The sequence below is a fragment of the Melanerpes formicivorus genome, unplaced genomic scaffold (genome assembly GCF_026170545.1).
Source record: "Melanerpes formicivorus ecotype bairdi unplaced genomic scaffold, bMelFor1.0.p_v2 SCAF_43, whole genome shotgun sequence".
In the NCBI taxonomy this organism is placed as follows: Eukaryota; Metazoa; Chordata; class Aves; order Piciformes; family Picidae; genus Melanerpes; species Melanerpes formicivorus.
The window spans coordinates 4,455,983-4,519,626 of NW_027142395.1; the positions used below are offsets into that span (position 1 = coordinate 4,455,983).

At 40.3% G+C, this 63,644-nt stretch overlaps 1 long non-coding RNA gene across 1 annotated transcript; it reads right to left on the reverse strand.

Annotated features, from left to right (window-relative positions):
* Positions 1-25,396: 25,396 nt before the first annotated feature.
* On the reverse strand, positions 25,397-40,330 carry LOC137451419 (uncharacterized). The gene is made up of 4 exons (XR_010989824.1): positions 40,064-40,330; positions 38,604-38,798; positions 37,872-38,003; positions 25,397-27,078 (listed from the first exon to the last, which is right to left on the reverse strand). It is a non-coding gene; the product is annotated as an uncharacterized lncRNA (long non-coding RNA).
* Positions 40,331-63,644: the final 23,314 nt, after the last annotated feature.

The following is a 63,644-nucleotide window of genomic DNA, read 5'->3' on the forward strand; positions in this document are numbered from 1 at the left end:
ATGGTGGATATCTTATTCCTATTTTATGGTGAAAACAAATTAGAAAGACAATGTTTCTAATTGATGTTATGCTTCTGTCTGTCACTAGGAAGAAGTTCCTTTTTTCCCCACTATTTGATGCACAATCACAGAATCACAGAATCACTGAATGTTAGGAGTTGGAAGGGACCAGAGATCATTGATGGATGGTCACCAAAGCAGGATCACCTAGGGCAAACCACACAGGAATGCATTGTGACTTTTGAAAGTCTCCAGAGAAGGGGATTCCACAACCTCTCTGGGAAGTCTGTTCCAGTGCTCCATCACCCTCACCATAAAGAAGTGTCTCCTCATGCTGAGATGGAACTTTCTGTGTTCTAGCTTTCTCCCATTGCTCCTTGTCCTATCACCTGGCACCACCAAATAGAGACTGGCACCTTCATCTTGACACCCACCCCTCAGCTATTTATAGACAATGATATATCAAATTCATGGCTTCTACAGAGACAGTCTTCTGCCTTCCCTGCAACTAAAGAAGGAAAAAAAATCTCACATTTGTGATTCAGCTTGCAACTGCTCTGTGAAGCATGACCTTTCACCCTGTGCAGAACCTCATTAAAGTCAAAAGGGCACAAGCAGACAAGGGCAAGTTGCAGAAGATTTGGATAGATAAGCTGTAAATTGTGGTGTAATATAGTCATACTATTTCCTAAAGATGTTTTATATTTTAATCAGAGATGAAATGACATAGCATGGATAAGAACAGTTGTGTCTTGGGGAAAGGGCTAAGGAACAGTGCTACTAAATTTTTTGCAAAGGATTATTTTGTTAGTAAAAAATATTTAAATGTTTTATAGGTGTTTCAGTGTTTTAGATGTATTTTTATTGTCATTTGTCTTACACTTATTTTAGCAGCTTTGGAAGGAAATTGTCTACTTTTCCCTGTTGTTAGCCATTGGAATGTGCTGCCCAGGGAGGTGGTGGAGTCACTGTCCCTGGAGGTGTTCAGGAGGGGATTGGATGTGGCGCTTGAAGCCATGATTTAGTAGTCATGAGGTCTTGGGTGACAGGTTGGACTTGATGATCTTTGAGATCTTTTCCAACCTTATTGATTCTATGATTCTAAGATGGCATTAGGAATATCATAGGAATTAGCAGCAGATTCAGTAGTTAGGATAGCAGCTAAAATTAAGTAGACTCAGAAAGTCAGTATGTGCTCATTGAATTTGTACTTTATGAAGCACCTTCCCTCTGTGGACCTTCCACAGGAGGAATGGCCAACCCCATTCCTCACATCAGCCACTGGAAACTCGGTGGGGCTGTGCTTGGGTGCTGTGCCTCCAGCATTGGATAAATGTCAGGAGCACAGACTGACTGTCCCAATCACCTCCAGGGCAGGTAGCACTAAGCTGGCCACCAAAAGTGGGTCACTGTACATCCTTCCAAAGTCCAACTCCATGAAAAGCAATTCAGAAGATCTGTAGGGGACAGCAGTTCAATCCTCATCCAGTGATGTGCTTCCATGGATAGTAGGACACACTTTGACCAGAGACTCCCAAAACCCAGAGCACAGATTGCTAATTCAAGCCTGTTCAAACCCAGAGTCCCCAAGAGAGGCAGACACCCCCATGCTGACCCAAAATGTCCATGACACAGTGAGGCAAGTGCCATAATTTCAGATTTGTGTGGATGGGGGACTGAGCCAAAAGGACCGCTTGTTCTACAGCTCTAAGTCTTAGGTGAAAGGAAAGGCAGAAAGAAGTACCAATAACACCATTTCTTACAGCAAAGCTCATTTATGTCTTCACATCCTCTCTGGGGAGCAATGGGCTTGTGTTTTCACAGCTCTTGGGAGGGACTAGGTGTCTGCAATCCTTGTATTCCTTTCTACTTTTCCATTGCCCTTCAGCTATTCAATTTCAGTGCAAAATGTTGTTTGGACAGTATTTGGACATTGTTTTCCAGAACAGGCATTGCAGAGCTGAGTTAGGACATTTGACTGCACAGCAGAAAAATATACTGGCTAAGGTTTCTTTAATTCAGCAGTAATGGAGTAGGATTTCATTTAATTTAGTTAAATACTGTTGCTTAACAGAATGAAATATGATCTCTAAGGTACAGATTAAAATTGGTGGACCTAGTGAAAACTATTTTGGGTTTTTAAGTAGTCTTCTGGTGAATTATCCTAATTAAATTTGTCAGACAATCATGGGATATACCACTTGTGCAGAAACTGATAATAGCTGGCCATTCATCTCCCACTAGCAGTTGTTATACTCTCTAGATAAAAATCATCTTCCAGTGGAAAAAACTTGTTCACAATAATGAATTTGATGTACAATCACCTAATTAACTTTTTCTCGGAGAAAGGTAGAGTAAGTGCAGTAAGAGCTCTAATTTATAGACCTATTGCCAAACTATGCTGTTGGTCACACCCAGGGTTGTATGTGAATGTAGTTTGGTGGAGTGAGGACCTGGCAGAAAGCATTATTTGGGAAGAGGAGAGGAGAGAAGTCAAGGTGAGGAAAGGATTTTTCTAAATTTCCTTCCCCCCCAGTTTTCACTAGCAGATAATTGCCCATCTGCAGGACAAAATACTACTTCACCGTCATAATAACAATAGTTTCTCTCACCAGATCTCAGTGACCTAAACTATATAACCTCCTTTGGAATTCGATTAACCTCAGTGGTTTCTGACAGATATAATTTATACTTCCATATATGCAAACACCATCCACTCATCTGTATGGAAAATTTTTAGCGGTATTAGAATTTTGCATTGTACATGTCTAAACTTACATTTCAGCTCTCTGTGGTCATATTGAAGAAAAGGATTTTGGACCTGTACCTTGTACTCAGCACTGGTTAGGCCACACCTTGAGTCCTGTGTCCAGTTCTGGGCCCCTCAGTGCAGGAAAGATGTTGAGTTGCCCAGAAAAGCACAACGAAGCTGGGGAAGGGTTTGGAGCACAGCCCTGTGAGGAGAGGCTGAGGGAGCTGGGGTTGCTTAGCCTGGAGAAGAGGAGGCTCAGGGGAGACCTTATTGCTGTCTACAACTACCTTAGGAAGGTTGTAGCAAGGTGGGGGTTGGTCTCTTCTCCCAGGCACCTAACACCAGAACAAGAGGACACAGTCTCAAGCTGCACCAGGGGAGGTGTAGGCTGGATGTGAGGAAGAAGTTCTTCCCAGAAAGAGAGATTGGCCATTGGAATGTGCTGCCCAGGGAGGCGGTGGAGTCACCATCCCTGGAGGTGTTTAAGAGGAGACTGGATGGGGCGCTTGGTGCCATGGGTTAGTTGATTAGATGGTGTTGGATGATAGGTTGGACTTGATGATCTTGAAGGCCTTTTCCAACCAGGTTAATTCTGTATTCTGTATACCTTATAAACTGTCATACAGGGGCTTCAGTCAGCAACTAGCATTCCCTTTGAATTTGTTATTGTTTTTTTTTTCTGCATGGTAGCAGATAGAGAGAAACAAGAAGCAAAGCAAGATTAAAAATACCAAGCAACTTTATTCTATTTTAGGTTCTTTGATGGAATGAGTTTGAAAATCAGTCATTTGGTAATACAAAAAAACCCATGTGTTTGAGAACCGCTTTTTTTCCCCATGCAGGATCCGAGGAACCTCATGACTGCATTCTGACGCTCCACTGATCTTGTCATCTAGCTTTGTGGTTCCTAGGGAACATGTGTTGTCCGTCTCCATGGCCAGGACAGCCTGTCTACAGACAGATGATGTGACAAGGCATTAAGCTGCCACTGCTGGAGCAATCTAGGAATAGCAATTGCAGCCAGAGGGATTCTCTCTGAGACCAAAGTTGTGACTGGAGAGACATAGGCTAAGGGAGGTGTGAAGGTGTTAGTCTCTTTCACATGAGACTCCTGTGGTAATAGTTCTCCATTCATCAGAGCCTATGGTTTCAAATGTTTATCAACAGCTGCAAATTGCTGAACCATTTTAGATGCAGTTGTCCTGGGAGGTACAGGTTTGGATGCATGAATTTAAACCTCTTTTGCCCCCCATCTATTCATGGAACAATTATTGGGGAAGTATGGGAAGGAACAATATTGAATTTTGGTTTCTGCTCCCCAGGATCATGATGTTTAATCAGATTGTCAGTGTGAAGTGCATTTCAGTCATGGCATGGGGGAAGGGAGCTGAGTTGGCTTCCTTTTGCCTGTGCTCCCTTTTGCCTATGCTCAGCCCCAGCCCCCCTGCTCACACCATCCCTCAGTGTTCCCAGCACCTGCACTCTCTGCAAGGGCAATGCTGGAGCAGAATGTGCACATGGAGCTGCCCATGCCCTCAGCCTGATGGTCCTGTGTGGTAGAAGATCTCACCTCCCTCTGGCTAAGCAGCATAGGGTCTACATCCCCTTGGTGACTACTCAGATCAGGAGATGCATCCATATTGTACAAGGAGAGCAGCAGCACCTTCTCCTACAGGCCTGTAAACACCATGGAGTTGCACTTTGCACCTTTGCTTTGTCTGGGCTGGCTTCTGCGGGTTCCTGTCAAGCCTTCCCATAGCTTTGTAATCTTTGTGAGCAGCAAGCTGAGGGCACCGAGACCCAAATCTGCTGACTTGCTAAGCCTCAGATGTGAGATTTCTTGTGGCTCATACTGAGATGGTTCTGATCATGGAGAGAAGCAAACTGTAGCCACCCACAGTTGTTTCAGATCCAGTACAAAGGTACTTAATTCATCATTTGAAGCCTTAGAAAAGTTCTGAGCAGATGTTATTGCATTTCTCCCGCAGACACACTGTGTTAGGCCATTCCCTTCTCCTTCCTTATCTCTCTGGTTTTCAGTTCTTTCCCAGTGACCACAGACCCAGTTCCTGATGGGGTCAGAACCATGTCGGGAAGGAGGGCAACCTTCATGTTCCCAGATACACCTCTCAGCACAAATGTACTGGCTGATCATGCTGTTAGATTATATTGCAAATTCATGTCTAATTTGACCCTAAGGTCTCCTTCAGCATTGTTGCTTTCTAGGGTTCTCCTTCCCTTTGAATGTCTGTGTTTCAAATTACATTTCCCTCAGTGTACTGTGTTACACTTTCCCATGCATGTCATTGTTATTTTCCAGCTCTGTATTTTTAATCACTCTACAGCCACATTCATTACCTATTTTTTTCATTGATGCTTCCATCTCCTTCAGATGTATGGGAATAAACACTGAAATAGAGCTGTAAAACCATCTGTGACTTCTTTCTTTTTTATTAAAATCATCCAGCATCCTTTCTCTACCTCTGCTTGATTTGACCTATCAAGAAAACCCAAGAAATACTCTCTGTGTGTCCATTTCTGGTGTTTGTCCATTTCCCATCCTCCATTAGCACCTCTTTAGCACCTCTTACTTTCGGAGTCAGTTTTTAACCAATCTGTCAGGCACATTTGAAAGTGCTTGAAGAAGGATACCTCAGAAGACAGTCATCTCTATCATCTTTTAAAGGATCAAAATGTGTTACTGAAACTCATGGGCATGGGAGAGTGATATCCCAGTTATTCCTAATATATAAATTCAGAACAGATGCAATATTGTGTTCTTAAAACAGAAATATTAAGGCAGCTTTACAGGATGAAGCAATAGGGAAACATAAAGTATCTTTAATGCACCATAATAAGTATTAAAAAATCCTACTAGTACTAAAGGGAGGGACAATACCTTGGCTCCACTTTCTCCTGCATATCCTGTGTGCCAGCAGCAAACATCAGCTGTTCCATCATCTTTGGTGTTTAGAACGGTTTTGAATTTGCCAGTTGTATACAGTCCCTAAAATAAACATGTGCACCCAGGGCAAGCTTCCTCCGAGGTTTCCAGGGCTCTTGAGACAACTAAAATTACACATAAAACAGACTCAGATGATGCACTGGTTTCACTACTTCAAGGTACTTTCAAATTCTATACCAAATGTTCACAGCCCCTTTAATTTGAACTAGTTGACTTTCTGCTTGCTATATTTTTCAGGAAAATGTTTCCACTGAAAATTCGCCATGACAGGAAGTAAAAAAGACAAGCTACTTTTGAGAAAAAAAAGCAACCAAACCCTTGAATTTCTCAACAGAATGTTTTGTGAACCAACTCTTCATCATAAAAATCCTTTAAAAAAGCCACCCTCTCATTAGGTGAGTCCCAAAAATCTCCCAGAGATCCCTTGTGTATGACACTGATCAGTTCATTCCCTTTTTAAAGACTCTTCCCTTCTAAATCTTGTGTCTGGTGTCAAGGTGATGCCACGTTCCTACTGCCTTACTGAAGTTTTGCCTCACCCAGCAGAGAAAACCTGTTTTCAATAGTCAGGCTTTCTTGGGTATTGGACATAACCAGGATATAACTGAAGCATTAGTGACGTTATTTATCAATCTATGGTCATCTGTAGTCAGCTTCAGATCTCATCATACCAAACCAGAAGAGCATCAGAGGCCACTGGTTTTGATGTTCTGAATTTTTCAAGAATCAAATGTTTTGTTCCTAAAGCAAACATAAAAAAACAAATCAACCAACCAAAACAAAAAAAAAAAAAGAAGCCAAACCAAAACAAATCACATCCCATGATCTTGCTCCCAGAGCTCAGATTTTATTCTCATGTGCACTAAACCCGGGAACATCGATAAAGTGACACCAGTCTGATTACTCTTAGAATCAACACTCTAACCTTGTACTTGAAATAACACAGTGGTAACATCAGGTTAAATCCTGTCTCTCTCAGGTTCTCGAGCATATTTTCCATCACCTTCAGTAGGGTCAGGATTCCACCTAGAATCTTTTACTTTGAAGGAAGAATTTGCTTTCACTTATCTGTAGGATAGTGTACTGACTTGCTGAAAGTACGTGCCTGTGCTGAGTGTGGAAGCACCAACAAAAAACATTTGGCTGCATTAATCCTTGCTGTGGGTTTCTGAAGTTAAATCTGAGATAGACTTCTCCTCTGATTTTATTTCTCAACTTTGCAACAACCGAAACACGCTTTAAACATAATCCATGTGCAGAGCAGGGCTTAAACATAAAATATTACAAAGCCAAATCCCTACACCAAGGGACCAGGGACTTGCAGAGAGAAACTGCTAAATACTTCTTGTCAGTCTAGAAACCTTGCCACTGCTAAATCTGCACATTTCAGAGATTTATTTTGCTAGAAAGGATTTTAATCTTCACATTTCTGTCCCTCAGAGAAAGCAAAGTCCTCCAAGTGCAGAGTCTGCAGCAGTGGTGAATCAACTATTGTAATATGCTGCCTCTTAAAATACTTCAGGGTAGTCAGGCATTAGGAAGGCTCCTATTTTTGTGTGAACTGATCAAATGCAGATGTTGCCAAAGAGTTGACCTTACTGACCGTGACTTAACTAGAGATTGAATGGCAGACGGACGGTCAGTAGTAGGGCGAAACCATGTTTTGGTGATAGGGTGTAAATGTATATACAGTTTACAGGATGTGAATGACACCGAGCAAACATCTGTTGCACTGATAAATACTTTTACTGCTTCCAAAAATTTTTATCCCAAGGAAACATGGTTAAAAATACATCCTGCCCAGTACTGTTAGGTGTTTTGTGTGCATGTTGTGGCCCTGGAAAACTTGAAATAAAAAAAAAAAAATATTAAAAATGGCACTAACTTTTCTCTCTTCCTGCAATATCAGATTTCATATAAAACTCATCAGCTGAGCTGAGTATTAGTCTTGATCAATGGCAGGAAATCAGAGGATCAAATGTTAATAAATCAGAAACAGATACCTCCACTTGAGTAGAAATATATCACCAACCTGAAAAACAGGGCAAATTGTTTGACAGCTTTTATATGCATATGCCTGGAGAAAACGAAAGCTTTTCACAAGATGCCTTGAAAGCTGAAACAAAGGACAAGAATGGAGGAAAAAAAACAACAAAACTGAATAAGGTAATGAACATAGAACATGAAATCAAAGGGTCCTAGAAATGCCTGAGTTTATCTTTGGGATTGACATAGTAAAAGAAGATTAAACAAGAAGGCATTAACTAATAAAGCAAATATACTTCTATGACAAACTAGTTCTATCCCTCTGCTGTTTGGTCCTTGGGTGAGTGTAATGAAGTAACAGACTAGGCCTATTTTAACGTGTCATTATCTTTTCTCAAGAGCTAAATAGTAACATCACAATTCCAACAAAACATTTTCATTAAGTTTGAAATGCATTGAGAAAGATGCAGTGCTCTCAATAGTGTGAAAACTCCTGAAGGAATAACAGGCAGCTTTAACTGTCTTATTTTAAGGCACGATACCTAACTGTATTAGTTCAAAGTTCTTTACAGTTATTTCAAGCAAGCACTCTTGGAGTGTGGTCTTCACTTTAATTTGAAACTATTTGCTCCTCTGCATAGCCCTCTAAATTTAATTAGAAAATCCTGGTAGACCAGCAGGACAAAATTTCCCTTCCTTCCTAGTTTCTCATTCCACAATCTATCACCTAGAATAATTAGGACCAGTGAGGGATCATCTTCAGTGGATTAACCTTAACTAAATTGTATGCATTCAACATGTGCTCTTGAGCCTGGACTGCTGTCTGTGGTACACCCACCTTGTAATTCTGCACACTTAATTAATTTCAGATGAATGAGGACAAGGATAAGTGGAATTCTCCAATTAATAAATTGATACTAGTTAATGTATTTTAGCTTAACTCCTCATTTTGTTCCTGTGTAGGTATAGAAAAAACAGAAGAGAGATGGATTCGGATGAGTTTTGCCAATAAGCTTGTAACGACTTTTAAGGGCCTGATCCTGCAGCAGTCTAAGCAGATAATTTTCCCCTTGACAAGGAGAGGAATTTTGGCCAAAGAATCAGTCCCCACATTTAAAGTACAAAATGCAATGGGCAGGAACATGATTTCCCTCCCCGCCCCCCCAACCCCTTCCAAAACGATAAAATAAGCATTATTTAAAGCCTCCTCACCTTAACTCAGCTTTCCATATGGTTTCACTCATGTGTGGGTTTTTCTTGTTATTAAAAAAAATATTATAATGTCACTGGCTGTGGGCCCAATCCTCCAGGCCTGAGTCCCACAGGCATATTTTTCTCTTCTGTGCTGTCATGGGGAGCTGCCTAAGAGCCCTGTCTTGAATGTGTTTGCCCAGATAAGTGACTTTCCTTTTGAATCTAGCCTGAGTGAGTTCAATAGTGTTTATCAGAGGAGCTGAATTAACTCAGTTGCTAATTATAACACAGGGCTCTTGCTTTCCTCTGAGCAAATTTCAGTGAATACAGAGTTTCTAACTTTCTGTGTTTAGCTCTGCTGAAGTTTCTCTCCAGCACAGGTAAATGTGTGATTTCAGTAAAACTGGTAAGGTGAAAGTGGAATCTGCATTTTTTTTTTTTCTGAAATGAAGATTGTTTTTTTCATAAATTTTCAGGACCGATTATTGAGTGAGAGAAAAATCAAGTTCACAGAAATCAAGGTTTCTCCAGTCAGATGTGTTCTTAACACTCTGCCTCTGCAAAATCATTCAGTGTTTTTCGTCTACAGAGATCAATGTTCTTACAAATACTGCTGGAAACAAAGATGAGGCACATAATTCTATTGATGCTATCTCCAAGGTAGCTATCAACACTTAGGTTTGTGTATTGTTTATATTAACTGACAGCACTTGATTTTTCTACTTATAAGAATAACAACAAATAGCTGTAGGCAATAATATAGCCTAGTAAGTTCTTTTTTTTCCCCCTAATTACTATTTGATTACTTCATCAACTCATCAAACACTATTTTATTGTACACATGTTCATCAAATTTAGTATTTGCCTACTATTACGAAATGGTGAATTATTTGCTTATGATGTCATTAATAGTCTTTCAGAAATCATAGGGAAATTTATTGCATAAGAGAATTAGATAAAATCTTCAAAACATCTAAATAGCTAATGAGTCTTTGCTTCGCTGCAAAAGGTACTTTGATACCTTAATCAGTTTAGCAAGCTCCCAAATCATGTGCATATCTCTGATAATTTTACTTCCTACTTGTAACTCCTTTTAAAAAATCAGACAAAGCAGTTTGCATAATAAAATCCCTTGTGAGAAGGGAGGATGTAGTGATAGACAGTCTTTAGGTAAAATTGTCAACATTTTGGATCATTTTAAAACCACAGACATGAATGGATTCAGTTCCTGCCAAACTTCCACTGTATTGCCTTTGATTACATAAATTTCAAGCAAACAACACAATCATCTTACATTTGAAGGGTCTGCTATTAATATTACCCACCACAAAACGTCTGGAAAGATGCAAAGAATACCTGTGATATATAAAACAGAGTGCAGAAAGCAAAGGCTTGCTCAGTACCGACTTACCTCATAGCCAGTCAGTGTGCAAGATCTTACAGTTGAATACATTGTTTTTATTAGTGTCAAGTGCTTGATTTAAAGTCAGACCTTGTCACCCTGCCCAGAGAGATTTTTTCTGGGGTATATGCACGTATCTATTTATCTATTGAGTGTGAGTATGCATATACACACACCTAGCAGTAGGCCTGGACAGTGTTGGCTTGACTGAGAGGGGATGTTAGTAATTACTATTTCTCTAAACACTACTTTAGCCTAGTTTAGTGTGGCTTCTGCTGCCAGGGGAGCCTTGCTGCCTACTGAAAGAGCCTGCAAAGCCAAAAGCAGGGGCTGTTTCCATCTTCATCGAGCTCAGTAGCTCTGTGCTGTTGATTCAAGATAAAGGGATTTTGCTTGGCCATTTTTTGGGGTGCCTGAGGAGGGCAGGAAACATCTTTGGGCAGCACAGCACATGGACTGTGCCAGCTGGAAGAGGCTGAAGAAGAAGAGCAGTACCCACACCAAAAACGAGCCTGCGTGCACTAGTGATAGAAGGAGTCTGTATGAAGAATAGCTTCTGGTGTTACATTTTAGAATCCCAGTAAATCAAAAACATTAAGGGAATACAGGACAGTGCTGTTTCATGCAGTATCTGCAACACAGAAGCTTTCAAGTGCAAGAAAAACTGAGGGGAAAACAAAAAAGTAAAACGTATCTTCCCCTCACATCATTATAATGAGGTCACTTTTTAATAGCTTTTAACTAAGAAATTCCTTGAAAGAATAGTTTTGTTGTTTTGGGGTTGTGTTTTGTTTACTTGTTTTGCTTTGTTGTTGTGTGTTTTGTTTGGGGGTTTTTGATTATTTTTTTTCCTTTGGGTTTTTTGGGTTTGTGGTTTTTGTTGTTGGTTCTTTTTTTCTTTTTTGTGTGTGATCTATATAATAACTTTTGCATGAAGAGGAAACATTACTTGGTGCTATGCTTCACAGCACTCACCCTTCACACATTGTCTATATGTGTTGATTTTCTAAAGCAGTTCTTAAACTCTTTATACACTTGAGAGTTTACCATAGTATATCACCAGCTGGAAAGTCATACACGTTTATTTTTACCTTGAAGTATTCTTACACCAAATCATTAATCTCTATTGTTCAGTTTTGACTACAGTATTATTAAGCAGTCATTAAAGTAAATAAGTAAAAAGAAATGTAGAAAAATCACAGTGTTGTACTGATGGCAGTTTCCTGGTGGTCCATCATGTATGTATAACTACCTATTAGGAATATGTTTCAAACTGGCACCATAACATGTATGTCATAGTTGTTAAATTTAATTATATAAATAGTTACTGGCTGCATTTGGGCTGTTTTTAAAAAGTGAGTGTGTAATAAAACACCTTGAGTTAAAAAATTAATGGAATATCCTCAGTACCATGATTAGGAGACGAACTCCAGTTTTTGTCAATACTATCTACAGCAATTACCTCTGATATTGAGTGAAATTAGAACTTGATCCTTCAAGCTTTTATACACATGAGTAGTCCCACAGGGACCAATCAATATCCTCTGTAGTCATGGAAAGGTTTGCATGCATACGGTCAATCATAAGTTTTTCAGGAAAGGGGTGTGCTTTTGTGAGGATGAGTCATTCTTAGGGTTCAGTACTGCTTTCCCTAGGTTCTGGCAAAACAGTCCATGCAGGAGTAGGCTTCTGAGCAAAGGCAATATAAATAATGAAAGCAGTAAAGATATTTTTCCTTTTAGTACAGTGACTGCTGTTAATATTAAACCCTCTACTTGACAGTATCACCCAGCAGGGTGATACACACTACAGGGTAACTCCAGCATTAAGTGATTTTCTCGCAGCCTATGTGATGCTTTCAATATTGACATGCATTCTGCATACTTCCACTTGGTTTCTTAAAAGTAAATTTAACACCTTGGTTCAGTACAGAGTACTCTTGCCTGGGCAAGAGCTCGTGAGATGCAGTGCCTTTTACATCAAACCATTTCTAAATGGTAATGCAATTGGTACTATTTACTGAGTGACTTCTGCCAAAGGTAGAAGAAAGATAAAGCTGCTGCTTTCTATTATGCAGTCAAGAATGTAAAAGAGTAAAGAAAGAATAGAATAGAATAGAATAGAATAGAATAGAATAGAATAGAATAGAATAGAATAGAATAGAATAGAATAGAATAGAATAGAACAGGTTGGAAGAGACCTTCAAGATCATCGTGTCCAACACCACCCAACCAACTAAACCATGCAACCAAGCACCCTATCAAGTCTCCCCCTGAACACTTCCAGTGATGGTGACTCCACCACATCCTTGGGCAGCCCATTCCAATGGGCAATCACTCTCTCTGTGTAAAACTTCCTCCTAACCTCCAGCCTAAACCTCCCCTGGTGCAGCCTGAGACTGTGTCCTCTTGTTCTGGTACTGGTTGCCTGGAGAAGAGACCAACCTAAAGCTGTAGGTCTAGGATGGAAATCATTATACCTGATATCCCATGTCAAACAACAATAGTATTTGTGTAAATCACATTTTAGAAGACTGCTATCGTGGTTGATTTTGCTACAGAATGGAAAACAATGAACAATAAAGTTGGCTGACCTGTCCTGAACTGTACTGTTAATCAACTTGATTCTAAATCGTTGTTGGCTTAGTCAGTAATCCAATATGCTACTTCCAATAGATTCTCTGACATCACTATTTGAGAAATTGTTCTTGACACTAAATCAGACTCCTACCAAGAACTCTGCAGTAATGACAACCTGCTACCAACCCAGCTACCAAACATTGTGGGTTGCATTAAATTCATCTGTTGCATTCACTGTTATATAGATCAAAGCTACAAGTCTTGGGTCAAGGACTTTTAAGAGTCTCCCACCTAACAGATGATTCAGCTCTCAGTGCCCACTTGAGGCCTGAGACCTTCCAGCCCTGTCTGTTGTTGGGGACTGAGCACTCCGTGTCTTAGAATGTAAGAACCTCTGGGGTCCTGTGTCTATGGTATATAGAGGGGCCATGTCCTCCCTGGCATCCCTGAGAAGTAATGACACTCTTATTTCTAAATCACTCCACCAGTCAATATGCTCCCTCTGAGGGACTTCACTCTCTGGACCTACCTTTCTCCAGAAGGGATGCCCAGCTGCCTGCCTACCTACCCCAGAAGTGATCTCCATCCTGCCTACCTACCCTGAAGGAGATCTCTGCCCCTACTCGCCCCACATGGGTCAGCTTGTGCTGTTGCCAGCTCTGGAGTAGCAGGCACTGCCACCTCCAGAACCCTTGCGGGGACAGGCAGTGTGTGTGCAGTATCACAAATAATGTGTCATCAGTGTCATGAGGGCTCCAGTTCCCTTGCAAATGTTGCCAATAATTTCCAAATCAGGGCAGCATAGAAAGCAGTGTGACTAAAGAGCCAGCAAAGAACAAACTGGTGTTTAAATATCAATAAGAAGCATGCCATATAGTTGCTCATAGAAACTGGCATCTGGTGAATTAATCAATGTGAATCCACTGTGCAAGAAGTAGGAATGAGATGATCTTTATAAATTGCTAGGACAAGGTTTCTCTCACTCATTGCTCCCCCTCGAATGACTTGTGAGGCAGTATATTTGTCTGTTACCCTAATTAGATCCTCCAGTCTTTTAAAAGATACTACCCCTGAGAAAAAAAATGTGTATAAATGCAAAACACACATTTTGCTTCTGCACAGACAATCACTAAAGTGATTAAACCCTTCTAAAGTCACTAACAGCGTTCATGCAACATTAAGTTTATGAGATCTTTATTATTCAAGATACTAGAACAATACACACAATAGGTCAGCTACTTTAGCAAGCATACAACTGCAATATGTCAACATGCTGAGTTCATTTGGCATTCTCCGTTTCCAGAAGTTTTGGGTTTGGTTTTTTTTTTCCTTTTCACGACCATTTCCTATAAACAGCTATATTATAAGTAACATACTTAAACTTCAGGAATGTCTTCATTTTTATCCTGGCATTCACATCTGTCCTTGTTTAATGCTCTGCTGGTGGTCTGGCTCCATGGTATGCCCACTGCAATGTTCATCTTAAACAATATTTACATTGATTAGGAACTCCAGTGCACTAGAGGCACTTATTAGAAAATGAACACAATATCCTGGGATACCAGGGAACATCTAACTGTTTTGTTTCTGAACCTCTACTAATGTATCATTTAAGTGTATAAAAAACTGTCAAAATGGGAAGGTGATGGAGAAGAAAACTGTGTGAATGCATATGAAACTCTCTGTGTGTAAACCATGCAGCTGATAAACACACAAGGAAAGCATGTGATGCTTTTTTGTTCAGATTATAGTAATATGTTGCAATTTTGAGCACTTTCTTTTAGGCATATGCACAGTAAAAACCTGTCCTGACACTAAAATCTTATAGGCTCAATAAATAAAATACACAATTGTAGTAGGAAACAAACAAAAGTACAAACCAAAACCACAGTAGGATTAAATATTTTGCTGTCGCCACATAATATGCTTGTGGCAAAACTAAAACCGAACCTTTATTCTGCAGCGTTGAGGAGACATTAACATCAGCCATTTAGGCAAAAAGTGGACTGCCTGCCTGCACTCCTATGAACAGAATTCTTTGTGCTATTGCTTTCTTTGATAGGGGCAGTGTACTTTAGCACTGAGAAATTTATATATGACATAAATAGCCATGGAAGAGAGCATACAGTGTGACAGCCATCTGTCTGGTCACCCCCTGTCTGTCTGGTCAATAAAACAAATCAGCCAGTGGTTAATAGTTGGCTAATAATTTCTTAAGCTACTACACCCTGCCTGCCTGCAGCCCTGTTGTCTTCTTTCCATTAGCAAGTTGTGTTTCCTAGTACAGTCACTTCCCTTGAATGTATCAGCGTAAAGCCAAGTCCCAGTTAACAAAAGTAGTTTCAAGTTACAGATCAAACCCCATGCTTGATTACTGTATCGTTTTTAACTTGTCCTGCATAAAGATGAGAGTCTCCTAACTCCAGTTGTTAATATGAGCTCAGAAAATATCCCTACCTAGTGAAGATGCACCACTGATGGTCTGCTGTATTGGACAGGGAATGCATAAATACACTACAAAAAGTATCTGCAGAGACATATGTCCCCTGCTTTGCTCTGACAGTTCTTAACTATTTGAGGTACATTACATTTGATAATTTTTCTACAGTGCTTAGGGACTAGACTTTGTTCTATAAAGCAATTTTGAGGATGAGAAAAGTCTGAAGCATCTTATTACGACTTTGCCCTGGATTGCAATAGCAGTTTGTGCCCGACTACGAAAAGCAGCTGCAGGAGATGCTGTTCTACAGAATTCCATTTCCTTTAGGAGAGGTTCTCTATGGCTTTTTCTTTGGTCCAGAAAGCATTAGAAATGCCTGGGAAATGTGTTGTGGTCACTTGTAGCTGAGAATCATGACAACAGAAAACACAAAGTCCTCCCAGTCATAACAGCTCACAAATGCTGGGCTTTTATACATACAATCTATGTGCATATATGCATATACCTGCTCAAGTCTGCACATAGACAATATACAACTATCTTAGCAAAACTCTTGTGATGATTTATTAGGTGAAGAGAAACGTGCATTCCACTGCTCTATTATTAAAATGTCATTGATGATGATGTAAAGGAAGGCACTTCATTTTCAGAAGAGGAAGGAAAAAACACCACTGAAAAAATATTCTAAGTAAAAAGGTCCTCTTTTGGATTCAGTGGTGTTCTGGTATGTTTAGTACTTTTTAAATAGCCCCTTCTAAATCTATACTTAGCACCCCAATGTTCCCCAAAACTTGGGCACAAGAAAGAACAGTGATGAAACACTATAAACCAAAAGAAAGTTTACATGTACAAAATGTTTCTTTACTGTGATGTAAGAGTAAGAAAACATCTGCCCAAAACAGTGATTGATTCTGACATCTGTGAAGTAGATGTAAGGAAATAACAAGTGATCCCTCTAAATCTTGCTGTGCAGCATGTGTAAGATAATGCAAGCTATATATTTGGACTTGATGATCTCTAAGGTCTTTTCCAACCTGGTTAATTCTATTCTATTCTATTTAAGAAGAAACCCAAATCAAATATGGCCGTGTTCAATCTGTCTGTGAAATGGGAGCTCTATTGACGCTGTTCCCCACTCCACCCCCCCCACCCCCAGTGTCTCAGAAGTTGCCCAGGACTATTTTATTAATTCTTACTAGTTTATTTTTCAGTATTAAAAGATGGAAAAAGACCTCTTTCTGTTTTGCAGTTCTCTACCTGTGAATCATGGGTCCCTTGTTACTCTGAGAGCTAAAGTTGTTATAGTAATTCTGGAAATAAACCTACTGCTGAGTCAGCATCATAGCTGAAAATGACAAGTTTCACATTAAGAAACACATTAGAAACAATAAGTAATGGTGCATCTCTTAGCCTTCCCCACTAAAATTAGCTGGTGTGTCAGGAGATGTTTTAGCAAGTGCCATATATACTGGACATGAGAAATATATCTTGTATCTTTTAAGTATTGAAACACAAGTTAATGTAACAGGAAAGAAAATAAAAGTAATTGACCTCAAATGCAGAGTTGTGATGGAAGCAGCATTAGGAATCTTATTCACAGCGGCACTCCACCCTAAACCGTAACCCCAACACACACCTACCTGAAAACATTTTTATTTTCAGTTTTTCTCTGGTAGGTGATTTCCAGATAAACAATTTTAATAGCATTTCTAAATCAGTGTATACTTACAGATAAACCAGTAGGATTTTGTTACCCTTTGTCTAGAATTTTGGCTTGTATGGAGAAAATAATTGAAAGCAAAACATTTCCCAGCAATCGGTCTTTGCTTCCTGATTTGCTGAACTTGTGCCTGTGTGGTTATAGATTGTATTTAGAAGAATGGCAGCACTTCTAGACAAGAAATATTGTACAACTGCAAATTCAGGTAGTCTCCTGGCAGTTGCAAGGAGAAGCCTTTTTTGGTAGTGTTGTTTTGAGGGTTTTTTGTTTGTTTTTGCTTTTTGTTTTGTTTTTGTTTTGGTAAGGGGAGCTCAGTAATCCATTGCTACCTAACTTTAATTATGAAAAACATTTTGGTTAATGGCATATTTTTTAGTCTGTTAGTTGATTTTTCAAAGAGTACCAAATGCCTTGCTGTGGAGAAGAAAGCTGCTGCATCCTTTCCCTCTCCACGTCCGTCCTGATTCTTCCTGGCCAATTGTGCACAGCTCACCTTGGCAGCTGCTGCCACAGCAGCATTACCCTTTTATGCACCCTGAAATCTGGAAGAATTTTTGCCAGTGACTTGTCTTCAGAAGATCTGAAGTCCAGCGAAATATGCGAGTCTTAAGACTGCTTTAAATCTAATTTGAACGTGAGTCAGCTCAGAAGGAAAAAAGCAGCCCCTGACAGGCAGAATGTGTTAAAAGTTTTGCACTTCTCTGACTATGATTTGGGTCTCTCACCGAGGGAAATGTTCTGTACTTGTGTAAAGTCCCTCCTGACTGTACAGAATCTATTCACTGAAGTCTTTCACTGCATTTATTTGTCTCGTTTTTGTCTTTAAATATCTTGCTGAAAACTGGATCTGAGGCTTACCAAAGCTTTCTATAAGTCTATAAATATTTTCAACTAGTAATAAAGCACTAGTACTAAATATGGTAATGAATCTACATTAAAAGTGTTGCTCTGACACTGCATATTTTAAACTACAAAATTTCCACAAAGGAGGAGAAAACATTAATACTGGAATAATGGGCTTGCTAAATAATTTTACACAGAACTATTAAGAATCATAGTTTTAAACACCTTAACATTACTATTACCTGGGACTTGTTACTTGCAAGTGGCACTATGAAAGACAATGAAAAACTTACTGTAGAACCTCCGAGCTCTGTTTCTTTTCTCCTCTTCTCTCACTGTAGCATTATGTCATGAAAAGTCAGAACTGTGCAGAAGAAAAATATTCCAAGACACTGTAGAAGTACCTTTCCCTTTGTCAGAGCCCGAGGGAACACTGGCTATTTCAATAATCAGTGCAAAGGTTTGGGTTATGATTTCTGTTTCCTTTCTGTCTCTCCCTCCCTCTCAATTTTTTCCCACCATCGTCTGTGTATTACTGTTTTCTCAATAAAGGAAGCAGAAGATCAGCATGACAGCTTTTATATTAAGAAAACACAAAATGTGTATTAACATGAGAGGTAGTTTAAAAAAAAAAAAACAACTGGGTGAGAACCAAAGTCTTAAGAGAGGGGCAGAAAGATGACACATACTGCAGGAAAGCATATTATAAATACTGCGCTTTTGCTTAGCAGGAGAAGCAGCACCTATCGGGAATAAATTCCATGCATTTTACCTTTGTCTCAGCTTCACTTGGGATCAGGGCTCAGACATGAATAACTGTGAATTATCATCAGTATAATGGAATACAAGGAGCAGGAAAAAAGCACTTTTGCTAGAACTTTCATACTTTTCAATCAACCTTTACTCGTCAAACACATGGACTATGTTAGCACTCCAGGTTACTGGCTCAAAGTCGGTCTTGAAAATTAATTTCCCAGAAATATAGAAATTGACATTTTTTACACCTTGGGTAGAGGAGGCCAAAGGAAGTAAAGCTAAAAGTATTCAAATGCTAGTTTTGAATTAGTTGCTTTCCTCTGAAATAGCAGATCTCTCAGGATGACAGAATATTTTTTTTGCCTAGAGAGGCATGTGATCCATCACAAACCTGGTTATAATTATGAATTTCAAAACAGTATATAATAATCTGAGGCCCAGACAGCAGTGCACAGTAGTGGAACATGCCCTCTCTTCATTAAAAATGTACAATCTAGGCTTTAAAGACAATCTAGGGTTTAAAGACAGTTCTCAGACGCATTTTTCCCACTTGTCTCAGGAATAAGGTAGAATAGCAAAAACAGAGGTAACAAAATGTGGTCAACCTCAACTTGGCATGCATTCTTGGCAAGACTAAAATAGAGAGACCACAGCTTAGCTCTGAAAATGAACTTGCAACACCCTGAATTTTGCATCCTTTTCTTTCTGTGGCTGTTTTTGTTGGACCGAAGAAAGAATTTGTTTGCCCATATTTTCAAAGATGACACACTGAAAACTCATCTACCATAAAAAAGCACTTCAATATGCAATTGTCTCTGGGAAATAGCATATTTTTCTTTGTGAATTATTTTGATTAACCAATTATCACAAAACTTGGAAAGCAATACTGACATCCAGTAAAAATGGAAGAAGAATTATAGTGTGGAAGGATAAAATCATGATTCTTTAGTTGGCCTTTTTATCGCTGGTTTTGGGCCCATATGAGAACATCTCTGGCGAGGTTGCCTGCAAGTTCTGAACCTGTAAACTCTGGATTTAAAATCAAGATCCTCAGCTCTTGGAGGTAAAAGGTGAAGCCTGTTAGCAAAGGGACAGAGCAGACTCATAAAATTCCATATGTGCTCTTGCCACAATAGGGGAACATGTCCCAGTGCCACAGCAGGAGATATCCAGATTAACTGTCCAGCCTACAGTTGCCAAATGAGAACCAAAAGTGTGATGTGTAAATATATACATACATAATCATACAGACGAGCTTTTACTTTTGGATTGCTTGTTTGCAATGAGTCACTTGAATGGCAGTTTAATTTACAGCAATAAAGCCATATGCATTTGATATCATATAGTTCTGTTCCAAAAAAAATGCATCTTGGATTTGGTAAACATTGCCTCCAAATGCTGCTTATTCATAGGGAAAACAACAACAACCAACAATCTTGTTTTAGTGGACAGGCATTTTCTGGCAAAAAGTGAGGTTTGCAAATGTACCTCTCATTGAACAACACCATGTTCATTGCCTGTGAAAAAACAGGGAGACTCTTTAGGATACTGATATCCCTCTATTACAAATCTGTGCTGGAAATAACACAAAGGAGATTGTGACTTTAAAGGAATGAGTTTCATTGTTTCGCTTCAGCATAGTGTGAGAGGGATGCAGAGGATGAAGTCTCCAGATCATATACCAAAATAAACTTTTCAAATCTGATACACACAGAGAGCTGTGAAAGTGTAATATTCACTAATGTAACACCAAATTTGGTATAACTCAATCTGTTAGAAGGAAAAAGATAATTATCATACTTATAATGTACACTATTAAATTAATGAGAAATATTTATCTGGATTGAGCCATTTTTAGCTTCTAAAAGTGCACAGGTTCTCAACATCATTCTGAAACATGCTCAAAACCAGGACTGTATGGTCAGTGGGTAAACAGTCCTGTGACATGATGGTGTTGCTATTGCACTTAAACACCAGAGGCCTTATCCAGTAAAGTATGGTGTGAGATTGAGTGCAGAGACCATGTTGATGTACAGGTGCTGAGAGAACCACTCAGCACCTTGAGAGATCAGATTGCCATGCAGTGCAAACAGCACAGCATGGCACAAGGCAGAAAAAATAGATTTGCCACCAGAAGGAAAACCCAACAACTAGATATGACTCACTTTTACTGAAGTTTAGACATATGTCAAGGAACTAAAACCAGTTATGTCCTCAGTAAGATAGTTTAAGCAACCAAAAATACTGCTACCATGGAAAGAGCTTGAGATTTTTTTGTCAAAACCAGATTGGAATTCTAGCCATTTTTTCTGGAGCAAAGCATGAAATCCTTTAAAGTAAATATCTTCCCATTTCCCCTCTCTTACACAACAGCCTCCTTCTTCTTGTGCCCAGGAATGCTGGAGTCGTGGGGACCCAGGCACAACTGGGGCTGCCTGCCTACCACTGTGTGCTTGGCTCACTCTGCCCTCACAAGGCAAAGGTGCACAGGGACATGCCAATTTGCTTGCTCTGACTGGAGTAACATCTCAATTACTAATTCTCACCAAGCAGCTAAAGACACATGTACCCACAGCTGAAAACAGACTGATATTTTCTCTTGGGGTGGGAGGAGGCTCAAGGAAAGAAGAGAGACACAGAGCAAAAGGGAGGCAGCTGAATGTTTGCACTTGTTCTTAAGCTGGGATTCGTTGATGAAATAGCTCTCAATTTTAAAGTGCACACCCTGTTTTTTAACAGCTAGTGAGATTTTCCTCAAACTGAAAGAAAAACTCATGGATGTCTTCCAACAAAAGTGTTGGTGTTGGTTTTTTTTCTTTCACCTTTCTGTCCCTTACTCATGATCTCCTGAGGTGATGTTAGAAGTAGCAACAGCCTGTCTTTTCTCTTCCTCCAGCTCCTCTGGCATCTGCTTCTCTCCGCCATTGCTGATATACAGGACTGAACTAGTGCATGAGAAGGCAGTGTGTTTGCTTTCAAACAGGAAGAAAAAAAAGGACAGAGTCCATCTGGGGCACAAATTTAAACATGGGTTCCTTGTGTGACTAAGCGTGACTATGTATCATTCTTGAAAATATGACACAGACAGAGGCTGGTGAATACATTCATACTCAAAATGAATTTAAGCAACACTGTGTTAAAGGGCAAGGAATGCCTCATTTCAGAGGGAGGTCTGCTATCCCAATAAGTCACAAGGAATGACTCAAAACAACTGCCTGGAGTGGATTCTTCATTTTCTGTGTACCCATTAAGTACCCATTCTGTGTCCCCAGCATAGCCTAGGTCATGTATAGATGGCAATGAACATAAACACAGCCTGGCTCTTGCATTCCCCTCTTCTGAACTAGCTGAGGAGGTAGGCAGACTCTCCCAGATGTTCTGGTGCATATGCCTTGGTTCACTCTTCCTGCTATGGATTGATGCTTTGAGTGAGCACTGGTACAAGGATGGATGGCATCCAGAAGGACTCATAACAAAGAGCATATGGCAGGACTAGACATAGTGCTCTAACATCTGTTGCACTGATTATTATTGAACTTTCTCACTCCTGGTGGAGCTAGTAACCAAAACCAATAAATATTGTCCTCATGGATCCTACCTGAGGAAATTCCGTATCCCTTTGGTTTTGTCACCACTAATCCTGTTCAGTGCAAAAAAAAAAGAGAATTATTTTATTCTTTAGGCATTTAAACTCATAAAAAATTCTCTCACCCAGAGCTGTTTGAACAAGCTGTAATGAACAGTAACTTGTCTTTACACTTCTTCATGTTATAAATGTTTAAATTACTCCTGTTTCACAACCCAAGGGCTGAAGTTTTGGGGTTGCTGCACTAAGGTGACAGGTATGAGTTAAAAATGAACAGCATCTTCCCCCCAAAATAAATATATGATCAGCTCACTGGATAGATTCACTTACAGTCTGGTAGGTGTCACTGCAACTGTACCTAACAAAGAAACTGTATCTGAAGGAAGGAAGAAGCACTACCTCTATTTAATTTTTAATATTTTTCTTTTCCTCAGATCATTTTTCACTAGAGAGAAGTGGGACTGCAAGTGCAGATGTGTAAAGCTGGAAAATCAGCTGATGAAGCAGAATGTCCACTTTGCAAAAGATTCACTGAGTGAGGACATGAAATATAGTGGTTGGCCCCTTGCAAGCAGAGATTAACCATGTATCAAAACTAACACATCAACCACCAAAAGGCATCCAAAGAACAGCATTGTGACTGGATGATCTAAGTTACCCTCTTTCAGACGAGAGATGCAAATAGTTGCCAACAAAAATGTTAGGATTTGACAAGACTTGGCAAATTGCTGGGATATAAATTCATGGTTTGTGCATTACAAGGCCTTCCAGGAGATGTGACAAATCCTGGAAAAGGGTGGAAAAGCATGCACAGCCCACAGAAACTTACTCCCTTTGCATGGACCTGCCAAAAGAAAGGAAATGCAAAAAAGAAAAAAAGAAGTGCACAAGAGACATGCCAGTGCCAGACTCACCATTTCATTTAATAAGCACACTTCATAAAATGTTGAAGGGAAATAAATGATTGTAATAAAGGGTAGACATATTTTAAATTGCAACTAGTTAAAAAAGCAACGGAATTAAGTTTTTGCCCTAGAGACAGAGAAGATATTCATATTGGGATAGAATGTCCTAACTCAAAAGTCACACAACAGAATAGTAATCCTATTAATGGCCAACTCTGGCATGTGTCATTTTCCATCTTCACTATCCCTTGCCACACTGATTGTTGTTAATATTCCAGATGTTACATGTAACAGCCATTGAACACCAGTGTCCCAAATCCCCCCAAAGGGAATGAAAGCCACACATGCAGGGCAGAGCTACAGGAGGTGCAAAAGTATTACTTTCAGACATGTCAGTTATTGGATTTTTGTTCAGTTGTGGTTCATAACAGGTAGGAAGGATGGGAAAGTGAGAAACAACCTGACGCAGAGCATAAGCATGACCCAGAGGAGAAAACAGCTCTTCATGGACACTGCATATGATGTTAAACTTTAAAGCACAGCCAGACCCATAGGAGCCCTCCCTAAGCAGGTCTCACACACTCATGACTTTAGCAGGGATTTGTCCTTGGTAGTGGTGGTGTCAGTGATGAAGTGGGCCAGCAATCAGGCCTAACCAAACACACTTGTAAAGAGCCACCCAAGCAGAAGGGAAGAATGTTGTTAATGTTGGATCGACTTGGGAGCAGTGAGACAGTACTAAAAAAAAGGCTTCTTGTGACTGATACAACTTACTAAGCTATGAGAAAGCCTCACAATGGTGCACAGTATGTCTGAAAGCATGTAAACTGAGCTGTCATCCAGAGGGACCTTCAGAGGCTGGAGAGGTGGGCCCATGCCAACCCCATAAATTTTGACAAGGCCAAGTGCAGGGTCTTCCATCTGGGTTAGGGCAAACCCAGGCAGCGATATAGGCTGACAGTGACTGGCTTGAGAGCAGCCCTGAGGAAAAGGACTTGGGGGTACTGGTAGATGAGAAGCTCAATATGAACCACCAGTGTACACTTGCAGCCCAGAAAGCCAACTGTATTCTGGGTTGCATCAAGAGAAGTGTGTCCAGCAGGTCAAGAGAGGTGATTCTACCCCTTTACACTGCTCTTGTGAGGCCTCACCTGGAGTACTGAGTCCAGTTCTGGAGCCCCTGTTACTAGAAAGCTCTGGAGGTTCTGGAAAATGTCCAGAGAAGGGCCAACAAAGATGATCAGAGGGCTGGAGCACCTCTCCTATGAGGACAGGCAGAGAGAGTTGGGGATTGTTCATTTTGGAGAAGAGAAGTCTCCAACGAGACTTTATTGTGGCCTTCCAGTATCTGAAGGGGGCTACAAGAAAGCTGGGGAGGGACTTTTTAGGGACTGGGGGGAATGGGATCCAAGCTAGGGTAGAGCTGGAGAAGAGGAGGCTCAGGGGTGACCTTATTGCCCTCTACAACTACCTGAAGGGTGGTTGTAGCCAGGAGGGAGTTGGCCTCTTCTCCCAGGCAACCAGCACCAGAACAAGGGGACACAGTCTCAAGCTGCGCCAGGGGAGGTTCAGACTCGAGGTGAGGAGGAAGTTCTTCACCGAGCGAGTCATTCGGCATTGGAATGGGTTGCCCGGGGAGGTGGTTGAGTCATCGACCCTGGAGGCGTTCAAGGGGAGATTGGACATGGCACTTGGTGCCATGGTCTAGTCATGGGGTCTGCGGTGTCAGGTTGGACTCGATGATCCTCGAGGTCCTTTCCAACCTAAGTGATACTGTGATACTGTGAGTAGATTTAAATCAGACGCTATGAAAAAGTTCTTCCCCATGAGGGTGGTGAGTCACTGGCACAGGTTGCCCAGGGGAGTGGTGGAAGCCTCATCCCTGGATGTTTTTAAGGCCAGGGTGGATGTGGCTGTGAGCAACCTGATCTAGTGTGAGGTGTCCCTGCTCACGGCAGGGGGCTTGGAACTAGATGATCCTTCAGGTCCCTTCCAACCCTGACAATTCTGTGATTCTGTGACCTAGATCAGTTCTGTTATGGCTACACATTGTAGTGGATGTGGCATTGGTTTAGTACCCTTTCTAGCAACCTCCACCATGCTAAACAAAATTTCTTTGGGGCTACACTGCAGAGGAACATGTCTTAATGGATAAACAAATGAAATAAAACACTTCAAAACCAATCATGTATAGTATTTATTAGAAGAGATTCTGCATTCTTAAACATCTTAAGTAAAAAGGGAACTAATTGCTCAAAAACCTTTCCTTCCTTAGTTTTTTCTGAATGTGTCTCTTTAAATTTCCTGAGATAAAAAGATATGTTTCGAATACAAGGTTGCCCATAATGAGACATTCTAACATGCAGAGTGATGGAATTTATTTCAAAATATTGCCCTTTTTGACTGCCTCATGGGATATATATCTTGTTTTCCAGATGGCAACATAATGCAGCAGTTGTGCAGTTATGATTGGATTAGTGGATTTTATTACATGATCGTCTATACCAATTTTTCATTTGGATATGCATCGTCTCTCTCAACTCTGATGACTGAGATCTTCAGTAATATTATCTGGAGCAATATGACGTCTGAATGGACCTGCAGGAACCAATTTTAATTGGTCACCTAAGTCGACAGTCTTCTTGCAACACAAAGTGTCCAGGACATCACCTTCATCTAATGCACCTTCACCTTCATCCTCACCTAGTTACATCATTTGCTTATAACTCTTATTTCTTCGTTCTATCACAGCTGGGCATCATGCTGTCTTACCAAAGCTCTTTTTCACATTTTAAGATGACACATGAGAATGACATAGAGCAAAATATTCACATACAATCATCCTCATATCTTTTCAGCACCTTCTCAATTCAGCACTGCAGAACTGGATTCAAACAAAGACAAAACAATCTATAAGACGAGTCTCCAGAATTCTTAAAAAATATATCAGATTCTCTTCAGCTTGCCAAGATGGTTTTCATGTCCCAAATGCATTCACTCCCCACTTGCACTCTAAACACTTAATACACACCATTACTCAGCTCTCAGCTCAGTATGCCCAATTGTACTGTGTCCTCCCACATCCTCCTCTCTTCCCCATGCCCCTAAGTGGAATGCACACCATATATATAAAAATGTATGTAGTGAATATGCATTTGTATACACACACTGAGGCACAGAGAGAAAAATCTTGACAATTACCTAATTGCTTACATAAGTGTTATTTTAATTCCATGGATTTAGAACTGTCATTTGAGAATCTATCATTTTGTTATTAGCACAAACTGGCTTGCTTCAGCTTTCCAGAATTCAAAGGAGTTGCTCAAAATGTAATGACTTTTTTTTTCTCTAGAAAATAATCATAAAAATATAGTCACCACATCTGCTACCCTAACATCTGAATTTATATTGAACTGCATTCCATTTTCTGAGCAATGTATAATTTCCTCCAAGAGTGTGCTTTTGTATGCCCTAATATACATCAATGATCACTTGGGTGGTTACACATACACAGTTCACAGACCCAAGAGTAATTGTTGTCTGGCATTAATTTGTTTTTTCAGTCAATAATCGGTAAGACAGAAATTGTGCCTGATGTCATCACAGTTCAGAAGTTTCACCCCCTCAACTGATAAGTCTTTGAGACATTATGCCTCATGCTTGCTGCCAGTCATCTTATCATCAGTGAATTTTCATGTCCTTCTTTTGACTTGCTCAGCTCACTGAACAAATTATAAAATATACCAGGGTAATGAAAATGTGGTATATAACCAGCTCTACTATTTGAAGGCTTAGCAATTTGAGAACTAGCACTTAGACTTATTATGGTTATTGCTGTTTTTTACCATTTTATCTTAAGGGTTTTAAATAATGTCTGCATGGACTGCAGAAGAATCTGACTTCTTTCTCTCTCCAAAATCTATCCTGTCTTCAAGCTGGCGGGAACCCTCCTAGAGGAAAAAAATAAGTACACATTTTTAATCTTAACCCAGTACAATCCAGTAGGCAGTTGTATAGCTCTCATGCTGCTATCCAAATTGAAATGTTCTCATTATCTGCAAAGTGAAAATAAAATGATCTTATAAAGTTTTCTCAGAATCATAGTTGAGATAAATGTGCCATTAACCTTTCAAACCTCAGTGTCTTCTTATTGTTGATGCTCAAACTGTAGAATATATTGTAAAGCTCTATTCCCAACTTTGACAATTTGGTTTCCAAGCAACAGTCCAACATAATAAGGACAATCTGAAAATTTTGATTAAAACCTGAACTCCAATATTGGGTGTTTTGATGAGCCTCCCTTATCAAGAACACATCAAATGTTGCTTTAACATTAGAGCTGGTCTTTTCCCAAAAGCAGAAGGATATGTCTATTGCTAAAGCTGCAAAACTGCTCAATATAAAACAACAATAGAAATATCCTGTTATTATGTGAAAGGGGCTATACCAGGAAGCATATGAAGTACAGGCTAGAAATTGTCAGTCATTGATTTTAGAAAGGTAACAGACTGCCGATAAGGACTTCACATGAAGTTAATAATTTGATACTAAGACTAAGGAGTAGGTAGAGTGAGACTCCTAGGTTACCCACCTTAGCACTAGAGTCCTTTGCTTTTTATTCCACTTCCAATGGGAAAAGAAGAAACAAGAGGACAGGAGAAAAAAAGCCATCTCTTGTTAGTATCATGTAGACTTTTCATTCCAAGTCATGAGAAATACTTAAACTCATCCTTGGAGTGAAAATTTGGGAACCAAAGAAATAATCTCTGAAAGTTTTCTTTAACCTTTCCAATGATGAATGCAACATTGCGCTTGTTCTCAACTGTACCACTTGGCTTTTCTAAGTCAATAGGATGTCACATGGGTATGTCATAGCTAGCTCAAGCTCAGTGATTTTAGGCTACTCCTCACAGGCAACACTCATGTCCAGGTTCAAGCAGTCCTAGAGAAGACCACAATGCTCAAACTGCAAACAGGAATAGTCTTGGAAGACATATTTTATGGAGGGCTTTACCTGTAAAACATATCACCTTGGTGTGTTTTCCAAAGGTCTAGTTGAAGGGATCCAAAGTAAAGCTACTCTACTGCACCATCTAGTGACAAGGAGAATTGCACTTTGCACAGCTGATCTAATGAAAATATTACCCCTTTCCTCCAGCCTCCTCTCTCACTGGTTACAAAGGGTGAAATCACAGCGTCTTCATAGCCCCAGGGCAATTCCTGTTACCTGCAATGAGCTGAAGGCATCACCAGTTCTCCCAAAACACTTCCAGTAGCACTGGAGGAATTAAATATTCTCCCAATTATGGTGATCCTCATGGGTGGTCTTTCTGGCAACACTATGACCATTCTGTGCAGAAATGAGGCTGAAGCACAGAAGTCCTTACGGAGGTGGAAACCTTCCTGAAATTTTTGTTCAGACCCTAGGTTTTGCTTTGGAAGACTCCAAGGCTCATTAACTGCAGTTCATTTTACCCTGGCCATTATATTAGATGTGATGCAAGTTTTAAACTGGCAAGCCTGTTTCTTTTATTGAACTCTCTATGCCATCAAACTAGACACTCAAAATACTAGGGCTTGGATGGAGGTCTGTTTATTGGTAACTTTGAGACAGCTGTTTTCTCAGAACAAGCAGTGCTCCTAGTTAGATATAATAGCTTTTTTTTAGGACTTAATATTTGGCTTAGTTCAATGGAAAATCCTTGACTTTCTGCTTCTTTTTTTTGGTTTTTTTTGTTGTTGTTGTTGTTGTTTCTGAAAGTTATTCCACAGACAGTTGGTTTCTCCAACTTTCTCTGGACACCACATCAGGAGAGCTTTGATGAGGACAGGGCCATTGGTAAATAGCTAGCTCTGTTGAGCTTGTATGACCAGAATACAATAAGAACACAGAATTAACCAGGTTTTGAAAGACCTTCAAGATCATATAGTCCAACCTATAACCCGACACCATCTAATCAACTAAACCATGGCAACAAGTGCCTCATCCAGACTTTTTTTAAACACCTCCAGTGATGGTGAATCCACCACCTCCCTGGGCAGCACATTCCAATGGCCAATCTCTCTTTCTAGGAAGAACTTCTTCCTAACATCCAGCCTAAACCTTCCCTGGTGCAGCTTGAGACTGTGTCCTCTCATTCTGGTGCTGGTTGCCTGGGAGAAGATACCAACCCCCACCTGGCTACAACCTCCCTTCAGGGAGTTGGAGACAACAATGAGGTCTCCCCTGAGCCTCCTCTTCTCCAGGCTAAGCAACCCCAGCTCCCTCAGCCTCTGCTCACAGGGCTGGGCTCCAAACCCCTCCCCAGCTTTGTTGCCTTTCTCTGGACATGTTCCAGCATCTCAACATCTTTCCTAAACTGAGGGGCCCAGAACTGGACACAGGACTCAAGGTGTGGCCTAACCAGTGCTGAAAATGTACTAACCAATGTACTAACATTGAATTAATGTATTTCACTACACATTTTTCTCAGTTTATTAATTTCAATAAGCCTGTCACAATTATATATTTTAAATAATTGGTTCTATGAATTTGTCCAAGTGTGTGAACAACATTATTTGATAAATGATGATTTTTCATGGTTTGCCTAGCACTAGAAGTGACATACACCAGGGATTGGCTAGATGGCACTGGTGCATACTTCTGTGCTACCACACGGATGCGACTGTTTATAGTAGGATACTTGTTGGTTGCATTTCATGCGATGCAATTGTTCAGCTGGAGCTTGATGGTGCTATTGCTCTGTATTGATTATAGCACCCTGTAGGACACTCATGTTTAATCCTCTTTTCGTTTTTCACCCTGAGTTCCCTTAGTGAGCTGGATGTTAGCTACAGGAAGAAAGAAATCAACAACTCTAGATATCACAAGCCCATTTTTTCAGCACTGAGTGTTTCCATGGATTTTACATATTTCTAAATAGCCAACACACTCTGCAAATTTTGGCTCTGTATCATTTTTGCACACCCGAAGTAAACTTGAGAGTACAGAGTAGCTCTGTTGGCTCTGTGATGCTGTAAGTAGGAAATAATGAGTGCCCAAAAGTTAAAAGTTTTCTTCCTTCTTTTTTTTTTTTTTTTTTTTTTAGGAATAACTAGCAGTGAATTTTACCATAGTGATATCTAAAAGTTATTTCTATAACCCAAGCCTCTCCCATAACAGAAGGGAACAGTTTTACCCAACCCAGAGCTTTTAGCTAAGGCTATGCCACTGCAGGAGCTTGAATGACATCTTAAGGGACTGATTAGAATAGTAGGCACTAATTTTATGTATCTATCAGAGGAAAAGAAAAGGTGAGACTGTACTAGTGCTTATGCTGGGTGTCCATCATTACCCTGCTCTCTGTCATTTCTGCAACCCAGAGAAAGGGATTGTGTTTTCTTTTCAGTTTGCTAAACTTTGTCCTGAGTAGGGCCTCTGGGAACTAGGGGAATATACGTGAGTATATAATAACAATAAGTCATCGTTCAAATGCAACATGTGGAGAAAATATAGCATAGCCTACATGAGTGATTACTGCTGAGTGCAGATCTAACTGCATGGAAAACTATATTCAGGGGGAAACCTTAGACGGGCCTGCAAGATAGTTCAATTTCTACTCCCCAAAATAGCACTTGCACTGTTCCCATACACCAGGACTAAACTCAGTTTGAAGGAGGCTGGAATTACAGTTCTGTGTGATATGCCCTAAAATGAATTGAGTGATTTTGCATTAAGAACATGCCCAAGTGGGAGATGGAGGAGGAAGCAGGTTCAGCTGCCAGCTTCCTGTTGCTGAAGGGGAGTACAGCTGCTTGATCTATTGAGCCACAATATTTGGGTAACAGCAGTTTGGAAATGAGATGCTCATTGATGTTGCAGCTACTGCACGTTCAGATCTCAGTGACTACCATCCATATTGTACCTTGGAGCACCCTCTCACTTCCTGAGTTTGAGCCAGCTGCTGAGCAGTGCTCCGAGGACTCTTAGGAAGTGATGAGCCTGCTATGACACCTGACATAGGAGAGTAGGAAACTTCCCAATAGCAGCAAAGTAATTACCTGCATATTTTAATATCTGCTTTGGTCTGATATTCTCTGGGGTACAGCCTTACAGGGTGCACCCACAAAGCTAAATTCCTCCTCTGTGCTCCTAAGTTTTGTATTTTAACATTGTAATATCCTTTCCTATTGTTTTGATAAAGACAGGCTTACTTCATGAAGCTGTTTTGAGAGTCTCACTAGTTATATTGTTTTGATCTTCACATTGCTTTCTGAGCTTCTCCAGCTGTAATAATTTCAAAGATTGTTTACAATCTCCTCCATACCACCTTCATTCAATATCTGGAGGTCAATTCTTGCCTCCAGCTCATGATGCCATTTTCAGTCTTCTGTCCTTTAGATTGTGAATAAGCATCTCTGCTTTTTTCCAAGCTGTCCCTACAACTTGGAGAAGTCCATCGATAGGTTTCTGCACAGATGCTCCTTGCAAAGCTACCTCCTCTTGTCAACAAGAGGATTCATACAAGTAATAAAATAGATGAGATTAAATTCCCTCCCAAAATAGTGATTTATGACATTGATAAAGGAGTAAATTAACTTGAATGATACTGTACATAATTGTACTGCAGCAGAGATGAAATCTAATCAACAAAGTCATTATCTGGGACTCTATTGTTATGATTGTCCATATACTGCATTGTTATGAAATAATGACATGTTAGTTGGGAAAAAAAAAAAAATAATAACTGGTATCTACTTTTAAAAAAAAAAAAAAAAAAAAAAAAAAAGGGGAAAGTGTAAATTTCCCCCACTTCTGGTGACATATGTATCAAAACCATTGCATAGGCTCTCCTGGGTATGACAAAACCTTAGAGTTTAACCCTTTAATTGGATTTCTTGTTGGAATACCACCAGTGCATCAGGCTGATCCAGCAGGTTGTGTGGGTGGAAGAAAGTAAAACAAATGCAGTCTCACTCTGCAGCATAAAGAACTATTTCCATCAAACAGAAGGTATCAAGAGTTACCAACAAAGGAATCTAAAAGAAGGAATGCTATGTTCAAGCAGTCGTTACACAAATACTCAGGTGGAGGACAAAGTGCTTGTACTTAATGTGGATTTTCAGAGTCTAGTTTTGAAAATATAACTTTACTACATGCAGAGAAAAGTGTGTGAAGCGTAAGTGCTCATAACCACAGATCCTTCAGATCCAATGTAAAACTCTCTACAGTGTTAAACTTCTTGCAGTCAATGGGAACATGTTTTTCAAGCTATGGAATTCTATTGTCTGACAGAAGATGACTTCATAAATCTGAAAAGTTGGTCCAGGATTCAATGACAATTAGAGTACATCCGTGGAAAAGACACCAGCCCAGTATAAAGATTACTTAAGATATCTGCTGTGCTGCACGTTCCTGTAAAACTAAGTTTTGCCAAGGGCTATAGTAGATGGACAAAAAAAATCGTATTTTGAGAGGCCTATGATCTTAAAGGGAGGCATAAATCCAATATGGAGCATGCTGCAGCACTCACTCAGGCATGCAGATTGGCAGATGTGATCACTACATATTCTTCACCAGGACATATCTTGAGAAGTGCCCAATTTGTTCTAACCTGTGTAAGAGTTATGAACCCCCTGAGAGCATTATTACGTGATAACTTCAGTTTTCTTGGACAATTGTTTCCAAGTCTTGTTTTCAACCTGTTCACGAGCTGGACTGGAAATTAGGACTTCCCTTGCATGATCAGCTTTGAACCTGTAGATGCTTCACATTGTTGCTCATGCAGCTCTCACATGTATGAAATGAAGTGTGAGAGAATCACATTAGTATTAAGAACAATTAAATAAAACTTTTGGCATTAAAAATAAAACTTTTGCTTCCATCTAAGCCACTGCAGATGTATTGTATTTCAAAATTCATAGTCTCTTAATGACAACATCATTGCCAACAAATGCCATCGTATAGCACCTCGAAATACTTCTGGAGACCTCTTGTGCTTTCCTCCTATTTGATACTTCATATGAAGATTGGTCGTATGAAAGCTCTCAAATGTATACAAAGAAATTCAAAGTGTGTGTTAAGATGTACTCCATATTGCTAATGATATACTCTGTGTGTTGTATTGTTTTGGTTTATATCCTAACCAAGATATATGTTCTGTGTCATTTGGTGTTAAAGTAAATCTGAAGCTTGAAAGCTGCTACATTTCAACCGCCAAGACAGGTATGTCCTGCTCCTCCTCTTGAGCTTCAGGAAAAGAGACCAAGTCTGCCTGTGTCATGGGCACAGGAGCCATTCTGCCTGGAAAGAGTTTCCTATGCAGAGAATCTATAGTTCTCTTCACATTCCCATGCTCACACACAGGCACTAGTGGTGTCCCCCAGGGATCAGTGCTGGCCGCCATCCTGTTCAATGTCTTTATTGATGATCTGGAGGAGGGGATTGAGTCCACCATCAGTAAATTTGCAGATGACACCAAGCTGGGGGCAGGAGTTGAACTGTTAGAGGATGGGAGAGCTATGCAGAGGGACCTTGAGAGGCTGGACAGATGGGCAGAGTCCAAGGGCATGAGATTCAACACATCTAAGTGCCAGGTTCTACACATTGGCCACAACAACCCCAGGCAGTGCTACAGGGTGGGGTCAGAGTGGCTGGAGAGCAGCCAGGCAGAAAGGGACCTGGGGGTAGTGGTTAATAGTAGGCTGAACATGAGCCAGCAGTGCACCCAGGTGGCCAGGAAGGCCAATGGCATAATGGCCAGTGTCAGGAATAGTGTGGCCAGCAGGAGCAGGGAAGTCATTCTGTCCCTGTACACAACACTGGTTAGGCCACACCTTGAGTCCTGTGTCCAGTTCTGGGCCCCTCAGTTTAGGAAAGATGTTGAGATGCTGGAACATGTCCAGAGAAAGGCAAAAAAGCTGGGGAGGGATTTGGAGCACAGCCCTGTGAGGCTGAGGCTGAGGGAGCTGGGGTTGCTTAGCCTGGAGAAGAGGAGGCTCAGGGGAGACCTTCTTGCTGTCTCCAACTCCCTGAAGGGAGGTTGTAGCCAGGTGGAGTTTGGTCTCTTCTCCCAGGCACTCAGCACCAGAACAAAGGACACAGTCTCAAGCTGCACCAGGGAAGGTTTAGGCTGGATGTTAGGAAGAAGTTCTTCCTAGAAAGAGAGATTGGCCATTGGAATGTGCTGCCCAGGGAGGTGGTGGATTCACCATCACTGGAAGTGTTTAAGAAGAGACTGGATGGGGTGCTTGTTGCCATGGTTTAGTTGACTAGATGGTGTTGGGTGATAGGTTGGACTTGATGATCTCCAAGGTCTTTTCCAACCTGGTCTGGTCTATTCTATTCTATTCTATTCTATTCTATTCTATTCTATTCTATTCTATTCTATTCTATTCTATTCTATTCTATTCTGTTCTGTTCTGTTCTGTTCTGTTCTGTTCTGTTCCATTCCGTTCTATTCTATTCTATTCTATTCTATTCTATTCTATTCTATTCTATTCTATTCTATTCTATTCTATTCAGTCCTGCCCTAAATTTTAGCTGTGTAGTCCAGTGGACTGTTGTTTTCATCTCTTCTAAGAGCTTTGGAGTGAAAGAGGTTTCCAGCTGTGATTTTGCTCAGTGCATTGTGCAGAGATCATGGTTGCAGTAATCTGTTCTCCCTGCCACTTTCCATTCACACAGTACAGATGCCATGCTGGAGATACAGGAATCAAAAAGTAGCCAAATCTAAATCTAAATCTACTTAAATCTAAATCTACTTAAGCATAACCAGCCTTTAAACAAAAAAGATGCAGTAAGTTCCCATACTGTATGTTGTCCTGTCTTTAGGGCTTGTCTAACAGATTCTGACATGAACTGCAACTCACAGTTGAAACCCTGTTTATTTAGCATGGATGGAGCAGCCTCATGAGAATAATTATTACAAGCTATAACATCACCAATATTGGTTGATCCTTGTCATTTCATCACACATCTCTCTCCACACAACACTTTGTTGGCATGTCCCATTTATGTATCCCCTGAGGTACAATTTCCTTCTGAAAAGGAGAAGTCTGTGCTGAGACAATATTTCATTCTCCATTATTCTGCCCCAAAGAAAAACAGTTTGTTTTGTTTTACTTCTCTTACTCCAAGCACTGCACACAGCAAAAGTACTGAAATACTGAACAGTGATTTGTCCCAAGCAAAGTAGCATATGGGGAAGGAAATAGCATGATCCTCTTTAACACTGTGATCACAAATACCTACTGACTGAAAGCACATGCTTTTAAAGATTGTCTGGTGGGTAATTTGTTCTGGGTTAATTCTAGGACATTTTCTTTAGGGAGATAAACTAACTGTTCCTGTGTCACATTAGAACAACTGAAAAACAAAGCAAAGCAAAGCAAAGCAAAGCAATACAAAACAAAACAAAACAAAAACCCCAAAACCAAAACACAACTTAAAATCCTTAGGTAGTCTGGGCTTCTAGGTACTTTTTTTGTTGTGGTGGTTTTGTTTTGTTTTTGTTAAAGCTTGGATCCTATATGCCTACCTAAGGTGTTAGAGCTTCATCTCGCTTTTTGCCAAGCCTTTGCCCTGTCTAAAGAGCGCTGCGGTTCTGGCTGTGAAGTGCAGCTGTTGGGGAGTCACAACCCTCTAGTGGCAACATCCTGCACCGAGCTTCCAGCAACGTACGCAAAAGCCAATCTCTGCAGCGTTGGTGTGGGGTTTTTCTTTCTGTTTCGTTTTGTTTTGCTTTGTTTTTGTCGTTTGTCTGGCAATTAAAAAAAAAAAAAAAAAAAAAAAAAAAGCAAAGCAAAAAGAAGTCACATTCGTGTTTAAGTGCAATGCTACCTAAAATAAGATAATGGGGGAAATACAGTATTGTTTAGTTTCCCAGTTATGAAAGTATTGCAAACATTAGAGCTGGATTGATGCGCTTCTTGATGACTTGAAGTGGTTTTCATAAATGAAGTCCAAATATGTAATAGCCACTCTCAATTTTCTATGAGAAGATTTATTCAAAAATAAATTTAGCTAAGGGGAAAAAAGAGACAGATTTGAAAGCTGAATTATTGCCAAGAGCTCAAACATCGAAGCAGCCAGTCCCTTTTGAGACAGCTGCAACATTTCATGGTGTAAAGTCAGCGAATTTCCACAGGCCCTGCTGCCAGAGACCACAAAATGGTTTCAAACAACGGCTCACTTCATGATATTTTTGTTTTTTTATAAAAAAAGTGTCCTTGTGCTGCTGAGTGGGCAGTGTGCGCTAAGTTAGCAGATTAATGAAAATGTTTCACTGGCACAAGATTTTGATTGCTCCAGTGCAAAATTGCTTACAGATTCGAAAACAGCATGTTTCATTTCAAACTCATTCTCTTCCCATACATTAGCACTTGTCAATGTAGCCATTAAGCACAGTCAGTGCAGAAATTTAATTACAAAACCATTTATTTTATTGAAAGAAAAATAAACCCAAGCTACCTCAAATGCATTAGGTGGGTTCAAAACATGTTCGGCTGATAACACCCAAGGGTAGAGAGGCTGCTGTAAGAATAATGTTCCTTTCATGTGTGGTGGGGACTCAATATTGGAAACAGCTGCTTGTAAGTAATTCTTTATTTAAGTTCTACTATGAATTAAAGAACAACTGATTTAATGAAGGAACTTTTTATATCTGAAGTTACTCAGCTGTGGTATTCATTTTGTCTTCCTTTAAGAAAGAGGTTAAATTTTAAATGCTAAGTAAGTGAGCAGAACAATACTTTTTATTGAATACGCTCCCCCCCCCCCCCCCATGTTGCCTTTTGTTCTCCTAATGCTTGAAGAATGTAAGGTCTGTGGTATTAAAGGAAGTAACAAAAATGTGCTAAACACATCAAAAAGCAGAAAATCTGAATCTTATTTATGCCACAATGTTCTATACTCTGCCTGTCTTATAAGCATTTGGAAAGGCCCAAGAATAAAGACCTCTAATGAAATGATAGATGTGGGTCAAGCAGTACCCTGATGTCATGATACATATTGCCTCTGACTTGCTGCTAATGAGCAGCCACTAACAGGTCTGTTTTACTGTTCTGCTGGAAGAGTTAAAAAAAGGAGTTACAACCTTAGTGATTGGACTGATTTGCCAAGTTAAAGTGCTTTTTTTCTCCCCACTCTGTCTGAGATATCTACCCACAATTTTTTTGCAGGCATACACTCATGTGGTCCACACAGCTGAAGATGTGCATGTTCACAGGGAGATGTCCCTGTACGGCAGCACCCTAGTTTGGATGGCAGTCAGAGTGTTGAGGAAAGACAGAAAGTTTACTGGTGAACACAATGTTTGCTACAAGGACAGTGGCTCTGTCTTACATAATGCTTCCTCTTCACAGTCCTGTGGCTCAGTGCCCTACAAGTGAGTTTGATCACCCTCTGTCTTAAGCAAGTATGGGAAAAGATGCTATTAATGAATGTAAAGGGATTTCATACAGCTAAAATACATCATTTCATGTCTTCCTGTGCTAGCCAATGTCATCATGTCATGTTCAGCAGCATTATCTTTCATTAACAGAATTAACAATTAAGTTCACACCTTTGTTTTATATAATTTCCCTCAAAACACCTGTTTTTACTTTTTCTGAGTTTATCATGAAGAGGAATACCCTAGATTTTTCTGTTGACTTTTAAAGTCCTTATTTAGCTTCTCCCATACAACCCTTCTCTATGCCAATAGAAGTGCCAATCAGTAGGACACATTCCTCAGCAGCCAGAGGGACATACTAACCTACTCACCTGCATCCTGCACTGCAGCACCACAGATCACCAGCACAACAAGAACACCGTCGGCTATGGCCAGAGAGCAACCACTCACTCTCACCAAGGAAGTCTCCTCCAGCACTTTTGCATCCTCCTCTGTCCCACAGCCTGGCAGAGGGAAGGCACTGGATTAATTTACGCTCCAAGCAAAGATAACATATCACCTCTACATCTGAGTCTGTATCATGTTTAAGGAAATCTCTGTAATGAAGTAGACACTACACCCATTCATGCACACCACTGGCCAAAAAGTATCAAGCAGATAAGAGCACAGCACACTCCAAGAGGGATGTTTCACACCTGAATTAGGGCATTCTTTGTCCCAGGGTTTTACATTTGTTAATCAGATAAGTTTTTGCTGTCCTGTTCTTTTAAGAGAACTGGCACACCAAATAGTCTTGAAATCTAGGAAATCTTAGACTGGCATTTCTGTTCTGTTATCATAAATTCACACACATCAAAACAGAAGAAAAACCCCACAAAATTCAGGAACCAGTTCACCCTTAAGTTTAGCTTCTGAGTTGAAAACTAGTTGTAAGGAAGCCAAATGGGAAGCAAATTCTCTTCAAAGGTCTGTGAGGGATGAGGCTTAGGGAAATGCTAATGCTGGGATCTTACATGGAGGTTAGGAAATGCATTGTGTGTTGGAGCCTTTCTGGAGTGATGCAACTCCATAAAACCGCTCACCAGCACTGTCTTCTTCCTTACCTCAAGTCCAGCTCCAAGGCTGGTGAGCTCAGCTGTCCCATTTGGTAAATCCTGAGTATCTCCCACTGTGGCACTTGTCTTGGTTTTGTGAGGCATTTTAGTATTTCAATATAAAAAGTTCCTGAAAGCTGTTTAAATATTACCTTGAAAGGCTGCTGTAAAGGAGTCTGTAGGACAGGATGCCACAGAGGAGAGCTGCAAAATGTGAACAAAAAATCAAAACAAAAGCATCTTCTGAGGGGAACCATCACCTCTAGAGGTTTCATCTTTGTGGGCCATTTGAAGTCTGTTGGAAGTGTGAGATGAAAGACAGCTGGAGAATAACTGGAGTCTCCATCTTTAACACAGAATACTATCTCTGAAGTAGGACAATTTAATCCATTCCCTTACCTCATAGTACCTCTCCATTTTAATTCTAAATAAACCTCTGTCTGGACAAACCTTAGCTTAGACATCTTTACAATTAAAAGATACAGTACCTTTCCTTTTTAAAGTCTACATTTCTTTCCTAATATTCCTAGGCACAAATCTGCCCATTTCAATGGTTTACAATTTTTCTGTTAGTAGTATCTGAATTCCTTACAAACTTTAAGAATAACGTTGTGCACCTCTGAGGAAGTGAAATTCCCACTTTACAGATGAAGAAAGAAGGAAGGTAAAATGAAATTCTCTGATTTTCCCAGACTTGGAAGTCTACAGAAAAGTCTGAGGCTGCACTAGGCTCTCTGGACTATCTTTCATCTCTGTCAGCTCAAAAAGTATTTTGAATAGGAGTTATCCCAGATTTACAAGAGAGGCAACCTCTGTTGCCCTAAATTTGGATACTCCCTGTGGTACTATAGTTCCTGAGTTCAATACTTATTCAAGACACACAACAGAAATATTAGCCCTTATTGAGAGTTATTACAGTAACTCAAAGTACACTGAAGTAGAGCACACCTTTTCTTGTGCAGACATACCCTTTGGCTACAACTCCACTTGCGTCTGTGCTGCAGCGTTCTCTCATGATTTTTTAAACACAATGTGAGAAACAATACAGAAGGAGAAAATCCAGAGAAGAGAAGCTGCAAACATTTTTTTCAGTTCCTTAAAGGAAGTGTAGTGTAATAAAATGATACTGATGACAAGCAAACATGTACTGTGCATGTAAGAGGACACCTTAGAATTTGATTCTTTGGTCCAAAGAAAAATAATCTGTTTTCTCTTAATGTAGTAAGAAATAAGACAAACCAACACAATAATCTTAACAGTTGTTAAAGTACAGTAGAAAAATGGGAAAATTGTCATGGTGGGAAAAACATCTTCTCTGCCAGCATTCAGGAAAAAAGAGCTACCAGGAAGATGGGGTACTGGGAGGCTGACCCATTGTAGACACTGCCAGTGACTACCTGCTTCTTTTCATAAAACCGGAGTTTAGTTAGGACCAGCTGATTAGCTTGCATAAGTTACATGAACCTTACCACAGCAGACCATCCCAGGGAACCAGTCTCAGCCAGAAGATGTCCCACCAACAGAGGATGCGGAGGACTCACCAAACTGTGGCAGAGCAATTGCACTCTTAGTTTCATCTTGTGTATGGTTAAAATGATCACTCTGACCTGTCTCAAGATCATAGAATCATAGAATCAATAAGGATGGAAAAGACCTCAGAGATCAAGAAGTCCAACCTATTACCTAACACCTAATATCTCACGGCTAACCAAACCATGGCTTCAAGTGTCACGTCCAAACCTTTTTTGAACACCTCCAGGGATGGTGACTCCACCACCTCCCTGGGCAGCACATTCCACTGGCCAAATATCATAAATTTGAGATGTCAGCTCCATAACATTTGCCTCACTAGTTTCTGATAAAATAAATGTGATTCCAAAATCTGCAGTACCCCACAAATAGGTAACTTTGGAGAAGAATCCCCCAGACAAAACAAGGAAGAGCTGCCCACAAAATTCAGTGCACCACCTCCTGCAATGGTTCATCTGTAAAACACTTCATCCTGCTGAGAAAAAAACATAAAAAGGCAAGACAGCATGTGTGTAAACATATTCTCATAACACTTGAAACAGGAACAAGTGGACAAGTACTTGACTGCATGAGTTTCACAGCTCAGTGGGTGCCATTCTAAAAAGCATCTGCCACTGCCACTGGCAATGAATTTTGGATACAACTGTATTTTGCATTGTGGAGTTTAACAGCATTGCACAGCCACTAACAAAATACTTAAGCCTAAAGACCTAGGTGATGGCAATCTTACCTCTCCAGATCTTGTCCTTTGTTATATTATTAGTGACATGAGAGACAATCTTGCTAGAATGGTGTTAGACAGCAATTTCACACATAGGTCTGATTTGTCAAATAAGCACTCTCTGTGTGAACTTTCCCACGATTCTCTTAAGAGGAACTTCTGGGTTCTTTAACACTAAACACATTCCACTTGAGGTTTGTAAACTTTTAGTCATGTTGATAATTCCAGAAGACCAAGTACAGGATTAGAAAATACATTGTGCCTTACAAGAAAAACAGAAACCACTTGCCACCTCCATGCTGAGATGTAGATGCAGGAAAAGTGTTTATAGAAACTAAAAATCTTTGGCAGCAAAAAAAAAGGGCCTCTTCATGCCACTGGGAATTTGGCTGCAACAGCATCAGGATTTACTCCTACCTGAATATTACTGTTAGATATGAGAAACTATTGCACTGAGGGCCCATATTAATGCATGGTGAGACAAAATCCCCCAAAAGGTTGGAGAAAGAACCAAGGTAGAGAGAGGTAAATTAATTGCCCTAAGCTCAGCAGCAGAGTCAGAAACAAACCTCAAGTTTCTCTTCTCTAGAGTTCATTCTTCTGAAATAGGCTATTTTCTTCATATAGGACCATTTGCAAGCTATAAATGAGGTGTGCAGAAGAGATGTCCCTTAACCAGCAATAAGGGGAAAAGTTAGAATTTAACCATGAATTAAATTACTGCTCTAGAGCTGTTTCATTCTAATATATGTATTTATAAAAGGTAACTTTAATACTAATTTTAAAAACACCTGAGTTTTTCCTTACCTGAGTACCTACAAAATCATTGCTGGGAAATAATCAAGATCAGAGTCACTGTTTTCTGTAAGAAAAGACTAATTGCACATTTTAATTCCAAAGACCTGTTCTCCCCTATGAAACAGAATTATATCAATTCAAACAGGAGAACAAGGGCAAATGCACATTAGACATTTCAGCGGATAAAAGTATAGTAGCAAGGCATGTAAAGTGATGATACATCTTATCATCTTGGCCTGATGCTTCCCAGGAGGAAAACAACAGTAAAAGGCTGTCCTTCCCTTATTGTGTTCTGCAGAAAGGTAGGGAGCATCATGATTCCTATCACTACCTCTGGCTGACAACCCCCAAAGCTGCTGGGCAAGGACAGGGCATACATGATGACCTCTCAGCAGAAGTTTGTCTGACACATATGGGACAACCCAGGCAGAACATTCCATGGTTCTAAGAACCTGAGAATATCTTTCAGTGTCCAAACACACGCAGGTATTTCTTTTTTTTTTAGCACTCAGCTCTGGGATATTTCTGCTCGAAATGTCCAAAGACCCACTTTGATGCATGTGTGAGGGAGAAGAAATAGGAAATTAAAGAGTCTGAGGAAGTGGTTGATTCTTACTCAATAGCCCATGCTTTCTTGCTGCAAGCACTGTTGACAGGTGACGCAGTTAAGGGTCAGGCTGTGGAAATCGCAAGGCTGTGGAACTGCACACATCTCTGTCTAAAAGATTTATTTTCCTTGCTGATGTTTCTTCTCTTACCCATGGTGTGTTCTGTTTAGATCCTGATTTTGGGCCCACCTGAGAATTCAAACATACTGTTGGTGCTTATCTTTCCCAAATACTGTTGTATACCACCAGTTTCTACCCTATGAATAAGAGAAATATAAAACTGGAATCATCTTTTCACTATATGACTCAGAAACACAACACTTTTAAATACGAAATGAAGAATATAGCTGTCTTTGTTCATCATTCTTCTTTCTAGGCTGCAAGGATGTTAAGAATTAAAAGGAGATTAAATCATGTATTGGAAATCACAAAGATTTTTCTTCAGTTTTTCTAAGGGGCTGTCTGCATATATTAGTGGTCTTTGGCTAAATTGCAACTGAAAAACTAGGTTAAAGAAGAACAGCCTTGCAGAAATGAAAACTGTGTTTGCAAAAATTGCCTAATGATGCTTTTTTAGACTTTGTTAGGAACTATAGCTTGGATTGTACAAGGGGGTAGTAAATTGTCATTCTCTCTGTGGATTTACAAGATCAATCTTGGTAATTTGTTAGTAATAGTGTATGTAACATGATATTATTGCCCATGTTACACAAGAGGATTTCATGGCTTACTAAATAAAGCAGAGGTCTTTACATTAAGGACCATACCTCCTTCCAGACTGATGCCTAGACAAGTGAACTTGGAATGGTGATCTTAGCCTTAGGACCATCTCTGGTGAATGCAGACCAAGAGCCGTAAAAGACTAAACATAACAGAACCAATCACTCATCTATATGCTCACCCCTAACACCTGGATTCCAGACTCTTACACTTTTTTTATTCATTAGCTGTTGAAACACAACTTGTGTGTGGTATTTCAGTGCAAAATCTACCCAATCCCAAATTTGTACCTACCCTTCTCTTAGTTTATTAGGAAAGTGTGAAATTCTATGCAGGTTGTATAAGGGTACATTCAACTACTCTGTGACAGGTTTCATATTCTACAGAGGCAGGGGATATTCATAGAATCAACCAGGTTGGAAGAGACCTCCAAAATCATCCAGTCCAACCTATCACCCAGCCCTATCCAATTAACTAGACCATGGCAGTAAGTGTCTCATCCACTCTCTTCTTGAAGATTTCCAGGGACAGCAGCTCCACCACCTCCCTGGGCAGCACATTCCAATGGCAAATAACTCTTTCTCTGTGAAGAGCTTCTTCCTAATATCTAGCCTGAACCTCCCCTGGCACAGCTTGAGACTGTGTTCCCTCATTCTGTTGCTGGTTGCCTGGGAGAACAGACTGACCCCCACCTGGCTACAACCTCCCTTCACGGAGTTGGAGACAGCAAGAAGGTCTCATCTGAGCCTCCTCTTCTCCAGGCTAAGCAATCCCAGCACTCTCAGCCTCTCCTCATAGGGCTGTGCTCCAGGCCCCTCACCAGTTTTATCACCCTTCTCTGGACATGTTCCAGTACCTCAACATCTCTCTTGAATTGAGGGGCCCAGAACTGTACCCAGTACTCAAGGTGTGGCCTAACCGGTGCCGAGTGCAGGGGAAGAATAACCTTCCCTGTCCTGCTGGTCACACTATTTCTGATGCAGGCCCGGATGCCATTGGCCTTCTTGGCCACCTGGGCACACTGATGGCTCACATTCAGCCTACTATCTACCAGCACACCCAGGTCCCTTTCTGCCTGGCTGCTCTCCAGCCACTCTGACCCCAGCCTGTAGTGCTGCTTGGGGTTATTGAGGCGAAAGTGTAGAACTCAGCACTTAGCCTTGTTAAATCTCACCCCAAACCCATCCAGCCTGTCAGGGTCACCGTGCAAATTGCTATTACTGTTGGATAGTCAATATAAATCAGTGAGCAGTTTTGTTTGAGTCCAAGTTTGTTCTTTACAACATTTGATTTTTGCTCTTGGAAGTCTGCTGCTCAGACTAAAGTCCTTTTTTAAAAAAATTTTGCCTCTCATAGATTAAATCCTTGTCCTCTAGCCATGAAGTATGCCCTTTATTATTATTATTTGCAGATAGATGTTTTACCTCTTCTCCTCATGATTAACTCTGGCTGTCATTTCAATATGTTTCAGGTGAAGTGGGTCCTACAATTGAATACAATGTCCTGGATGCAGCTGATTAAAAAAAATATGATATATTAACCACCTAGGATCAAATTGTTAATGTTTACCTTATTTTTATAATTTTTACCCCTCTAAAACTTCCAAGTAGATTTTGTATTGATTAAAAGATCTGCACTAACAGCTAGAAGCCTGCCAGTCTCTGTTTATCCACAGAAGGGTAAAGCTTAACATTGCTCTGTCAGTCTAGATTAGCCCTGACCACAAAATACCATATCTGTGGCTGAAATACTTGTATTTGAGTGAAGTCAGCCTAGCCACAGACCCCTCAACACTGGTAATTTTTGGTAACTCTCTAGGATCTATCAATCCTTTGCATTGCAAACTCACTGAGGAAATGAATGGTGCTCAGGTTTTAAAGAATGTTTAGGCATGGGACACGTTCAGAAATATGTCTAACCTTAAGGTCACACTAAATCACATACCCTTCACCCAGCATTAAAACTGCATAAGCCTAAGAGCCTGGTGCAGTCCCTGTGCTGAGGCCAAGGCCATCCTTGCTCCTGTATTCGCTCCTTCCCCTGCAGTGTAGTACATTAAAACACGTGGAATTCCACAGGTACCACTCCCACAAAATCCATCTTACTGGTTTAGGATACATCCCTGCTTCAGCTCCTGAAACTTTTTTTGTGGGCCAAACCTGGCAGGGCGGATAATAGTGCATCCACTGCTGCCAAAGGCTCCCCCATTCAGCAGACATACCTGCACCCAAACTGCTTGAGGGCACTCCTTGGTGAAATCTCAAAAAAATAAATGAGTCCTACAGCCAAGCAGTGGAAACTTGGGATGTGATTTGTTATATTAATTTGAAATAAAACCTCCACCACATTCTATGCAGCTTTTTTTTTATGCTCATATACGTTGCTGAAGAATTCTGCTCTGTGGTACAACTGAAACAATAAATAAGTAAACAAAGAAATACCTAATAGCAGCCTCCCAGATTGTCTTAAGGCTTCACTGAAAGACACAACAAGTAGCAGCTGCCTGAGTAATTGTGCTTTTCAGATGAGACAAACTATCAGGACTAGAGCTGTGACTATCTATTTAAGTGGACAACATCTGTAAATCACTAACTACTGGTTACCACTGACCAAGACTACTTGAACAAATGACCTCTATGTGCAAGTATCTGTATCTCATTACCAAGCTCCAAAAGTCACTTTACCACAAATACTGCAGCTACTGTTCAATGTGGCACAGACAGGTCTAACAAGTCATCTCAGTAGCTTTAGTTTGGCTTTGTACTTTGCAAGGACACAGTCATGCTAATAGGCAAGAGATGGGTAATTTCAAGGATGTTTTCTGCATTTTCTGTTGCTGCTAAAGTAGAACAAAAATTTACTGTGGTTTAGATCAGTGAAAGCCACATCAGCTTGTCAGGCAGAGGAGGTGTGTGGCTGGGTCACAGTTCAGAAGCTGTGCTAGTTTATGATGGCTACTGTCACCAAAGCATCTTGCTATATGGGTCAGCGCACAAGTGCAGAGGCCTGAGTTTGGAAGGAAGCTGAGGAGCAGTTGGAGATGTGACACTACATAACATAACCCTGAGCCAAATGAGATTATGTGATCCTAGTATTCTCTCACTTTTCTCCTGACTCCACCTGGAAATAATCTCCAGAAAAGGGATAGCCCAGGCACAGAGCCAGTAGCCATAGGTGGCTGCTCAGAGTGACTTGGAGAGGGCACCAGCTCTGCCATGTAGAGTCCCCATCATGCAATGGTGAGGGCTCAAAGCAGTGGAGATGAAGCCCTCTTAGACACCACCAAGACTATAAGTGATCTCTGAATAAAATGAACATTGTGGAGAGATGGGGGAGATGGGACAGAGATCACGTGTGTAAACCAGATAGAGGAGCAGGAAGGCCATGTTCCTAAAATTAGTGTTGTAAAAGGACTATTGTTTTATGCAGAAGTGATGTGGGAGTGAGAGCAACAGAGTTTGGGAGTTGTGCTCTGAAATTTTTATAAGGGAGCAATGAGTCTGTGTAATTACTGTACTGAAGCTCATAATAGGACTTATAAATGTATTGTCAGTGTAGTTTCTTCCATTCCCATATTTTTAACTTTACTTCAGTCTTTCTCCTCTGTTCACAGGTACAAATGCCTCTGGCTATCTGGAAGTGAATAGAGCAGAACTGACTTGCTAGTTTTTACCCTAAGAAACTGTTGGTAGCCTACAGGTAGAAATCAAAAGCATGTCAGTTGAGATTTGGGTAAATTAAGATTTGTACAGCATTAAGGCAGTTTAAGTGCTCAGCTCTGCAAATTGGCCTGGTTTTTGTACTTTTCTTGCTTTGCCAAAAAATCTAGAGTGAAACTTGCCATTCTAGGTTATTTCACCATCAATCACACAGACAAATGAGACTTTGGGAGTGCACCTTCAGGTCTGGTTGTGTGTGGGTTTTTTAATTTATTTTTTTTTAATGGGTTCAAAAATGTCTGCAGAGAATGAATAGAGAGCTACTGATCTACTCTTTGTTCTTATTGAATTGAGAAAGTCAGTTCAAATTAATTGTTATAGTACAAAGATGTGCAAGCAGTTTTTCTGTGTAACGTCAGTGATTAAATTTTAGGAGAGGAAACATATGTTGAAGCTCAATCAGCATTATTTAAATAATATTATGTGACTATCTCAATTATGAATTATTCAGGGAATTTTACTTACTGTGAAATTAACTACAACTCTTTTTTAGATAATTGCTTAGTTAAAATGTCTGCTTGGTTCTGTTTTCCAGCAATGCCTCTCAGAATCAAACTCAATTTAGAATAGGTACATTTACAAAAGTTCTTTGTTGGTTACACACAGCACATAAAGAAGCTGATCTCTCCAAGATGGCAGAACTGCTTCCAACAGTGAAACCAGATATTTCCAAAGACCTTTTTTTTTTTTCCTTTTCTTTTTCCAGCACCACAGAAAAACAGTTGCCAAGGATAGGCAGGTGGGATGGGAAGATCTTTCCCTTCAACATACTTTATTGTGAGGGGCTCAGGAATTATTTTGGACCATGTGCCTCAGTTGACTGACACAAAATCCCTTTAAGCAAGGGGGGTGATTTTCATTAACATCAGCAGGCATCTGCTGAGGAGCTAAAAAGCTAACACAAATTAAATCAGTGAATCAGAAATGGAAGATGGAGCCAGACCCAGGCTGGACTTGAGGAAGCAAATGTGTATTATTAGTTCAAAGGAATGAAGTTCAGAACCACAGCACTAGTATCACGCAATCTGTAATCCCTTTGTAGACTGCTGCTCTCATAGGATCTTGTAGGATCTATTCAGAGGGTCAGCTTTTAAGAGTGAAAGTAACAGTTTCCTCATTCCACAGAACAACTACCAGCCACCAGCCAGTCTCCCAAACCAGGAACTGGAGTAGTGGTTTGTCCTGCTTAATTGATTTACATAAAGACAGGGGTATCCTGAGTCCTCACAGGGCTATTTTCATGTCACAGGCAGTACCTTATGCTCCATTTCCAGCTAAACCACTCAAAAATACCAGTTTCTTTTCTTTTTTTTTTTCCCCAGGGGGAGTGCAAGGAAGCAAGCCACAGCAACAGAACCTTTCATAAAATTAGGCCAACAATAATATTTTATTGAAAACTTTCCTCCCTCAGCCCCCCCTCCCCCCCCCCCCCACCCCCCACCCCCCCTGCAATGGTTTGTTTATACTCTCCTGCTGGGCAGAGAAAAAGAGAGAATGACACGTCCCTCATGTCAAAGTCCCCATCAGCATGAATGTAATAAAACCAACATGAAATATAGGGAGTTTTTAGAGGGGTGTTTTACTGTCTGTCTTCCCTCTGCCTGTTTTCACAAGGGACTGCAAAAGGAGAGCAAAAAGCAAAAATAAGTTGGGGAGAAAGAGGTAGATCTCCAAGGCATTGCCTGTCCCTGCCTTACACTTGGTAATGGCTCTCACTTTGTCAGGCTGAGGTGGTGCGTTCTCCGTTGTCCAGACTCCCTGAAGCACGTGTCAAAACACATATGTCAGAGAATATGGCAAGTATCCACCTCCTGTATATATGTAGCATGGGCTGGAACAGGAAGCTGACTGTTAGACTGAATGGTGAATGTGACCTCCTTAAAGCATGATGAGGTCTGCCAGCTTTCACATCCACTAAGGAAGGGTGACCAAGCCCTGGAAGTCTGAAAGCTCCAAAAGGAAAAGAAAGCCTTGATGTCATCATGCACAAATTCTATAATAGATGAATCTCAAAAGGTAATCATAGTTTGTACTGAACTGATTGCAAATGCTCTGAAAGGACTGTGGAATTTTAGCCTGCTCTCAAAAATTACTGCTGAGATTTTGGAGTTATTTTAGAAATATAACAGTGAAATACACTTGAATAAGTAGAGGCTTGCAGCATAAAGCACAGCCTCATTTATATGAAAAAGTAGTTGCTTTCTATAGTGGAAAAAATAAGGAATCCAAATGTATCAGTCTAAACCACACTTGATGAGCTGAGATAGATTTTTATGCACGCCAATTATTATGCTTTACTCCTAAGATATCTATCTCTACTATCAACACATTGTATGGATTTATTAAGAACACTGCATTGTCTTTTTTTAACTGCAAATAAGTCAAATAAAAAGTTGGAAGCTTTATTTACAGCTGGTTAAAAAAACATGCTATCTTTCCAAACCAGTTATTTTAGAAAAAATCCTAAGTATTTCATAACCAAATTCAATACTCAAGTGAAGCCCAATATTTCCCTAATATATATGCAGCTTCATGTCACAACTTCTTGTTCCATAGTTTCTCATTTTGCAGAGGGACTCACTGGAATGACTATGTCTAAAGAGCACATCGAATGCAATCTGTCTGGAGAGCCTACCCACAGAGGCAACTCTCATGCCTACAGAGTAGAAGAGGACTTCAATACCAGTCAAAATATTTTCCCTGTCAGGCAAGGTATTTTAGGTTGTTTTTACTAACATAAATAAATAAAATACCATAAAAAGCATATAGTTTTGCAAAAGAAATCTCACATAATTAGAATTAGAGCTGTATAAATGTATGGATTTTTTGGTAGTCAGATGAAAATATTAATAGGAATAAAGATGATAATTTTCAGCCTTGCTAAATAGAATTACTTGCTCGTTGCACTTATTTTTGGAAGATCAATACACAAAACATCAACATATCCCATTCATTGAAAACCTTGAGCATTGACTTTTCTGTCCACAACACAGCTTCCACAGCCTGTGCTATTTTTGATAATGCTAGCAATGCTCAGAAGAGGTGATAAAAAACAAGGACAACTTAAAATATTACCGTTGAAAACACTTTTCAGTTGAACTCTGAAATTCCTGAGATGTGACTGCTGTGCTAATTTCAAGTTTACTGATTGGGAAATAACTTTTTTAATCATGCCATTCACAAGAAATAGAAACCCACTCCAAACCAGTTCAAAGCAAATGTTTTCTTTTATATACAGGATCAAATCTAAATTTTGAAACCATGCAAGACTGTTAAGTCAAATAACTTATCATTTCCTCACAAACTCCATTTTCAAGCACAAGTCTATTTTATAAATCCCAACATTCAGTGGTATTTGTCTCAAATTATACATTTAGGTTAAATGAACAAAAGCACTGAATTTATAGCTTCATTCAAGATTAGCTATATGGAATAATTCAGGTATGATGAACAAATGCAACCCCCAAAGCTAAGTTTAGACCCCACTGTACATATCACTCTTCATACTTAACAGAGCCCCTGTTAAAATGTAGAGGATGTTTGAAATTGTTTGCTATCTGGCCATCACGGTGGGGCACAGGGAGATTTATTTGTGTTCTAGAAGTTAATCAGCCCTTTGTGGAAGAAACTCTAAAGTGAAGTGTTACCTGGTGTGCCAGGAATGTAGTTTCCTTTTGAGAGGAGCCTGCCAAGGTACTACATTACCATCATATGCCTTTCACAACCACTCACTATTATCAGCTTCTCAGTTTCATCTCTTGGATCACCAGCAATTTCTTAAAAGTATTTATTTTCTTTGCCAGTCCAGCTAAAGGCTGTCACAGCACACTGGATTGCAGCAGCAAACAGGCCCACTGGAGCAGCAAGACTGCTCACACCTCAACAGCCTCCCACTCCCTCATGGAGGTGTAGCCGTGGCTAGCTCAGCTAGAGAAGGGTACAGAAGACAGGTTACAACTTTCCATGGCATGTGTAGATTTCACCTCTCCTCTTGGGCAAAACAGTGCTTCCAGGGATGTTGCCCATTGTAGGGGGACTGGAAAAATACTGTCCAAGGGCAAATAATTTGCCACTGTACTGTACCAGGCTCCAGCAGACAGCAAGTAGGGTTAGCAGTTTTTTTCCCAGAGAAGGAGGACTTCATTGCCTTTGTAATAAAAATGGAAATCTCCTTCCCTCCATTTTGTGCTACTAAAGGACAGGAGCAAATTCTGCATCTGGTCACGGAAGCCTTTCCTGTCACAGCTGCAGAAAAGCACAGTTGAGAACCAGCATGCAAGTGCTGACAGAGAGAGCTGTAGCTGGTTGGAGAGAGAAGGAAGTGAATTCTGGGTTACATCTACTGAGACCTGTGGCAACCTCTGAGGTGGACAGGGCTGCCTGGGCCAGCTGCTGCAGTTGAGCCTACTTGCACTGGAAAGCATTTGCCCTAACAGCCTTGCTGGCATGCTTGCCTTCTCCACCTCTGTATTGTGCCTGTTTGCTGCTGCTAAAAGGTATTCTTCTACCACCACCTCTGCACTGCCCATGCTTGGGCCACAGGCTGAGTTAATGTGAGCAGAGCTCCATTCCCACTGGTTATCTCTCCTGTTGGCACCATGCAAGAAAAGTTGAGATTTTGCTCTTGTCTGCTAGACAAATTTCTATGTGAAATCAAGGCCTCATGTAGGGCCTTATGCAATGATGTCTCTGAGAAAAGTCCTGGGGTTGAGTGGCCTTTCCACCTCCCATCCACCCAAGCACTGAGTTTAGTGCTTCACCTGAGGGGCATCCCCCAAAGTCTTCATTCTTATCCCTCCCAACATGCACAGAACAAATCACCCTGACACAGCCTGTGGCACAGAAAACCTCAGCAGGCAAAGAGGAACTTTTACACTTCCAACAGCTCCTGCACACAGAACTTCAAAGAAAGTCAGAAACTCTTTGTCTCACCATTGAAGACTGATGGCTGTCAGCACTGCCTGCTCTCCATGTAGAATCAATTAGTAATAGTCAAAGTCTCTGGTGACTCTGTAGAGACAGATTTTCTTCCTCTTCTGAAATACAGTCAAGGTTTTCTCATCAAAGGATTGTGTCTATGACAAGAAAGCAATGTAATTCAATACAAGCTGTAAGGGAAATGGAAAACTCCCCCACCTGAGGCTAAGGCTGGGAGAGTTGTGTCTGGAAACACAGGCATATAATCTCCAAAACTATTTCTCATCTCTGCCTCAAAAAAAAAAAAAAAAAAAAAAAACAAACCACCAAACCAAAAAACATTCAAGCCAAATCCCTTTCAAAGCAGCCTTTCCAGAGCTTACAAGTATAAAGGAGAAAATTAGCTCAGGTCAATTCCATGCCCTCTAGCGCAGGTAATTCCCTGTTATTTGTCCTATATGTAAAGATGAAAAACATTATAGACAGAAGTGAGGTTTTCAAACCCTGCTTAGAGTTCTTCTAGACCTTGTTCTTAATTGCTATAAATCAGAAGTCAGTGGGTCTGTGTAGTTTAACATCAGCGAATTTCTGACTCACTGAGTCTAAAACAGGAAACGGGTTTATAAGATAAATGGCCACAAGTTCTCTATTACTTGGTATATTTTTTTAAAGAATATGCATTCTTGTGGCACTTATTATGGCTGCCCACATTTTTGTCACAAATATTTTGAGGTAGAATTTACCAAATTAGTTTGTGAGAATTAGAGGAAAGGTACTGTCTTTCCCCCCCACACACACAGAGGATGGATTGCAGAGCCATTTTAGTACTGTTCAGAAAGAGCTTGGCAGACCTTCCCTGTCCTGGCAATTCACATAGACTTAAGGCTATCACTCAGACAGAAAGAGAAACCCAAGTATCAGTGGAGGAACCATTTCCCTAATTGTTTACACTTTCTGTGCAAACTTATTAATGAAATTTGTGGCTCTAAATTTTGCTGTATACTCTCACAGAATAAAGCATTTTGATAAAGATAACAGACATAGTGGTTTTTTCTACTGGAGTGCTGTTTTCTTGTGGTACCCATGGTTTCATAGACAGGGTGGCTCCCTTTGCTTTCTTTGCTGACTCTGCAAAGCAGGCAAACCGTCTCAGGCTTCAGAAACCTGGATTCACATGAGTTTCAGGCTGAAAGAAAAAGAATAGCTAGGAAAAACAAAAGTTAACTGGAAAATAATTGGCATTGAAAATCTACCCATTGTCATCACAGCTCTGGCAGGAGAATTAAGGAGAAATGAGGTAGAGTGAGTAAGAGAAGAGCAGGTAACAGGGAGTTTTGCCCCCATAATGCAGTGCAGCAAAGCAGCACTCCCATTCTAATGGCACCACCACAGCCTTGGACCTTCCTGGACACAATTTCAGCTGGTAAACTGCCAAATCAGTTTTTAAATACCTCACTGTTCTGAGGAACTTTGTGTCAGCCCTTTTTAAAATGAGGTGAAATGATTGCCAATAATTTGGTTTTCAAAGAGAAACTTCAAATGAAACAAGAACTGAGGGTATTCAGATCTGAATTTCAGATTCATGCAAGACATGTATAAATCCTAGTATGAGGCTAAGTGAGCCTTTAAAGAGATGTACTGGTTTTTTCCTCCATTGCAAGTGGCCCCAGGTGAAAGCATCAAAACATCACAAAGAAAATGTTCTTGGCACTATTTTTGCCTTCACTATTGGAAGAAAATACCAGAAAAACTGAATTAGAAAGCCTGAAAAAATAATTTTTTTTTTTTTTAAATTAATTTTGTTCTTTTGCTCTTTCCTGCTTTCATGCAAAAATAACACTGGAGAGTGATTTCCCAGTCTGTTCCCAGAGGAATGATAGAGTTGCCTATGGTAAGGGCAAACTTTCTTGGACAGAAGACACAATTTCCTTTGCAGCCTCTACAGAACTACAAAAAAGTTCTGCTAGATGTAGGAGCCACCAGCCTTATTGGCTTTTCACTCCAGGAGCAAGACATATTCCTTCAATTACAATTTTATGTAAAAAACAATAAACCAGCAGGAAAAAAAAAAATCACATAATGCAGCAGATACAAACCAGTCCTTGGGAGGATAGAAATTTGAGTACAACAGACTTAATTTAGTGTCTGTGGGATTTGTAGAAATAATCAGTTCTTACAAAATGTACGACTGAAGAGGGCATTGGGGCCTGGTCTAAGAGATGATCCTACCTCAGGAATAGCACAGGGAATAGAGGACAGAGGAAAAAAAAAAGGAAAGAAGAAACTAAAGGGGTTACAAGACTGGCTCAATTTGAGGGCAATATGTTATTCCCATCAGATGTTTTCAGCCTTGAGAGGCTGGAATAAGCCTTGGACAAGCCTCTATCCTTTAAATGCTTAGCTGAAGCTGGAATTCCAAATCTTTTGAAGCTGGCCTACCACAACACTAATGTACAACCAGCTTCCATATAAATGCTAAATGCAAAAGACGTAATTTATAAAAATGTCAGTGTGCCAAAGAATACCACTGAACCTGTCCAAAGATGTTTTTTTTCACATGTGCCACACACTGAAAAGTAGCTGCTTTCAGAAGTGTTTCCCTACAGCTATCGTTGCTTCACTGGATTCCCACAGTTACTTGAGAAATAGTGCGCCAAGCTCAGCTCTTTCACCATGCATCAGGTTGCATTGACATGTCTTTCAAACTTCAGATCCTGAGATGGCAGCCTAAATAAATCAGCTGAATCCCCCTGAGGTCTGGCTATTAATATTTATTGTTTGTATTCAGAAGCTCAGCTATGCTGTCTTTGTGACAGACACATTACAAGAAAATGATTTGCCTCAGATAATGCAAATTGTTGCATTCTAGTTGAGCTGAGAGGGCTACAAGTGTTCAAGCTGCTTACTAAATCTAAGTGTAATATTCATAAGACTTCTCATTTTTCATGATATTCACATCCGCATCTCAGGTGTTCCTCTCAAATCCCATGTTCCATGGAAGACCAGAGTGTACAGGTTTATAGGTGCACCATTTAAAAGCAACAGCAGTAAACCACTGTGTAGTGGTTTGGCCCTGGCCAAATGTCCACCAAAGCTGCTCTATCACTCTTAGATGGACAGGGGAGAGGGGAAAATATAACAAAAAGCCTGTATAAGATAGAAGCAATTTTAATAATGCAAAGCAGAAGCAAGGGCTGCACATTAAAGAAAAAAAACTAACAAATATGTATTCTGTACTGCCCATCAAGACAGATGATATTTTGGTCACCCATGGGAAGCAAGGCTCTAATACATGTAGTGGTTGCTCAGGAGGACACATCCCTTCAATGAGTGTCCCCCCACATCCTTCTTTCATTTAGCTTATATACCTGAGCTGATGTTATATGGCATGGAATACCCCTTTGGTCAGTTAGGGTCAGCTGGCCTGGCTGTGTCCCCTCCCAAGATCTTGCCCACCCCTCAGCGTACTCCTGGGTCAGGGAAATGCTGGAAAAGTACAGGTTTGGTGGTTGGTTCAGCAGTAGCCAAAACAGTGGTATGTTATCAACAGCACTGCAAAACACAGCATTAGAAAAATGCTCTGGGGAGAATTAATTCCTGCTCAGTCAAACCCAATGCACCACTGTTACATTCAACAGAAAGAAGCAAGTCAGACCTTCCACATACTTTTATGACAGCAGTCTTACTAGAAAAAGCTCTCCTCTTACCATTGCCTTTTTATGCCTTTGTCTTTAAATTCAAGCACTTCATGTGGAATTTCTGGATTAGTCAAGTTGTTGATGCTCATTCATCAGTTCAGTTACTCTGTATTTCAAGAGATTCTTCAATAGCCATCAGTCAGCTACTTAGAAATGCAGTCCAAGAAACTACAGTGATTTGGGCAGCAGAAGTAATGTGGTTACTGGAAGAAAGTTTGACGAAATGTATTGGAAGGATTAGCAGAGAATCCTTTCCTATAATTTACTGACCACCAAATTAAAGGCTAGTATAAAATATTGTTGAAGTGGACTTGTAGTCTGTTTGCAACTCTTTATACATGGAGTTATGAAAACTGAGCTCGAAAAAAACTGGGCACTCACAGTGACAGTGTGTCTTTCTCCTGGACAAGTATGGTTGAGATGGATGAGATTTATGAAATTCAGATACCTGCTTTCCAGAACAACTATGACTGTCCCCAGTGTGCCTCTGCACTACTCAAAAAATATTTAGGTTCTTAAAAATTTGATAGTATATCCAAGCAACTATAACATGGATGTTACTAATCTTTGAAAGCATCAGCCATATAACATTCAAAGACATTCAAGGCCAGCAGTGTGCACAGGTGGCCAAGAAGGCCAATGGCATCCTGGCCTGCATCAGGAATAGTGTGACCAGCAGGAGCAGGGAAGTCATACTGCCCCTGTACACAGCACTGGTTAGGCCACACCTTGAGTCCTGTGTCCAGTTCTGGGCCCCTCAGTTTAGGAAAGACGCTGAGTTGCTGGAATGTGTCCAGAGAAGGGCAACAAAGCTGGGGAGGGGTTTGGTGTACAAGCCCTATGAGGAGAGGCTGAGGGAGCTGGGGTTGCTTAGCCTGGAGAAGAGGAGGCTCAGGGGAGATCTTCTTGCTGTCTACAACTACCTAAAGGGAGGTTGTAGCCAGGTGGGGGTTGGTCTCTTCTCCCAGGTAACCAGCACCAGAACAAGAGGACACAGTCTCAAGCTGCACCAGGGAAGGTTTAGGCTGGATGTTAGGAAGAAGTTCTTCCTAGAAAGAGAGATTGGCCATTGGAATGTACTGCCCGGGGAGGTGGTGGAGTCACTATCACTGGAAGTGTTTAAGAAGAGCCTGGATGAGGCACTTGTTGCCATGGTTTAGTTGATTAGATGGTGTTGGGTGATAGGTTGGACTCGATGATCTCAAAGGTCTTTTCCAATCTGGTTAATTCTGTATTCTGTAAGTTATCTTCTGTTTGTTTGAATACCTATAGCTGATTTCACCTCAAAACAAGTTACTAGTGATTTTAGATAAATATACATAAGATGATTTATAAGCATGCATTTTTCTTAATCTTTTAAAAATGCAGAGCTCACATGTTGGAATAATGCAAGTTTGGCATTTGTGTTTCTGTTTCTGACCTTATAATAAATGTGGCTTCTTTTAGGGAATAAAAAAAACTGTAAGACTTGTATTTTTTTCAAGGAAATGTCAATATATTCATTTTTCTGATTTGCTAGCCAGAATGCTATTTTTCTCTAACTTGACCTTTGCTTCAAATGGACAAAGGGTAATTTACGTGTTGTTTACATCTCCTCCTCCCAAAATCAAGCTTTAGGCTTGGGTTCTTTCATCAAGTCATTGTAGAAGCCAAGAACCAGAGGAAAGTCACAAGTGCAAGGCAGTAGCAGGAAGAAATTAGAAATGGAGAGGGACCCAAAGGAATGTCCTTTGCTAAGGAAGGCTCCTCTCAGGCATGAATGTATTGCAAATACCTATGAGGGTCCAGACTTCAGTAAGTGGTTGAACAAGTTTACTGATGTGACTCATTCCATTGCTATGTTTAACCCAAATCAATTGTAGCTATTTAACTTTGATGTTTTGCACCATGAGGGTGGTGGAACATTGGAACAGGTTATCCAGGGAGGTAGTTGAGGCCCCATCCTTGAAGATATTAAATGTCATGGCTCTTGACATGGCTCTGCAGAATCTGATCTAGAGAACAATGCTCCTGCTGACTGCAGGGGGTGTTGGACTAGATGACTTTTGGAAGTCCCTTCCAACCCAAACCATTCTATGACTCTATGATGAATGCTAAGGTCCTAAAAAAAAACAACAAAAAATGAGAAAAGAACCTGAAACATTAACAAAATGGGGAAAATATGGAGTTTAGTTGAAAACAGAATAAATTTCAAAATGAAGAGCAAATTTATTTGCTCTTTCCTAGAAATATTACATTCTCTCATAAATGGTGCTTATTATTAGACTTCTTTCACTTCCCCAGCAATGATATTGTGGTTCTATAATACTGTTAGTGTGGTCAAAGACTATGTGGGCTACAGAAACCAGGGTAAGGACAGTGTTTATGAGAGCTGGAGGCAGGGAGAAGATGAGAAAGATGAGGAGAGACAATATTAGTCATCTACAAAATAAAGAGCTAGGCAAGAGGGTGAAATTGCTGAAGGGTAGATAGAGCTAGTAGCGCAGAAACACAGTCAATTTATTTTTAATAAAAAGGAAAAGAAAATTGCACATGCTCAAAGAAAAAGTCCTTGAAAGTACCTGACAGTCAGCTCTAACTAGAGGGGAAATAGATATCAATTTGCCACAATTTAGATCCAGCAAAATCTTATTCTGTTAACTGCTTTTGATTAGTAAATTCAGTTGAAGGTGCTTTTGCTGCTAAGGAATTTAGAGGCCAGTCACAGGATCTTATAGGACGAAGATTTTATCTTGTGGGTTCTTCTCCTGAGTGTTTTATCAGATTGAAGCCACAGCAGCTGAAACTGCTGAAGTACATCTATGTCTACACTTTATATTTTTTCAGATTCTTAGTTTCATTGCATTGATCGAGTTCCACACAGGAGGTCACAATTTGGGCATTAGATAGTATATTTTCCATCCACCAGCTATAACCTAACAAACATTGCTTTAAATAAATTTGTGTCCATGCCAAATTCAAAATTACCTTCCCAAGCCAAGCTAGGATTGGTGGGATGGGGCCAAGAGGCCCACAGCCCTGATGTTGAGCTAATGGAGCAGCTTCAAACTGCCAATCCAACAAGGGAGACTTTTTCATTTAACATATACATTACACAACGTGTGCAATATTTTCCATATTCAAGGGGAAGACTTTATTTCTAAGCTGTCTGTATTGAAATGGTTTCTTATTACAAGGAAGCAGAAAGCCAGGTTGAGCCTGGAAATGAATTCTCATTTTCTCCTTCACTGAAACATTCAGTGACATGTTGCTCATTTTCTCCAAAACTATTTTGCAGATGATTTTGGCTGTTTATTGAACATGCAGCACCCAAAGTAATGCCATATATTCCCAAGTCTCTTCAGCTTGTTCAGGCTTCATTACTTGCAGGAAGATTTAGTGAGATACTGAGTTTCAGGAATTGTATCTACCCTTCAGGAAGAGTACATATGGTGAAGAAACATGGGTTTGTTTTCATTTAGAAAAATGTCTTTTGTCATTGTCAACAATTTCAAATGGTTTGAAATTTTGCAGACAGCTTTCATATATAAATAGAGAATAGAATACAGAATACAGAATTAGCTGATGTGGCAATGCCAGCGACGAGCAGTGTGAGCAATCTGGCAGTGCAGGCCTAGAGCCTGACATGGCGGTAGGCCATGCTCAGCATAAATGCAGAGCCAGCTAGCAGTGTAGCAAAACAGTGCTGTGCCTGCAGCATGTAACTAAAACAAGACACTGGTAGCTATAAACATGGACAGTTATCTTGGGACAACAGGACATGCACCTGCATCAACAACCTCGTTGTGTCATTAGTAGTTGGACCAGTAATCTGTAATAGTGCAATGTGTGGTCACTCATAGGGAACCAATGGAGCTATGCCAACAGGGCACTCCTAGTTTATATAAGTTGTAGCAGTTGCCTTGCTACGCACTTCTGCCTTTCCTGTCTCCTGTTTCTTCTACACTTTACAGTGTACTTTACTTGCACTACAGGCCTGCTCCATAGGCCTGCACCTCAGGCCTGCACCATCGGCCTGCAACACTGGAACAATAAAGGAACAATACTCGATCACATTGGTCAGCCGTATTGATTCCTATCTCCGTCGTCCGATATGCCAGCTTGGAAAAGACCTTGGAGATCATCAAATCCAACCTATCACCCAATACCATCTAATCAACTAAACCATGGCAACAAGTGCCTCATCCAGTCTTTTCCTAAACACTTCCAGTGATAGTGACTCCACCACCTCCCTGGGCAGCACATTCCAATGGCCAATCTCTTTTTCTAGGAAGAACTTCTTCCTAACATCCAGCCTAAACCTCCCCTGGTGCAGCTTGAGACTGTGTCCTCTTGTTCTGGTGCTGGTTGCCTGGGAGAAGAGACCAACCCCCACCTTGCTACAACCTTCCTCAGGTAGTTGTAGACAGCAATAAGGTCTTCCCTGAGCCTCCTCTTCTCCAGGCTAAGCAACCCCAGCTCCCTCAGCCTCTCCTCACAGGGCTGTGCTCCAAACCCCTCCCCAGCCTTGTTGCCCTTCTCTGGACACCTTTCAGCATCTCAACATCTTTCCTAAACTGAGGGGCCCAGAACTGGACCCAGTTTAGTTAGATACTTCAAAGTTTGAAAGAATGGGCTAAATCTTCACTTCTACACTGTCCCCAATATAAATGTATATTTACACAAAGAAAAAAACAGATGTCCATAGTTCTGTCTTCATTCAAGGGCCTAGGATACTTTTTAGAATATTGCTAGTTCAAAATCCACTTGTGATGTCAGCCAAATTTCTTATCACATACGCTGCCATTCAATATTAAAAATAAGTACAATGTGTGCACAAAATTGTCAATATGTTTTGTAATAATCATTTATTACCAAGCCTTTGGGATATCCTGCAAGTGCATATATAATGAAAATGACCATTCCATTTCTATCTCCTTGATCTCAGTCAAATGCTTTTGCTGCATCTAAGACACCCAAAAGATGGTCTCGGGTAATAAGCCTCAGGAGAATTGTATGAATTTTAAGTCCTGGTCCCACAGAGGCACCATCCACTAGCTTTGAGTCAAATATATATGTCTTACTGAGAAACATATTTCTCCACCTCATTATCTTAGTATTTCCTATTGTTTGGCTTGACTTACTTCCTGCTTGGAGACTACTCACTAAAACATTGGTGGCTGTGAAACCCATTTTGGGTATCTGCCTTTACTCATCTACTCTATAAGGAATTCATGGTGTGATTACAGAAACCAGTGCATTCTCCTGTGGAAACAACAGAAATATCTCTGAACAAGCCAGTTGTGCTGCAAGCAACAGCACTAACACTACCTGAAGCTCTGGTGCAACCCTTTCCACTCCAGGAAAGACCAAATTCAGTAGATGTACGTTTAGCAGAGGATATGCATTAACCTAGGCAATCAGTACATAATTACTGAAATACCCTATAAATAACCAAATAACTTTGGTTAACACTCTCTCTCTCTCTCTCTGATCAGGGAAGCAGGAATAATTAGGAAAGCAGATTAATTAGTAACCAAGGACATTTTATAAATAGGCTTACAGAGGAAAGAGTCTCTGTCTACATGGAAAAAGAAATATCACATTGTAGGCACTTAAAGTTAGAAAGGTGGCAGGGGAGTTTTAACCAAAAAGCTGTGGAAAGAGCACAAGGATTGAAATGACTCATCCTCTCCTGGGATAGTCATAAAAATTCTCTATCCTTTGGAAAAAACACAAGGTAGGTGGAAATCAATAAAATTCTGATAGGAAACAATGACATTTCAATAGCAGTCTTGATAATAGAGTTGGGAGGTTTTCTTTCTGTAGTGCACATCAAAATGGAAAAGACTCCAAGAAAATACTTATTTCCTATACAAGTACTAGAATGAATGTCTGGGTTTCAACACTGATAGCAAGTGCTTTACAGTCTGTTGGTAAAATACAGTATGACAATACCAACTTCTCAGTGGTGACATGCTGAAACACACAGAACTGAGGCAGTTTGATGTTCTGAAATAGACGGAAAACTGCCATTTCCTGTAGTAACTATATTCTTGAACTGCCAAAAAATAAACTGTTGATTGATTAATTTCTGAATCCAGCAGAGGTTCTGATTCAAAATGTTACTTTTAAATATTCTGACCATGATGTGCTCATAATCTGCCTCCTTGTAGGACTTAAAAAGCTAAACCCAAAAATCTCAGGCAGGAATAATTCATTACAGAGATGCACAATTAAATGTAGAGATAGTATATAAAAATCAGAAAACAGTTAAAGCAAAGCATGTCAGAAGTCAAAGCAGAGTAAGAAAGGACAAGGGTGACTTTGAGTAATAACTTTGTAAAGGAATAAAACCTAACAATACATACCTTTTCAAAAACATCACAAGCAGAAAACCTGCCAGTGAGCCTTTGGGATTGATAGAACTGTGCCAGGGGAAGTTTAGGCTGGAGGTGAGGAGAAAATTCTTGACAGAGAGAGTTGTTAGCCTTTGGAATGTTCTGCCCAGGGAGGTGGTGGAGTCACTGTCCCTGGAGGTGTTCAAGAGAGGATTGGATGTGGCACTTGGTGCCATGGTCTAGTAGTCATGAGATCTTGGGTGACAGGTTGGACTTGGTGATCTTTGGGGTCTTTTCCAACCTTATTGATTCTATGATTCTATGATCACAGCCTAATAGGAGTGCTCGCAGAAGACACAGTTATGGAAAAAGAGCTACTTCTGTCTGATTCATTACTAAGAAACTTAGAGAAGATCCTTTCTTTTCAGGGGAATGAGCTAGAAGAACTGCCTCAAGCTGAAAAGTCAGAAGACAAGTTTTTAGAATACATCTCTAAAACAGAAACAAATTGCCCAGAGGTGGTGAAATTCATCCAGGAGTCCTAAAAGAACTCACCTGTGAAATTCTCAAACGACTAGTTGGTACAATTTGCTCCCTGGATCTCTGTCAGTACCATAGCAAGGGAAGATAGCAAACATGACAATGGTTTTCAGAGCAGGTAGCTTGGGAAGGTACAGATTAGGAAGCCTTACTTGTTTTCTGTGCAACTTGGTAGGAAACAATTTGAGATACTGCTAACCAGTTGAATGTACGCGTATATATGTGTGTATATATATGATTTAACTGGGAAGTCAGTTTAGCTCCCTTTTGCAGAGGAAAGCAATGAAGCACAGATGTGTTCAGATTCTTTGAAACAATGAATGAGCTGGAACCTGTGGTTTTCAGTAAAACCTGACTGATTGCAAGATGGCAAAGAATAAAAAAAAAAACATTACATTATAGCTAACATACAATATTAATAAGTGTAAATAAATCCATGTCAAGGGAAAAACACCTATATTTATGGGTTGTTAAGTACTCACCACAACAAAGAAAAGAGATTCTGTGGCTTTTGTGGATAGATCCATCAGATGGTGGTGCTCAGTAAAGGCAAGTTAAGAAAATGGAACTTTAGGAATTATTAGGAAAGGTGTAGAGGGCACAGCAGCAACATAACATTATGCCATGGGCTGGCTCTTCAGTCCACCTGTCTTGTGCACACTTTTAGTTCCTACATCCCAAAAGTCATGCGGCAGATCAGGAAAAATACAGAGAAAAGCAGGATGAACGATCAGTATGGAATGACTTCTGGGAGGGAAGTGAAGAAATGGACAGTGAGTCTTCAGATTAGAAAAGAAATAACTGACGGAAGAGACGCTACAATCTTCAGATTGTGACTGGAATAGAAGATGCCAAAGCAAATTTTCTGAGAGCAGCTGTAAAGCGAACAAAAGGACATATTTTTCCCCCCATAGGATTTATAATAAATTAATTGTCATGCAGTGTTGTGGAAGGAAAAAATCCTCTTCCTGTAAGCATGTTAAAAAAAAAATTAAATTAATAAGGAAAATAACAGTTCGGCATGCATTATTAAACCTGTGGATACAGATTTCAGTCAACAAGTGCTTGGGAGTACACTGGAGACTGTTGGGATGCTGAAATTTGTAACATAAATGTCAAGACTGAATGAATGGAAAATGAAGAGGTACATCTGGGTATGGAAACACCAGAAAGAACAGAAAAATGCACAATTTCAGGCACTGGTGCTACCCTTGTCAGGCTCCCAGCACATCTACATGCAACTTTCCATGACATCCAGGATGAGAAATCAAAAAGATTTTAGAACAAGGGACGGTTTCCTCCCAGACTAGATGAAGACTCACATTACTGAAAGATAATAACAGGGAGATAAAGGGCTGGAGCTATAAGACACCAGGTAAGAAAGACAGTGAATAAACACTCAGAAAGGTGAGATAAGATGAGAGACAGAAGATCACAATCATGGTCAGGTCTTGAAGGGTACGACAGGCCATGTAAAGC